General features: G+C 43.3%; 2 protein-coding genes and 1 long non-coding RNA gene across 12 annotated transcripts; 2 read left to right on the plus strand and 1 right to left on the minus strand.

Moving 5' to 3' along the window:
• Positions 1-1,030: 1,030 nt before the first annotated feature.
• Positions 1,031-17,558, plus strand: RNF14 (ring finger protein 14). Of its 9 annotated transcripts, none has more exons than XM_036895325.2 (9): positions 1,031-1,168; positions 3,361-3,501; positions 4,677-4,858; positions 5,837-5,988; positions 8,798-9,325; positions 9,984-10,212; positions 12,943-13,115; positions 14,082-14,212; positions 16,165-17,558. In XM_036895325.2, exons 3-9 carry the CDS (start codon positions 4,705-4,707, stop codon positions 16,220-16,222), a joined length of 1,425 nt encoding a protein of 474 aa, XP_036751220.1. In that variant the 5' UTR covers positions 1,031-1,168; positions 3,361-3,501; positions 4,677-4,704; the 3' UTR covers positions 16,223-17,558. The 9 variants fall into 9 exon arrangements, with proteins under 9 accessions (XP_036751220.1, XP_036751246.1, XP_036751265.1 ...); XM_036895335.2 differs by lacking the exon at positions 1,031-1,168 and adding an exon at positions 1,175-1,407 and having other exon boundaries at positions 3,361-3,531; positions 4,689-4,858; XM_036895317.2 differs by lacking the exon at positions 1,031-1,168 and adding an exon at positions 1,175-1,407.
• Positions 17,559-33,610: 16,052 nt separating this feature from the next.
• On the minus strand, positions 33,611-43,632 carry GNPDA1 (glucosamine-6-phosphate deaminase 1). 2 transcript variants are annotated; one of them, XM_036895291.2, is made up of 8 exons: positions 43,514-43,632; positions 42,488-42,617; positions 41,538-41,639; positions 39,974-40,156; positions 38,813-38,997; positions 37,009-37,183; positions 36,144-36,265; positions 33,611-35,022 (listed from the first exon to the last, which is right to left on the minus strand). In XM_036895291.2, the coding sequence occupies exons 2-7, from the start codon at positions 42,609-42,611 to the stop codon at positions 36,165-36,167; spliced, it is 870 nt and encodes a 289-aa protein (XP_036751186.1). In that variant the 5' UTR covers positions 42,612-42,617; positions 43,514-43,632; the 3' UTR covers positions 33,611-35,022; positions 36,144-36,164. The 2 variants fall into 2 exon arrangements, with proteins under 2 accessions (XP_036751186.1, XP_057346998.1); XM_057491015.1 differs by having other exon boundaries at positions 36,127-36,265.
• Positions 43,633-43,650: 18 nt separating this feature from the next.
• Positions 43,651-60,368, plus strand: LOC118917450 (uncharacterized). Its single transcript, XR_005026803.2, has 5 exons — positions 43,651-43,782; positions 43,879-43,913; positions 44,017-44,137; positions 58,010-58,314; positions 58,927-60,368. It is a non-coding gene; the product is annotated as an uncharacterized LOC118917450 (long non-coding RNA).
• Positions 60,369-70,881: the final 10,513 nt, after the last annotated feature.

The following is a 70,881-nucleotide window of genomic DNA, read 5'->3' on the forward strand; positions in this document are numbered from 1 at the left end:
TAAAATTGGGTTGTCTTTGTATTGAGTTGCTGTTCTTTGCATATTCTGGATATTACACTCTAATCAGATATATGATTTGCAAATAATCAGATATATGATTTCCTGTTCTACGGGTTGTCTTTTCACTTTCTTGACAGTCTCCTTTGATGCAGAAAAGTTTGCGATTTTGATGACTCCAATCTGTTTTTTATTACTTGTGCTTTTGGTGTAGTATCTAAGAAATTATTGTCTAATCCAAGTTCATGAAGACTTACTCTGACATTTTTTTAAAAGAGTTTTACAGTTTTAGCTCTTACATTTAGGCATTTAGGTCTTTGATCCGTTTTGAGTTTATTCTTGTACATGGCATGAAGGCGGGGCCATGTGGTTTAAATTCCTGTTTAGCCTCTCAGTAATCATGTGCCCTTTGGTATATTCTTGAACCTAGGTTTCAGTTTCCTCACTTGTAAAGTGGGAATAACAAATAGTACCGGAGTCATGAGGTTAAAGTGGAGATAAAGTGTGCATAAAGCACTTAGCAAAGTGCTGGAAGTATCCTAAATGCTCAACATACGTGGTAGTTATTACTGTTATATCCGCAGTGAGTGGTTTCACAGTGGAGGTGCCATAAAGATGCACAGCATTTCTGAGGACGTAGTTGGGATTGGCGGGAGGCGGAGGAGGCTTGCTTAGTCGGCCTGGAGGAGCAGGTCTGGCTTTGTTCGGGGAGTGCTTGCCTCCGGCTGACCGCGGCCTCACGATCACCTCTAGAATTGGTAAAAATTCGAATTCCCGGGCCCCATTCCAGAACTACCGAAAGGAACTACCGTCACGAGGCCCCAGAACCGGCTTTTGTATAAACTTTCCCAGAAGCATACTTCAGTTTGCAGGCCAGCCAGGCGCACGGCGGGCGGTGGGGGGGGGGGGCGGGGGAGGCGCAGCGCCGCATTTGGCCTGCGGAGGGCGGCGGAGGATCCCGAGCGGACACGGCGGCTGCGCAGAGCCCGGCTCAAGCCGGGGCCACCCCGGCCGGATCCGCCGGGCTCAGCTGACGGCTCCGAAAACGGAAGGGGCGGTCCGCAGGTCACGCCGGGCGTCCTCAGGCCGGGCCCACGAGGGGCGGAGGGGGAGCCCAGGGCCAGGGCGGAGCGCGGAACTTTCGGAACTGGCCCGGCTGGGCGGCCGGAAGGTACGGTGGGACCGCGCTCCGGGCGCGCGCGGCGGGGAAGGGCGGCCGGGCGGGGACTGCTCAGCGGGCCTCGGCCCCCCAAGCCCGGGCCTGGCCGAGACCCCTCCGAGTGCTCGGGGGCAGGGGACGGTCCGGCCCAGCCCCTTCGGGCCCCGGCTCACAGCTCCCCAGTCCGCACAGCGCCCTCTGTGCCCGGGAGCCGGGGCCGGTGGCGGCGGGGGCCTGCCCGCGGGTTGTAGGTGAGTCGCGCAAAGGACGCGGCACGCCGGCCGGTGAGAGGCGGGGACACCGACGGCGGCGTTTTGTCCCTAGGGCTGAAGTCCGCATGCTGGGGCCCAGGAGAAAGAAGAGTATTTTCCTAGGCCGGAAGGAAAACCGGCGGAAGAGGGCTTCCCTCACTGGTGTAGCGGTTTCCGGCTTGCCAAAATTAGTAGTAAACTTAATATCCCCTGTCTGATTACGCCAGAGTTTATTCTCGCTCCCTGTTACAGATGAAGAAACGGGGTGGTGTGAATCCAGCAGTGTGACCTTGGCTGGAAAGGGATTTCAACTATCATTCTTATTTGTGTAATGGGAATAGTAATAGGCCTTGTTGCACGGGGTTGTGGTACTCTAACAGGAGCTAATGCATTTAAGGGCTTAGCACACTGCCTGACACGGGTTAAGAGCTCACTGTTTCTCTTGCTGTTTCTGTGACGACCAACCCAGCCTCCTGCTTCTAGTGGATGTGGCAGAGCAGACACTGAACCTTTCGATTCTGGCCCCCGTTTCAACACATCTCATCCCACCCCAGTTCAGTTCTATTTTTTTCCAGTGTCAAATGCAAATGCAAGGGACTGCTAGAGGCTGAGAACAATGCACAGATGCAAAAGGCTTGATTCTTACCCTTAAGGAACTAATGCAGTCTGGAAGGAGAAGAAGTTCAAGTTCTTTTAACTACTGTAATGCAGAGTGGGATGTGACAATGTCACAGGAAAGTTTAGAATGTTTGCTGGATTTTTAAAGACATTTCCATTTGGTAATTGGAAATGTCTATATGGAATAGGGGCTTTTTAGGTGGGTCTTGAAGGCTGAGTGGATAAAATCAGGAGGATATGTAGGTCAGCGATGTGAATTAAGGGACTGGGACCCCATGGCAGCTTCAGAAGCTGGGATCTGGTGGGCTAGGTCATCAGGAGTTGTTGACTGAAATCACTAGAGTAGAATTTTTCAGTCCTGCCTGCACCTTAGAATCACCTGGAGAGCCTGGACAGCTACTGATGGCCTGGGGTAATTGCTCTGGAGTATGGCCTGGTACTGAGATTTTTAAAAATCAGTGCCTCAGGTGATTCCAACATGCAGACCTAAAACCAGAAACTGTAAACTCATCTTCCACTCCATTTACAAATGCTTAAACAGGAAGAAACAAAAAACTTATTATGTTATCAACATGTACTACACCTGGCAAAATTGTTTAAATAAGGTAGTGTGGAAAGACCTAAGATAGTACTAATGGGTGCTCAGTAAATGTAAATTGATTCTGAATTTTACTTTTACCTTATTTGTGAGTCAAACGTCTTAGAATCTATTTAAAAATTACGGTGTTATATAATACTTTTTAGTATAATTTCAGTATGTTCCTAGGATTCTCCATAACTCATCTATGGAACAACCCCCTCCCTTCCTTCCCCTACTCCCAGTTAAGAAGGCTGGATCTAAAGCATTTACGATAGAATTTAAAAGTGTGTGTGTGTATATGAATACTTCTGTTATTTTGTTTTTGAATATCCTGCCTCATGCTTAAATTAACCTCATGTTGAGTGTCCCTAGCAAGATGAATTCACTAGCAAGTGAGAGGAAAAATTGGAGGGGAATAGGAAATGAAGGACTAGAAGAACAGAAAACGGAAGGAGAAATAACAAATCCAAGAAGATTTTGTTATAGGCCACGGAGGGAGTGCTGTCCCCTCTTAAGACATTGGTGTTCCTCCTCTGCTTCTCCCAGGGCTGAAGACAGATAAGGCCTGTCTCTTTGTTGGGGATGTGCAAATACCTCTTTAACTATGTGGCTCAGGCTTTCCTAGGAGGGTAGCATGCAGTTGGAGATTAGGATTGACTGTGTGTTAGGATGTGTGACTTAAGTGGTGATAATGGAAATTCAGAATATAAATTTGGAGAGGGTCCTAACACTATCTTTTGTATTTTTTTCTGCAGATGGCAGAATTTCTATAGTATGTCTAGCATGAGTTCCACAAGTTGGCCTCTTACCCAACTTCAGTTTCATCTCCTGTCTGGAGAACAAATGGGATTTGCATGAATTCCAAACTCTGAACTGAAATATAGACTGCAGTGTTAATATCCTTTTTTTCTGGTTGTTATTAACAGGTACCACCTGACCACAACTAGAGTTCTATTTGGGGTACGGATGCAGCTTATGCAGAACTATTCTCATCTGCAGGGAAAAAAAGTGTTTTTGGAAATGGAATAATATTAATTTGTCTAAATTTTATAGTGTCACCTTTTATAATATAAAAAACCATCTCCTGACTTCAATTGTGTACATTTTAAATTTTAAAAAATTTTAGTCAAGATGGAGCATATTTGCAGATGTAATTGTAGTCAAATATTTTAACTGACAGAAGTAATCTGTTGTTAATTTTCAAAGATTTTCATTACAATTTTTTTCACATTTAAATTATCTGAAATTTTGCATCTTTCAGTTGGACTGATTAAAAAGTGTTGATTCACACTTTAATTGTAGAATATTTTCATTCCTTGTGTTACCCAGAATGGTGAATGTTAAAATCAATTTGACAAAATACAGTGGTATTTCAAAAATGTAATATTATTTTGCTGATTCCTCAGTTATGTATTATATATAGTATGTGCTCTGTATCATTCTCTAGAACAATGTGTTCTCAACTGGGAGCAGTTTTGTCCCTCCCACCCCCTACAAGAGTTTGGTGGGGGGCATTTGGAGAGAGATTTGATTGTCACAACTCTTGAGAGAAAGGGACACTATTGGAATCTAACAGGTAGAGGGCCAGGGATGTCTTACACATCCGATAATACGAAGTACAGCCTCCCACAACAAAAAATTATTTGTTCTAAAATGTCAATAATGTTGAAGCTGAGAAAACCTGCCCTAGAGATTTCTGTGGGTTTAAAAAATTCATTTATTTTTAAAAAGTATATCAAATATACTTGGACTCCTTTTGTGAGCAAGTCAAAGTAATGTGTCCTTTTTAAAAAAAGCTTTTTAAAGTATGCTTTTTCTCCTAAATCAGTCATACCTAACTGAAAAAGTCAGCAAGCAGAAGCACCACAGCCATCTTTTTTTGAAAAGCTGTTACTATTGCAAAGCTATGGGAATAATAAATACACCTATCATTTTTTGTTCAACAGAAAAAATGAGAATACTGATTAATCCTTTCCTTTGCAGTTGTTTGTAAAGGAACTTTTTTTTTTCTTTTTGGTGCCACTTAACTTTTCCAAACTCTGTGCCTTTTCTATTCTTAACTGACTTGAATGATTATCTTCAGCTCCTCAGAAAATTAAATGTCGTCAGAAGACCGAGAAGCTCAGGAGGATGAATTGCTGGCCCTGGCGAGTATTTATGATGGAGATGAATTTAGGAAAGCAGAGTCTGTCCAGGGTGGAGAAACCAGGATTTATTTGGACTTACCACAAAATTTCAAGATATTTGTGCGCGGTTAGTCAATAATATTCTCTTGAACAGATATTTCTAAAATTTCAGTTTCATAGTGTACCCTAATTTATTTATCATGTTTACAGGCATTAGTGATAGATGGAGGATCAACTGATTCTGCCTTTTTGACTACTGAACTAGGATACGATTCTGTGTGTTTCATGCATTCTAGTCTTCTAAGCAGCAGTTTATCAGCCATGAGTCATTAGCTGTTAAACAGGGATAATAAGAAAATGAAATAATGTATGTGAAAACGCTTGGAAAGCTTTGAAGTACCATGGTGGTGGTTAGAACTGTTGGATTTCCAGACTCCTTTCAGCTGCCGTACACAGGTGACGTGTGCGGGTACGCTGTGAGCTTTTGCTTCAGGGGAAAAAAGCACACAAAAACGGCTGCTTTTGATACAGATATTCATTCACAGAAGACTTTGATGCACACTTTCTCACAATGTTTCTCTGTAAAGGCATTGAGTAAGGAAAGTAAACGTGGGGATTTAAAATGTAGCTTTGATTTGTGAGAGGGTTGTGTGCTGTATCTTGCCTCAAGCCTGAGATCATCGTGTTGGCGCAGATTCTCCCAAACTGTGATTCATGTGTAGTTGGCACATGCTGGTCTAAATAGGTCACGGCTCCTTGTTAGAAATAAATGTCCTTTTCTCTGGATTGTGTCTTTAAAAATCACTACTATAAAACAACAAAAGAAAACACTGTGTATTGCTTAGTGTTAGGAATTGTACTCAAAAGTGTATACAAGAGTAAGTTGTGTAACTTCATATTTTGTGGAGCTTAGTAAATTTTTCAAGGGCTTACGGAATTTTTTTGTAAGGTGGTGGCTATGAAGTTAAAATAGGGAATAGAAAGTGCCTTTGGGGAGGGTTTTTAGCTCCTCAACTAAAGCATTAAGTCTTTCTTGAGCACTGCTCAATAGTAATGGACACTCAGGTGACCAGCTGATCCTTTTTAATCTTTGTTTTCGGTTCAGGCAATTCAAATGAGTGTCTCCAGAATAGTGACTTTGAATACGTCATTTGCTTTCTGCCTCCACTTGTGCTGAACTTTGAACTGCCACCAGATTATCCATCCTCCTCCCCACCTTCATTCACACTTAGCGGCAAATGGCTGTCGCCAACTCAGGTTAGACCCGAAACTTAATTTTTATCCATTTTTAGAAACTTAAAAAATCATCTTTAATGGAAGACTACCTTGATGATCTTAAATTGAGTGAATGAACAACAAATGGCTTTGATTTTGCAATTTTTTTCCCATGCTTTCATGAATACTAATGTAAATGAATTGAAAATGTTTGGTGTTTTAGAAAGGAATGGCAATAATTAGAATGATTAATCATTATGAATTATAGTAGGAGCAATTTTTAATCAAGTATATTGTTTCTTGTCTTGTTATTTTCCCATTTAATCTATATTGTAATGGAGACTATAGTTCCTCCTCATTTTCATTAGATGATGATGTTCCTTTTTTTTCTTAGTTTGTTATCCATTCCTTATATGAAGGATTTAATTATAATTAGGAAGACTAAATTGAGCTAATGCAGTTAAAATAAACACATTTCCTAAGTAAACATAAGAAGTGCTTTTATTTTTAAAGATCTGTTTATTAATAACAAATAATTGTTAACTGGTTTCACGTAGATGTAAAGGCACACACATAGAAATGTGTATGATTTGTGTAACTGTCTCATGAAGGCCGGAGGAGACCTTGTATTATAAGCCTTCATTTCCTGAGTTATATATCCTTTTCTAGTAACAACCTCAACTCTTGATTGAGATGTAAGTATGACTTAAAGCTAATAAAAAGTATTCTGAGATAATGGATCAATAGCAGCTACTTTTCTAGAAGTCATGATGAAGATTGATAGGCTGATGTGTGTTAAGACAAAAGCTGTCAGTTACTTGACCTTGAAGAACAGCTTGTCAGTTTTTCCCTTTTAATCATGTAGTTTTCATCTCCACCCACCCACCAGTCTAATCTCTTAGGTGACAGTGTTTTTGTAAAATTGAGCTTATGGTTTAAAAACAAAATTAAACTTCAAAAAAGGATAATACATGTAGAATAAAAAGGAATATTACCTTATATTCTTATATCTGTGCCAGAGGCAATACATGCAAGACAGCGGATTATTTGCCCAAGAATATCAAGGCTGTTTGACATTTAAATCAGTGAGCATTGCCTGAATTATTTAGATATTTATAGTCACATTTTTCCAGAGATTTCTTGATACTTTATGTCCATGTATGTACACACACACATTCTCACTCTCAAAACAAAGAGACTAATTGGGTGTGTGGCTGCAGTTTCAGATTTCAAACAGCATCTACTTAATGCTGGCTTTGGGGGAGGTGGATGTGGGGAGAGGAGAGTTGTTCGTTATTTTATGTGGTATAGGTAAAACTAGAGTAGGATTCTTTATCAAATGAATTTTTGTACATACAGTTGACCTTTTAATTGGTCTTATATTCCTTCTTGGTTCAGTTCTTGTTTGTTGCTGGGTCCTAATTCTTGGCATTAAGAATTTTACCTATTGATGGCAAAGGTGACACGTGGTCCTGTCTTTCACTGAATGGGGTTGGTGGATAGAAAGAGATTGGGTTTTGTTTTCTAGTATTTTCCATTATTCCTCTCCCAGTATGTATGCATGCATAGTCTCCTTTTTTGGTCTTCTCTCCCCTCCACATTCATGTGCATCCTAGCTGCCTCTAGGAAGGGGGCTGGAAAAGAAAAGAGGAGGAGGAAAAAGTCGTCTTCGTTGGACTTGGTGGCCTAGACAGCACTCGGAGCTTCCCTTTGAAATGCATACATTTTACAGATTTCAGCAGGTTTCTTGGAAGTGTGGTTGATCTTATAAGCATATTCATGCAAATGGGTTTGAAAAAGCATTTGTTGTCCAGTCTTGAACTGTGCTTGACACAGTAAGTGTAAGTTCAATAAATGTTCTAAGTTTGTGCCTGTGTTGGGTTTAGTGAACAGCACTGCACAGAGCAGGGAACAGAAAATGTGGTCCTTTCACTTGCTTTTAAATTAATGAAATTTGTTTACATCTGGAAGGCTTATTTTTTTATGTTTATGTAAAAAGAAAAGCTGCTTATAATTCCTGAACTCTACTTACAGATATTTTACATTTCTAATGGAAAGTCTTCTTATTTCCCTTTCAAATTGAACAGACCACTTTTAAAGAGGAAAAATCAAAATAGTTTACACTTTGGTTGCTTAGCTTGGGAAGTGTGAGCTTTCCCCATGGCAGGGAAATCATGTTGAGAGCTCATAATCCTGTCCAGGGTCAACATCCATCTGCCTCCCTCCATTAACCAGGATCTAGTATAAGCACAGATTGTTTAGTTAAAACCAACTTGTAAATCTGAGTAACAAAGACTGTGGGACTGGATTCTGGTAGTGATTCTTTCTCATGAGTTGGCTTTTTGATAGGACGGAAAGTTAGAATTAAAAACCTACATGATATTTTTGAACTGTTCTCTTCCTCACCATTCTTGCAGGGTACCTATGGAGCTAAGATTCCAAAGGAATAGGAATAGTTCATTTTAGAACCAGCTCTCTTCTACGTGAAATATATAGCAATACTAAAACAAAGAACAAATAGAGCAGGAAAAAAATCCTCCATTTCAGGGGCTCGAATATAGAGCTAGTTCTCCAGCTTGTGGAGTCTTGCCATTTCTCTTGTTTTCATGGTGCTTCTTTTATCTTCTGACTTTGTGTTCTGCTGTGGCTTGTGTTGCTGAATAGTTTTAAGAAGTGCTCTAACAAGAATATTGGTGCTGTTTTGCAGTGCAGTCTATCACGGCAATGAAAAATTATGTTACGACCTAATGTATTATAAGGGCTTAACTTACAAGTTAAAAGATTTCAAGGGAAATCAGGAGTTGACAGCATCATCTTCCCAAACTCACCAGCACTGTATGTTTTCTCCTAGCTGTCTGCTCTCTGCAAGCACTTAGACAACCTGTGGGAAGAACACTGTGGCAGCGTGGTCCTGTTTGCCTGGATGCAGTTTCTTAAGGAAGAGACCCTGGCATACCTGAATATTGTCTCTCCTTTTGAACTCAAGATGGGTTCTCCGAAAAAAGTGCAGCGAAGGACTGCTCAAGCCTCTTCCGACACAGAGCTAGATTTTGGAGGAGCTGCTGGATCTGATGTAGAGCAAGAAGCAGCTGTGGATGAGAGGGCCGTGCAGGATGTGGAGTCGTTGTCAAGTCTGATCCAGGAGATCTTGGACTTTGATCAAGCTCAGCAGATAAAATGCTTTAATAGTAAATTGTTCCTGTGCAATATCTGTTTCTGTGAGAAGCTGGGTAGTGAATGCATGTACTTCTTGGAGTGCAGGCATGTGTATTGCAAAGCCTGTCTGAAGGACTACTTTGAAATCCAGATCAGAGATGGCCAAGTTCAGTGCCTCAACTGTCCAGAACCCAAGTGCCCTTCAGTGGCCACTCCTGGTCAGGTAACACTTTACTCTGCTGACAGATCCTGCCTCCTAATTCTCTTTCACAAAGGGAGAGGTCTTTTCATGAGCTTCCTTGATAGGGCTCATCAGGGCGCCTGGAGGCCTTGGAGCTAGCCCACAAGTTGTTTCACTGTGTCCATCAAGAATTCCATGGTCTTCACTATTTAACCAAATGTATATGCGTCCTTGGCTGGCTTCAGAATGAATAGTCCTGGGCAGGGATGAGGGTTGGAAAAGTAATTATAAAGTAATTCTGGTGATGTACCTTGTATTTCTGCTAGGATTCCATAAATCTTGGCAAATCACTAGCCTGTCTTTGTGTGTGGTTGGGATTTGAAGGAAATATTCCTTGGAATGTTTAACCAAATCAGTTACAGATGTTAACATAAGGACAGCCTATTTAGTTTGATTTTTTTAAATCAACTTTATTAAGGCATAAATATACCTTTTAAAGTGTGCAGTTTGCTTAGTTTTAACAAATGGTACACCCGTGTAACCAGCATCTTAAACAAGGGACAGACTTGCCATTCTTTGATTTCGAATGAGAGAGTTTGAATTTTTGTGCATCTGGTTTGCACCAGCATCCTAAAGACCTCCTCAGGGTCAGAACTGGTTGGGAAGTCATCAACATTATGTGTTTTATGTTTCCCTTCAGGTCAAAGAGCTAGTGGAGGCAGAGCTGTTTGCCCGTTACGACCGCCTTCTCCTCCAGTCCACGTTGGACCTGATGGCCGATGTCGTGTACTGCCCCCGCCCATGCTGCCGGCTGCCTGTGATGCAGGAGCCTGGCTGCACCATGGGCATCTGCTCCAGCTGCAATTTTGCCTTCTGTACTTTGTGCAGATTGACCTACCATGGGGTCTCTCCATGTAAGGTAACAGCAGGTAAGTTGTACTCATCCTGCAGAAAAGCCTTCTCACACTTCAGTCCTTCAATTTGGTAGTATTTGTTCAACAGATACTTTTTTTTTTTTTTTTTTTTTTTTATTGAAGGGTAGTTGACACACAGTATTACATTTCATTAGTTTCAGGTGTACAACACAGTGATTCAACATTTATATACATGATAATTCTAAGTACCAGCTATCACCATACCAAGTTGTTACAATATTTTGACTATATTCCTTATGCTATACATTACATCCCGGTTGCTTATTTATTTTACAATTGGAAGTGTGTACTTTTTCTTGGTTGTTGTTGTTAGGGCATCTCTCATTTTTATTGATCAAATGGTTGTTAACAACAATAAAATTCTGTATAGGGGAGTCAATGCTCAATGCACAATCATTAATCCACCCCAAGCCTAATTTTCGTCAGTCTCCAATCTTCTGAAGCATAACGAACAAGTTCTTACATGGAGAACAAATTCTTACATAGTGAATAAGTTACATGGTGAACAGTACAAGGGCAGTCATCACAGAAACTTTTGGTTTTGCTCATGCATTATGAACTATAAACAGTCAGTTCAAATATGAATACACATTTGATTTTTATACTTGATTTATATGTGGATACCACATTTCTCTCTTTATTATTTTTAATAAGATGCTGAAGTGGTAGGTAGATACAACATAAAGGTAGAAAACATAGTTTAGTTCAACAGATACTTTTGTGTCAGTTACTGTCCTAGGCTCTGGGGACATAGTAGTGACCAAATGCCATCGTGGGATTTATACTTTAACGGGAGGGACAGGCAACCTAAATAAATAAGGATATTAGCTGGTGGTTAGTGCCAAGGAGGAAAAAAAAAATAAAGCAAGGATAGGGTATGAAATGTTCTGGCTTGGGATTTTACTTAGGGAAGCCAGGGGAGGCCTCACTGTCCAAGTCGTTTGGGTAGACTTGAAGGAAGTAAGGGAACAAGACTTACAGATATCACGGAACAGTCCAGGGAAGGAATGGCAAGGTAGTTTTTATCTGTGAACATGGAGTAATGTATATCCTGGTTGGCAAATGCCAAGTATCCAAGCTGTCACTCTTGTTTCTGTGGCACGTATGTCTGATTAGTCCTCAAGTGCCTCCTCATTGACCTCAGGGAGGCCTTCACTACAGATGGTTTGAGAACAGTGGGCTAATATATGTAAAATATACGTAAAAATGCAAAATCGTACCTGTTAATACCGTTATTACTATAGTTGCTAATTACTGCTGTTTGCAGTGTCATTATCTCCAAAAACGTTCTGTGAGAGGGAAGGAATAGAGGCTTACAGGTGCCCAGAGCGGAGTCCCGCAGTAGATGCCGGCGGATGGGCTGGGGAGCCCGCCGGGGTATAAGACACGCCTTTCCCTCCGACGCCGTAACCTTATCATTGAGAGGCTGAAGTACATTTCAGGTACTTCACGGTGTTGTGGAAGAAACCAACGGCAGACTTGAGGGCTTCAGCAAAATTAGGAATCTCTTTTTCTCTATGTATATATTAAGTATTGCTATGTAAGATATATTAAGTACTAATCATATCTTAATTATATATTAATATTAATCACATATTAAATATGTGAAATTTTATTATTTTGAGAACATCAGAGCAATGATCTTTGTCCTTAAGATATCTAGGAACACAAACCATTTTGAATTATTAGAGGGATAAAAATGACAGAATGAAAGATAGGTGTCTGCCACCTCAAAGCAGAGGTGACGGAGCCGTGGGAACGTGCAGCGCAGCGAAAGGAGTCACAGGTGAAGGAAGATCGTACGGACAGGCTTCTGCTCTAAAACACGTCTGCTGCAAAGAATGGGAGGCAGACCTCCAAATAAGATGAGGGAAGTAAATGAATAAATAACTAGAACATTGTTGAGAGAGATCTTTAATTAATTGTCTCAAAAAATTAAGGCAATAGAATGTAGACAAAAGCCTTTTGTCTGCAAGTAAAGCCTTTGGGAATGGCTGCCTGCTTCGTCTGGTTAGGCGATCAAGCAGTGGCAGCCGTGCTGAAGAGTATCAAGAAGAGTTGACAAGAGGATCTTTTCAGTACCTGAGGGTGGTAAATTTTATTTACTGACTTTTTTTATACATGGAATTGAACAGTTAGTCTTTGATGTAAAGTCAAAGGTACTTTTGTTTATTTGGTAGGCCTTGTTAAAATCAGGTAATAGTGGACAGTCTGTTTCGATCTTTGTGTCTTTTAGATAAGTTGGACTTAAACTGTATAACACTAGTTGCACAAACATATCAACATTAGCAAGTCCAAATTAAAGGAAACAGATACCTTAGTTTGTTACCTTTAGCAAGTCCAACTTTTCTAGTTGGAGGGTTCCTTTCTGTTCTCTGTCATTTGAGGCATGCATAATTTTTACCTAGTTGTAATCTAAATACACTTTTTTCTGGATTCTGTAATGACTGTTTTTATTGAGTTGTAACCATTCCAAGAATTAAGTTTTTAATTAATGAGTATTATGTTATTAAATAGTGCTTACACAGATAATTATTCCCTTGGACATTTAATTTATCATTGTCATATGCATCTCCTTGCATATGCTTTACTTTGGATTATTTCCTTATGATAAAGTCCCAAGAATAGCATTATTGAGTGGCTAAAGATTATAGCAGTTTTTAATGGCTTTTAGTTAGTGTTGCAAAACTATATGAAAGTTAATTTTTCCATTTCAATTTCTAGAGAAATTAGTGGACTTACGAAATGAGTACCTGCAAGCAAATGAGGCCAATAAAAGATTTTTGGAACAGAGGTTTGGTAAGAGGGTGATTCAGAAGGCGCTGGAAGAGATGGAGAGTAAGGAGTGGCTAGAAAAGAACTCGAAGGGCTGCCCGTGCTGTGGGACGCCCATAGAGGTGAGGTTTGAGACAGACGTGGAGGCAGACGGGCTTGTACGCGTGTTACGGTTGCCTCAAGAAGGCTGTTAATTTTATGACTAACTGAGAAAACACATTCTGGTGTTTGTTAAACCTCGCTTGGACGATGCAAATTCACTACTAAATATTGTTATTGACCTTAAATATATCAGACTTCCCTTTTCAAAGTGCTTTCCTACAATGACAATTGTTCTCACGTTGTATCTGCTTCACAATCAAATGGGTTATGAAGAGACTGCTAGAGCTACAATCAACTCTTACCTCACCTACGTGATGCAAAAAAAAAAACTCAAGCCTGACTTCTCAGAATTATTTATCCTGGCATTTAACACACCTGTTTAACAAGTATATGCTTAGGAAATGGAGGCATTTTCCCATTAATCTGAGCCCAAAAATGCAGATACATCTGTTGCTTCTTGACAAAATCTAATATGTTGTAAAATAGAAATGTATCTTCGCATTTGATTCTACTGATCCAGTCCGTTATATCTGAACCTGGTAGTGGTTGCCCGGTTACTACATAAGGAAACTGTCATTCTGTTTAATCACTTCTGATGTGCCTCAATCCTATGATAGAGTGGAACATTTGATAACAAATGTTTACTTAGATTTATGTAAAAAATTTGAAATTACATATAGTAAATCCAAAAAATTTTAAGATTAATCTAACTATATGTTCCACTTATAAAATACATGTTTGGTTTGTAACTACTGTATATCAGAAGAGATTTTGCTAAGTATGTAGTTGTAGGAACACCTGCTAAATACTTCGTTTTTCACTTGCAATGCAGAAGAGTAAGCATTTAATAGTTAGTGCGTTGTTACCTATATGTATCAGCCTGCATGAGAAAGGGAGACTAGAAGCGTGTTGTTTGACTCTGGCATACGCATTTCCCTTTTGCTTTTATAGCCTTGATGTTTTTGTCTTTCTATCTTTTGTGCCAGAAATTAGATGGATGTAACAAGATGACATGTCCTGGCTGTATGCAGTACTTCTGCTGGGTTTGCATGGGTCCTCTCTCCAGAGCAAACCCTTACAGACATTACACTGATCCTGCTTCTGCATGTTTTAACAGGTATGTAGACGTGATTCTCTAGTCTCAGCAGCAGTGCTTGGTACTTGGTTTTTAGACCACAAGTCCAGTGTTTTACTTAAGTACTTTGCTTATTTAGAGAATTCTTTTACACATTTTCCTACATACATAAATTTTCATATTTCCTTGAAAATGAATTTTATGAGCAGCAGCAGACTCACAGAGTCCAAGAAGGGACTAGCAGTTACCAAAGGGGAGGGGTGGGGAAGGGCTGGTGGGGAGGGAGGGAGAAGGGGATTAAGGAGTATTACGATTGGTACACATGGTGTGGGAGGGCGTCACGGGGAAGATAGTGTAGCACAGAGAAGACAGTGACTGTGGCATCTTACTACAGTGATGGACAGTGATTGCAATGGGGTATGGGGGGGGTCTCGATAACATGAGTGAATGTAGTAAGCACATTGTTTTTCATGTGAAACCTTCATGAGAGTGTATATCAATGATAGTAAAAAAAAATGAGTTATATGATGAACATACACTATCTGGAAATTTTCTTTATTTTTTTATCCTCCTCAACTTTTTATAGTGGAAATTTGCAAACGTACAGAAGAGTTGAAAGGATAGGACATGATTAGGATTAGTAGAATATCTTCTACCAAAATGAACAGTTGATAATATTGCCATATTTGTTATCTAGCTTTTTTGCTGAGCTACTCAATCCTAAATTAGAGATATGTAAATACTTCCACATGTATCTCCTTAGATAAGAAAACTCTTCTCCATAACCCTTTAAAAAATGTATTAATGGCATATTATCACCTAATAAACGTATTGAAACCCTCCCAACTATCCCTAAAAATAGCCTTAAAGTTGTTTTATTGAACCAGGATCTCATTTGGTTCAGACATTTTATTTGGTTCTGTCTGTTCAGTCTCAATCTAGAAAAGCTTTGCCCTGCCTTTTTTATATACTTGTTGAGGGAAACATTGACTTGTTGAAGAGTCCAGGCCAGTTGTCCTATATAACATCTTACCTTCTGGAGTTTTGTTTCTTCCTGGTGTCTTTTAGCTTGTTCCTCTCTCCTATTTCCTGTAAACTGGAAATTAAGTCTAGACTGAAGTTTGACTAGATTTAGAGTAACATTTTCACAAGAATACTTCCTAAAGTGTGATGTGTACTTCGTATTGAATCGTACTGTGTATTAGGTCCATAATGTCAGGCTGTCTAACTTAGTTCTATCATTTTTGCCATTGTAAAGGTAAGTTTTCTCTTTTGTTACTAGTAAGTGATCTGTACGGTGATTCCTTGGCACAAAGCAAATATTCTGTCTCCAGGAGCTCCCGTTTCATCGTCAGTTGGTCTTTGTTAATAGGCGTTTATAGAGGACCTGCAGGTACTCCCCCATCTCCTCGAGTAGGCACTGGTGTTATTAAACTGTAAGAGAAGCTGAAGAAACAATCTCTGCCCATGAACCATTGGAAATCTAGTGTTGAAAATTACACAAATTTTAGATAATATGGGGGGGGAAACAAGTTGGCAACTATAAAACATCCCACCAAGTGCAAGGACGGTGAAGACAGACTAGAGTGGTGAGCACATAATAGAGGAATAGCGTGAGAGTTGTAGCTTGGAACCTGTGACCTAGTATTACAGGTTTGAAAGAGTTCAGCGTCTTCTGGGTTGCCTTACTTTCCTAATCTCGGCTTATTCCACAGATTGTATGCACTGAGTATCAGTTTTGCGGTACCCATTTCCCATTATTGTTAATCCTTGGCCCTAGAGAATTTGGATCCTAAAAGGGCTATTTTTATAAACTTGAAGACAGCTAGTTCAGAGGGACCATATTTCAGCCCTTCTCAGGAACGATTAAAAGAGAGGAAAAGATACGTAAAGGTGTTGTTATCAGAGGGCAGAAAGTATTTTTGAGAGAGGGAAGAAAATTGCATTAAGTTTCCTCCAAGTACATAACAATGTACCTTATTTTATGCTTCCAGGTTATTCCATGCTGTGAATGTTAATGGTGATATTTGGGAAGATGAGATTGAAGACTAGTCTGTGCCTCCTGCTCAAGATGCGCAAGTGGAACGGTTTGCCCTAATCTTTTGTCAAGTACAAGGAGTAACTCAGCAGGATATTCAGGGTATTGTTCATTCATGCTTCCTACAAGGTGTGGGAGAACAAAGATTATATTTTCATGTGTTACTACTGATTAAGGCACATTCATACAGTTTTCAATGTAACATAATTGAGAAAATTATAAGCCAAAGGATCAGAAAATGAAAATTAGGGAATATTCAATATTATAATGTGCCTGAAGCTCTGAATAGCTAAAAATTATATTTATTTTCTTCCCCAAGCTTTAGGTGAAGAGAGGAGTTGAACTTACAGACCTTTTTACCTCTGAGAAGCATCCCTCTGAGACATTCTGTGGGAGCCTCCTCAGTGCTACTATTCACAGTTGGGGTGGGGAGAAGCCTTATTAAAATCGACCGAGAGCCTCATCTCGCTCCATGTTACGTTCCTTCCAACCTAAATTTCTGCTAAGTTAGTTTTCTTTGAAGGACGCCCTTGGCACTATCTGATTGGGTGGCCCAGTATCATTTTGATCCCACTGTTCAGAATAGAAATTTATAGATAATTTAAAAAAATGTATTTTAATACCACAAAAACTGTGGGTCACCTGATATTTATTAGTCATGTATAATCCACAGTTTTGAGCCACATGTAGAATTTAATGATACTGGCTCAGAAGAATTTCAGTTCTAGTCAACTTTCTGGGCAACAGGCCTAGACTCAAAACAGCTTGTCTGCTGCCTTTGTTCTCCATTCTCTCCCTTTACTCTCACCCTGCCTTCCCTTGGCAAGAAGACTTTTAATAATGACTCCAGCAGCTTACATTTTTATTTCTTTTGCTGGAATGGGAGAAAGCCTAACATTCCCAAAGTGAACAGTCTGAGCTTTATTTCCTTTTTGAACTCACCACTGTAGTTCCAACCTGATTTTCTGAATTCTTTTTAAAGGTCCTCTCCAGTGAGCTATTTTAGTTTCCTACTCTTTTTTTTTTAATAGCACTGTTTTGAGGGATAATTTTGCCTTGATACCTAGATTCCTACTTCTGGATTTTGTTGGCTTTTTGAAAAATTGTCTTTTAATGGTTTGGCAAGTGGCTTGGTAGCAAAATAAGATTGTTTGAAAGAGAGGACAGAGGAATTCTGCTGCAGCTGTGAACATGTTCTTTTTTCCTATGTTATCATTGAAAATTGGGGAATCACTTTTAATTGTTTTATGTGTGTATATCCAAAGAGTAAGCAAGGACTGTTGCTAAACCGTCAATGAGGATGCTTTAATCTTAAAAATAAAAATAATTTTAAATTGTCTTATAATTAGAGCTGAGTTGCTGCTATTGTGTCATGAAGGCAGCTGATCGCATTAAAAAAAACTATCTGATACATAACACATATTCTTAAATTCAGCAGAAAAAAGTCATGAAATAGCACCTCTGTAACCTGAGCTTGTGACTGAACTTAGGTTTTAGGACCCATATTTTGTTTAAACCACATAGTTTCATGAACTTAAATTCCGCATGTTTTATATAAGAACTAAAATTAATTCACAGAATAAGTTGAGAGTAAGAAATAGGAGTTAAAACAATGATAAAGTATATTCTTGAGAAGATAGGGTCTGTGATTGAATAGGAGTTCGATTCAGATTTTTTCAGTAGTAGATACTCAAACTCTTTCATGGGCTAGTTATTTGGTAGAGGTTATTTTATTTTAGGCTGTTACACATTATGTTGATGATGCAGTGGAAGTAGGAAAGAAGTCTTCTAATGCAGTTTCATGAAAAAAATGAGAGTTTCTTGCTTTATGATTTAAATACAACACATGTGGTTATCTCAAGGACTTGTTTATTCATCTGAGTGATTTGTCTTTCCTTAGGTACAAAATATTTACCTTGCATTTTTAACAAGAACATTAGGCCTTGTAAAGTCTTGTTTTTGAGGCATGAGTTATGAGCTAATTTTAAGATGGTAATAGTTTTGGGTAGACTACTTTTGTTTTAAGTAAAATGAAAGATTGGGTTAACCCCCTGAATACCCTGAGAAATAAATGAGTTTGTGGGAGGTTGGTGTATATCAAGAAAGTAAGTATATGATAGGACAAAGTTTTGTACCTTGCTTAACTTCATGAATTTTGTTTGTTTTTTTAACAAATGGAGTGAAACCTGTCACGAATTAACATTAACCTCATGGCTCCTTTTGGTGGGAGGGAGAGAGCAAAGGACCCCTTTGCAGTCCGCCAGTTCTTCCTGCTCAAAATTGTAGTTTGAAAAGGCCCCGTCTCTTGACTTTGTATAAAAAAAAGGTTTGTGTCTAGAACTGATAGATGAACAGAAGCCACTAAATAACTTTTTAAGTCAAAATAGAGATTTTGTGACTTTTAAGCTTGTGACTGAACTGACGTAAAGCCTCACCTTTGTCATTGTATTGGATCTCGCCCATTCATTTTTTGTAGTAAACTTTTTGTTTTAGAATTTACAGAAAAATTAAAAAGATTGTACAGAGTTCCCATATATTATTCCACACTTATTTCCCCTGTATTAACATCTTACATTACTATGATATGTTTGTCACAGTAATGAACAAATATTGATGCATTATTATTAACTGTAGTTCATACTTTATTCAGATTTCCTTGGTTTTTCCCTAATGATCTGTGTTCCTGGATCCCATCCAGGAATCATATATTATGTATATTTAGTCACCAGGTGTCCTTAGGCTCCTTTTCTTTTTAAAAAAAATTTTTATTAAGGTATTATTGATATACACTCTTATGAAGGTTTCACATGAAAAAACAATGTGGTTACTACGTTTACCCATATTATCAAGTCCCCCCCACACCCCAGTGCATGCGGTCACTGTCCATCAGTGCAGCAAGATGCCACAGATCCACTATTTGCTTAGGCTCCTTTTCTGTCTCAGTTGTCCCATCCATTTTTTTTTGTTTGTTTGTATTAAGTGAATATCCATTAGATCTTTTTTTTTTTTTTTTTTTAAATAATTATTTTTTATTGAAGGGTAGTTGATGCACAGTATTACATTACATTAGTTTCAAGTGTACAACACAGTGATAAAACATTTATATACATAATTCTAGGTTCCAGCTATCACCCTACCAAGCTGTTACAATATCTTGACTATATTCCTTATGCTATACATTACATCCCGGTTACTTATTTATTTTACCATTGGAAGTCTGTCCTTTTTTTTTTTTTTTGTGAGGGCATCTCTCATATTTATTGATCAAATGGTTGTTAACGACAATAAAATTCTGTATAGGGGAGTCAATGCTCAATGCACAATCATTAATCCACCCCAAGCCTAATTTTCGTCAGTCTCCAATCTTCTGAGGCATAACAAACAAGTTCTTACATGGAGTACAAATTCTTACATAATGAATAAATTACGTAGTGAACAGTACAAGGGCAGTCATGACAGAAACTTTCGGTTTTGCTCATGCATTATGAACTCTAAACAGTCAGTTCAAATATGAATACTCATTTGGTTTTTATACTTGATTTATATGTGGATACCACATTTCTCTCTTTATTATTATTATTTTTAATAAAATGCTGAAGTGGTAGGTAGATGCAAGATAAAGGTAGAAAACATAGTTTAGTGTTGTCATTAGATCTTTTTTAAATTAAATTTTTAAATATATTTTTAATTGAAGTATAGTTGATGTACAGTATTATTTGCCACCCCTCAGCAAACATCCATCCATTAGATCTTGATGTACCTAAATTGGTTAGGAGCTGAAAAACTTTTCTTGAAGACTGATTATCTAATCCTAGCAGGCTAAGTAAACCAGTGAAATTGTTTTTGATTGAGGTCTTTTTTTAAAGCTTAAATCAGTTATTTCTCATGATGCTTCACTGGCTATGTATGGAGTTTTAGACCATATACCTGTTATGGCCATTTTCTTCATGAGGAAAACATTAAACATCAGACAACTTGCGGGTCAGCTGGGCCCATGAGGCTGCGCCCTGGTGTGAGAGGATTAGCTTGCCATCTCAACTAAGTACTGAACTCCAGTGAGAGAGCGTCAAGGGGACACATTCCTTTCTGTTGAGGAAATAGATAGTGGAGAAAAGACTTGGCAGTCATATTCCCAGACTAATAGCATTGTCAACAAGGTCATTTTTTAGTAGTAGAAGGTTCTAATTAACATTAGAAATCCATTAATATACTTATTTCTTTTGATATAGAGAAACTTAATCAGATAGGATTATCATAAAGTCATTTATGTGGCTGCCTGCTTTGGAAGGGATTTTTTTTTAAAATTTTGACAGGAATTTTGGAGAGCCCAAGTATTAACTTTGTCATAAGCATCACCAGTAGGTGGCAGCAGTTCCCATGTTATAAAAATGGAGAAATGGTTAAGACAGGAGTAGTCTTTTATTTCATTACAGAACCAGGTTTATTTCTGGAATTTTAGTTTTCCTCATTGTGTTTCACTATAGACTGTGAGCTGTAGTGCTTGGTAGGTAGAATAGTATCTAAAGATACCAGCAAGGCAGGAAAAGCATTATTACTAAAGACTGTAAGGCCATTTAAAACTACTTGAATCCAGTTGTTATGCAGGTAAGTGCACTCCTGATAGTAGCACTTAGCTGCAGCCACTGAAGTAGAGAATTTAAGATATACCTAAAGCCCCCACGTAGGGGGGGAATTGAGATACACTGGTGCCCTCTAATACTTGTAAGAATAGCCAGAGAGTCTGCTTCTTGAACTTTGGCTCAATAAAAAAATGGCCAGCAGTTCAGCCTGAGGGTCTGTGGTCAGAGAGCTGGCTTTGAGGATGTTCTTAATGAATATTTATCATAATTACCAACTTTCAGCACCCATGATCTAGTAATCTGCATAATTACACAGGTAACCTTGAAGGTTTGCCACTCCAAGGATTCCTATGTTTCTCTGGGCCAGAGATGCTTTGGAGATTATACACACCGAAAACTTAGTGAGATTCTGATACCAAAGTTGCTAACTGCAAAGTCAGCAGTTTTTTTTTTCCTTGCTTGGCTCCTTTTTTCTCCCCTTCATCGAATCAACAAACTAAACTAACATTAATACAACATTAATGCATGTAAATTTAAAAGGTGATTGTGTTTCCTGCACTTAATCCCATGCTATTTCTTACAACCTATTGTGTTTCCTAGTATTCATTCACTTACTTAACGAATATTTATTGAGCACCTCACAGTGAGCTTTGCTATTTTTCTAAATGCTGAGAACAGAGCAGTGAATAAAACACATAAATCTCCCGGCCTGTATGGAACTTAAATTCTGTGGAAGGAGATAGACACTAAACAAATTACATGGTTTATCAGAAATTATGTGCTTTAGGAGAGAAGTTGGGGGAAAGATAGGGAACTCGGGGAGGTAGAGTGATGTTGGAATTTTAAAGAGCAGAGAAGACTTCATCGAGATAGCACTTGAACAGAGGCTTGGGAATGCACCTTGTAGATACCTGGGAGAAGAGATTCCAAGTAGAGGGGACAGTAAGGGCACAGACCCTTGGGTAAGAGCATATTAGAGGGCTCCAGAAACAGAGAGGTAGCCGTTGGGAGCTGAAGCAGGCTGAGGGAGAGGGAATAGTAAGAGATGGGGTGGCAGCGGGCTGTGCTGCAGACGCACAGGGCCTTGCGTCAACCTTGGCTTCTGTCCTGAGATGGGAGACTGAGGGGCTTTGAGCAGAAGTGTGGTAGGGAGTGGGGTGGTCAAGGGTGGAAACACCAGTGTGGAGACTCCTGTAGTACCTCAGGTGAGAAGTGCAGGTGGGTTGGACCAGTGGTCAGAACTAGAGAAGTGGTCATGTTCTGTATTTACCTCGAAGGTAAAACTAATAGGAATTGCTGATGTATTGGATCTGTAATGTGAGAACGTAAGGCATCAGAGCTGATTCCTAGATCTCTGAGTAGCCGAGAGGAGAAACCTGAAAGCAGCATAGGTTTGCTGGTGAAGGTCAGGAATTCAGGTGTGGACAGATGAGTTTGAGATGCCTGGTGGGTGTCTCAGTGGAGATGCTGGTTAGGCAGTTGGATATTCTAGTCTGGAGTTCAAGACTCAGGCTGGAGATGTAAATATGGGAGTCAATGTATAAATGGTATTTAAAGCCATGAGACTAGATGAAATCACCAAGAGAATGAGTTGTGCAGAGAGAGGAGGTCCAAAGACCGAGTGTTGGGCACTCCGAATGCCAAGAGTTTAGAGTGATGTGGAGCCACCAGCCAGGGAGACACAGAATGGCCAGTAAGGTAAGAAAACCATCAGTGTGCTGTCCTGGAAGCCGCGTCAGGCCGGAGGACGTAGCAGTCAGCCGTGTCAGATAATGCAGGCAGGTCAGGTGATACAAGCTTTTAAGAAGGGACTTAGCCGCCATTGTAGAGGTTATCAGTGACTTTGACAGGTACAGTTTCCATGGAAAGGAGGTAAAAATCTGGACGGTGTTTGAGAAGGAATGGGGCATCCTTACAAGAAAAAAGCTGTGAGCAAACTGCGAATCAGCTTTTCTTAGGTGGCATCAGAGAGTTGAGGTCACAGAGCAAACTACCACGAAAGCTAGAGGCAGGAAAAATGCAGGAAGTTGTTACCAGCTCACCTGAAACAGAAGCTGCTAAAGCCAATTATCGGGATTTAAGCCAATTGTTGGGGGCTGAGTGTGGACTAGCTTGAGAGTTTGAAGCTCCTAGGGGCTAAGCCTAAGTTCCTCACATTTACCTATAGGAGCTCTACCAAGTCCTTACTGTGAAGATGGCAGAAACATCGCCTCATGCAAGAGGGAGGGGAAAAGCAGTCATTTTGAAGTACACCCAGAGCTTTGTTTCCGGAGCAGAGGCCTGGCCTCACGGAAAACCACTTTGACCTAGAGGAAGGGCAGCTGGGTGGCTCAAGCCCCCCCGAGCCTTCCTGTCTTACATAAGAGGGGGAAAAAGGCCAAAAAACTTCTAAGGTCTCAGCCTGCGGACTCTAGCCCACTACAAAAGACAAAGCATTTAATCATACGACTGTAGAATGCCTCTTCTCCCTAAAGCCTTCTCATTAGTAGGGCTTCAGTGTTATAACAATGAAATATAGCTCTTGAGAGAACTGAAAGATTCAGACTTTAAGGAGTTTCTAGGGAAATCCAAAGACAACAGGGAAGACAAAAACTGAAGGAAATTGAAGCCTCTGACGCCAACAGCAGACACTGAACACAACGTAGCTGCTTTCCAGATTAAACAGATCCTCACACCAAAGGCCAGTTTGCCTCAGTTCCTATTACCCAGTGCATGTCCCCTTTTCAATAAAAAGTTACAATGATGCTAAGAATCAGGAAAACAAGTCTGAAGAGACTAAGCAAGCATCAGAACCAGACTCAGAGGTGGCAAAGGTTTTAGCATATTCAGACTGGGAATTTAAAATAACTGAGAAATATGCTGTGGTCTCTGACGGAAAAAGCATCAACATACAAGAACAGCTGAGTAGGCAGAAGATGCAAGCCCCAAGAATCAAAAAGGAATGCTAGAAATAAAAACAAATGAATGTAACAGGTATGAGTGCCTTTGATGGGTTCATCAATAGAACTGAACACAGCTAAGGAAGGAGTCAGTGAGCTTGAAGATACGTGAATATAAATGCCCCAAAGTGAAATCTTATAAAGTACAGAATATCCAAGAACTGTGAGATAGTTGTAAAAGGTATAATGTATGAGTATGGTATACCAGGAGAGAGTGAATGCGTGGAGATTGCAGCCAGGGCGTAGGTGACTCCAGAAATGCTGCAGTGAAAGGACCAGAAAATGAGGCTGTTACAGGAGGGGGGACATAGGGTAGTTTTGTTTTTAAAGCTTGTTTTGTATGCTGATAGTGGTCCTGGAGGACAGTTTGGTGCTGTGGGTGAAAAAGGAGTCATGCAATGCCCCCAAAGAGGCAAGATAGGATGGGAGTTAGTACCCAAGTGGAGGGCCTGGCTCGGTAACAGGAAGAAGGCAAAGTATGAGAGCAGGGATGTGTTGGTGGGAGCTTGTGGCGTTCGTCCCTGAAGGCTTCTACTTTCACGGTGTCATCAGCTGAGAGAAAAGCCTAGGGGACAGGGGTTGGAGGCTTGAGACCTTATGAATTAGCCTCCAAGGAGACTTAATCGACTATTCACTGTGATTGCTAGCTGGTGTGTTAAGGATTCCCATGAGGTCCAAATTACTGTGTTCTGTTTTATGTACCCATAGTTATAGAACTCAGAATTCTGTCCCAGTACATCATATTGGAAATTTATGTGCTTCACTAGCATCTCATCACAATAAGGATTTTGGTTCCTGGGAAAGGGGCATCAAATTGGCAAAGTTTAGATACCTTAGTAGGCCAGTTGCCTAATCCATTATCATATCATATGCTCTTATTTTCCCTGGTTATTTGTTATGGTCACTACTCTTGGAGGGAACTGTCATGCTTATAGTTCAATAAATAATGAGTGCCTTTTAGATAGCAAAGCCCTGATAGGGATGGGACAGACAGTGTTTAAAGTCAGCTTCATGAAGCTTAGTTAGTAGGAAAATATGTTACATGGGAAATGGTTCTGAGAAAAAAAGCAGGATGGGGGATGGGGAATCAGGGTTGCTACTTTATATTGGACGGTCAGGGAAAACCTCTCTGATAAATGACATTTAAGTAGAGACCTGAAGGAAATGAGAGAATAAGCCATACATACATGTATCTGAGGGGAACAGTAGGCCGGGCCCTTGTATCCATCTCTACTTTGTAAACATGTATATAATAGGTGACACTCATTCACATCAACATGCTGCCACTTTTTACTAAGTGTAATGAAACTTTAAACACATTCTATCTACTCTTTCTGAACTACAACTTCATGTATACTTAATATTACCTTCTTCTGAGTATTAGACTTAGGGTTTTAAGATTCAATGTATTCCACTTAGCTGCATTTCATATTACTTCCTTGTTGATCAAATTATCACAACTTGGCTGTTGGGAACCCCACTGACTCTCAACACTGCCTCAGACAATTTTTTAAGTACCCCTGTTTTCTTGCAGCAAGATATTCCAGGCCCACTGTGATCCCTGCCCCCAAACATAGGAATTAGCTCTTCCTCAAGGAGCCCTGGGTAGTATCAGAGGCCCCGTCCGGCCCGAGTGCACATCCCACTTGGTCTGCATACGGGTCGGTTGTAGCAGGACGCCCCTGCTGTTGGGCCACCAGGGGAGCACAGGCCCGGGGAAGACGGGTTTGTTCGAGCTCATTCAGACACCTCCAGTTCAGCTGTCATCACTGAATCATTTTTCATTTCATTCTTTTTTTTTTTTTTTTTTTTTTCTTAAATAATTATTTTTTATTGAAGGGTAGTTGACACACAGTATTACATTACATGAGTTTCAAGTGTACAACACAGTGGTAGAACATTTATATACATAATTCTAGGTTCCAGCTATCACCCTACCAGGCTGTTACAATATCTTGACTATATTCCTTATGCTATACATTACATCCCGGTTACTAATTTATTTTACCATTGGAAGTCTGTCCTTTTTTTTTTTTTTTTTGTGAGGGCATCTCTCATATTTATTGATCAAATGGTTGTTAATGACAATAAAATTCTGTATAGGGGAGTCAATGCTCAATGCACAATCATTAATCCACCCCAAGCCTAATTTTTGTCAGTCTCCAATCTTCTGAGGCATAACAAACAAGTTTTTACATGTAGAACAAATTCTTACATAATGAATAAGTTACATAGTGAACAGTACAAGGGCAGTCATCACAGAAACTTTCGGTTTTGCTCATGCATTATGAACTCTAAACAGTCAGTTCAAATATGAATACTCATTTGGTTTTTATACTTGATTTATATGTGGATACCACATTTCTCTCTTTATTATTATTATTTTTAATAAAATGCTGAAGTGGTAGGTAGATACAAGATAAAGGTAGAAAACATAGTTTAGTGTTGTAAGAGAGCAAATGTAGATGATCAGGTGTGTGCCTGTAGACTATGTGTTAATCCAAGCTAGACCAGGGCAATAAAACATCCACGTATGCAGAAGATTTCTCTCAGAACGGGGGGGTGAGGTTCTAAGCCTCACCTCTGTTGATCCCCAATTTCTCACCTGATGGCCCCCCTGAGACTGTGCCTGTCTTAGGTTGTTCCTCCCTTGAGGAATCTTACCCGTCTCTGGCTAACCAGTCATCTTCCGGGGCCATACAGGGAAATGTGAAGTTGGTAAGTGAGAGAGAAGCCTTATTGTTTGAAAAAGTTAGCTTTTTACTTCTTTGCATATTTATGCCCTGTGGCTTCTATGCCCAGCATTTGTCTTGAGGTATCTTTACCACTTGGAAGAATTATGATACTCGGTAAATTTGATATGAGGCACGAATTCTATTTAAGGGTTGTAATTAGGAAGGAAGAAGAAAAGCTATAGAAGTAGGAGGCGGAAGAAAACATGGGAAGATTGATTATTTCTTTGATATATCTTCTTGTAGAGTAACTTCAGCATGTACAGGTTTTAAGCTACTACTTAAATTGCACACACACATTAACATAATAGGAGTATAGTTACATAACCAAAGCATATCTGTAATTACCAGCCATCTGCAGTGAAACCAAGAAAACCAGTTAGGCACCTTAGGCATTTGTGAAAACTTATCTATGATATGGTGGATATTGTCCAACTGAACTTGAACAGTCTGAGAGAAATCAGACAAATTAAAACAACCCATTCCTGGGGACTGTTCACATGCCATATGTTCTTTTAACAGTAAATAGTTTGTAGTTGTAAGACTTTGGAGTGCTACAATTTGCACTTCTCCAAATTCTTGGTTGAGTTCCAACAGTATAGATCCAGTCCAATTTTGTTGTTTTACTGTATGCACAGGCCAGCTTAGATATCTCCTTCCTCATTCCCATGGCAAGTCCAGGAACTGGTGGGATGAGTGCATCTACAGCTGTAGCAGTGCGTGGATCTTTGTTGTGGTTTTTTGATGATCATCTTCTGGCATGAGTCTTCCAGAGAGTGCTGATGTTGGAAGTTCTCTTTCATATCGTATCTTAGTTCATTTTCGGGGTAGCCCAATTAGGCTTTGATCCTCTGTATAAACACAAACAGACCCTTTGCCTACACTTTTATATGCCCTTTATACCCTTGTGTAGAACTCGTTGGAGGTTACCACACAGAAACTGCCCTTTTTTTTTTTTTTCTATCACTAATCTACACTTACATGACGAATATTATGTTTACTAGGCTCTCCCCTATAAACCCATTTACAGTCACTGTCCATCAGCATAGCAAAATGTTGTAGAATCACTACTTGCCTTCTCTGTGTTGTACAGCCCTCCCTTTTCTCCTACCCCCCCATGTATGTTAATCTTAAAACCCCCTACTTCTCCCCCCCCTATCCCTCCCTACCCACCCATCCTCCCCAGTCCCTTTCCCTTTGGTACCTGTTAGTCCATTCTTGAGTTCTGTGATTCTGCTGCTGTTTTGTTCCTTCAGTTTTCCTTTGTTCTTATATTCCACAGATAAGTGAAATCATTTGGTATTTCTCTTTCTCTGCTTGGCTTGTTTCACTGAGCATAATACCCTCCAGCTCCATCCATGTTGCTGCAAATGATTGGATTTGCCCTTTTCTTATGGCTGAGTAGTATTCCATTGTGTATATGTACCACATCTTCTTTATCCATTCATCTATTGATGGACATTTAGGTTGCTTCCAATTCTTGGCTATTGTAAATAGAGCTGCAATAAACATAGGGGTGCATCTGTCTTTCTCAAACTTGATTGCTGCGTTCTTAGGGTAAATTCCTAGGAGTGCAATTCCTGGGTCAAATGGTAAGTCTGTTTTGAGCATTTTGATGTACCTCCATACTGCTTTCCACAATGGTTGAACTAACTTACATTCCCACCAGCAGTGTAGGAGGGTTCCCCTTTCTCCACAGCCTCGCCAACATTTGTTGTTGTTTGTCTTTTGGATGGCAGCCATCCTTACTGGTGTGAGGTGATACCTCATTGTAGTTTTAATTTGCATTTCTCTGATAATTAGCGATGTGGAGCATCTTTTCATGTGCCTGTTGGCCATCTGTATTTCTTTTTTGGAGAACTGTCTGTTCAGTTCCTCTGCCCATTTTTTAATTGGGTTATTTGTTTTTTGTTTGTTGAGGCGTGAGAGCTCCTTATATATTCTGGACGTCAAGCCTTTATCGGATGTGTCATTTTCAAATATATTCTCCCATACTGTAGGGATCCTTCTTGTTCTATTGATGGTGTCTTTTGCTGTACAGAAGCTTTTCAGCTTAATATAGTCCCACTTACTCATTTTTGCTGTTGTTTTCCTTGCCCGGGGAGATATGTTCAAGAAGAGGTCACTCATGTTTATGTCTAAGAGGTTTGTGCCTATGTTTTCTTCCAAGAGTTTAATGGTTTCATGGCTTACATTCAGGTCTTTGATCCATTTTGAGTTTACTTTTGTATATGGGGTTAGACAATGGTCCAGTTTCATTCTCCTACATGTAGCTGTCCAGTTTTGCCAGCACCACCTGTTGAAGAGACTGTCATTTTGCCATTGTATGTCCATGGCTCCTTTATCAAATATTAATTGACCATATATGTCTGGGTTAATGTCTGGATTCTCTAGTCTGTTCCATTGGTCTGTGGCTCTGCTCTTGTGCCAGTACCAAATTGTCTTGATTACTATGGCTTTATAGTAGAGCTTGAAGTTGGGGAGTGAGATCCCCCCTACTTTATTCTTCTTTCTCAGGATTGCTTTGGCTATTCGGGGTCTTTGGTGTTTCCATATGAATTTTTGAATTATTTGTTCCAGTTCATTGAAGAATGTTGCTGGTAGTTTCATAGGGATTGCATCAAATCTGTATATTGCTTTGGGCAGGATGGCCATTTTAACGATATTAATTCTTCCTAGCCACGAGCATGGGATGAGTTTCCATCTGTTAGTGTCCCCTTTAATTTCTCTTAAGAGTGACTTGTAGTTTTCAGAGTATAAGTCTTTCACTTCTTTGGTTAGGTTTATTCCTAGGTATTTTATTTTTTTGGATGCAATTGTGAATGGAGTTGTTTTCCTGATTTCTCTTTCTTTTGGTTCATTGTTAGTATATAGGAAAGCCACAGATTTCTGTGTGTTGATTTTGTATCCTGCAACTTTGCTGTATTCCGATATCAGTTCTAGTAGTTTTGGGGTGGAGTCTTTAGGGTTTTTTATGTACAGTATCATGTCATCTGCAAATAGTGACAGTTTAACTTCTTCTTTACCAATCTGGATTCCTTGTATTTCTTTATTTTGTCTGATTGCCATAGCTAGGACCTCCAGTACTATGTTAAATAACAGTGGAGAGAGTGGGCATCCCTGTCTAGTTCCCGATCTCAGCGGAAATGCTTTCAGCTTCTCGCTGTTCAATATAATGTTGGCTGTGGGTTTATCATAGATGGCCTTTATTATGTTGAGGTACTTGCCCTCTATTCCCATTTTGCTGAGAGTTTTTAACATGAATGGATGTTGAACTTTGTCAAATGCTTTTTCAGCATCTATGGAGATGATCATGTGGTTTTTGTCTTTCTTTTTGTTGATGTGGTGGATGATGTTGATGGACTTTCGAATGTTGTACCATCCTTGCATCCCTGGAATGAATCCCACTTGGTCATGGTGTATGATCCTTTTGATGTATTTTTGAATTCGGTTTGCTAATATTTTGTTGAGTATTTTTGCATCTACGTTCATCAGGGATATTGGTCTGTAGTTTTCTTTTTTGGTGGGGTCTTTGCCTGGTTTTGGTATTAGGGTGATGTTAGCTTCATAGAATGAGTTTGGGAGTATCCCCTCCTCCTCTATTTTTTGGAAAACTCTAAGGAGAATGGGTATTATGTCTTCCCTGTATGTCTGATAAAATTCCGAGGTAAATCCATCTGGCCCCGGGGGTTTTGTTCTTTGGTAGTTTTTTGATTACCTCTTCAATTTCGTTGCTGGTAATTGGTCTGTTTAGATTTTCTGTTTCCTCCTGGGTCAATCTTGGAAGGTTATATTTTTCTAGGAAGTTGTCCATTTCTCCTAGGTTTCCCAGCTTGTTAGCATATAGGTTTTCATAGTATTCTCCAATAATTCTTTGCATTTCCGTGGGGTCTGTCGTGATTTTTCCTTTCTCGTTTCTGATACTGTTGATTTGTGTTGACTCTCTTTTCTTCTTAATAAGTCTGGCTAGAGGCTTATCTATTTTGTTTATTTTCTCGAAGAACCAGCTCTTGGTTTCATTGATTTTTGCTATTGTTTTATTCTTCTCAATTTTATTTATTTCTTCTCTGATCTTTATTATGTCCCTCCTTCTGCTGACCTTAGGCCTCATCTGTTCTTCTTTTTCCAATTTCGATAATTGTGACATTAGACCATTCATTTGGGATTGCTCTTCCTTTTTTAAATATGCTTGGATTGCTATATACTTTCCTCTTAAGACTGCTTTTGCTGTGTCCCACAGAAGTTGGGGCTTAGTGTTGTTGTTGTCATTTGTTTCCATATATTGCTGGATCTCCATTTTGATTTGGTCATTGATCCATTGATTATTTAGGAGTGTGTTGTTAAGCCTCCATGTTTTTGTGAGCTTCTTTGCTTTCTTTGTACAGTTTATTTCTAGTTTTATGCCTTTGTGGTCTGAAAAGTTGGTTGGTAGGATTTCAATCTTTTGGAATTTTCTGAGGCTCTTTTTGTGGCCTAGTATGTGGTCTATTCTGGAGAATGTTCCATGTGCACTTGAGAAGAATGTATATCCCGCTGCTTTTGGATGTAGAGTTCTATAGATGTCTATTAGGTCCATCTGCTCTACTGTGTTGTTCAGTGCTTCCGTGTCCTTACTTATTTTCTGCCCAGTGGATCTATCCTTTGGGGTGAGTGGTGTGTTGAAGTCTCCTAGAATGAATGCATTGCAGTCTATATCCCCCTTTAGTTCTGTTAGTATTTTTTTCACATATGCTGGTCCTCCTGTGTTGGGTGCATATATATTTAGAATGGTTATATCCTCTTGTTTGACTGAGCCCTTTATCATTATGTAGTGTCCTTCTTTATCTCTTGTTACTTTCTTTGTTTTGAAGTCTATTTTGTCTGATATTAGTACTGCAACCCCTGCTTTCTTCTCACTGTTGTTTGCTTGAAATATGTTTTTCCATCCCTTGACTTTTAGTCTGTACATGTCTTTGGGTTTGAGGTGAGTTTCTTGTAAGCAGCATATAGATGGGTCTTGCTTTTTTATCCATTCTGTTACTCTGTGTCTTTTGATTGGTGCATTCAACCCATTAACATTTAGGGTGACTATTGAAAGATATGTACTTATTGCCATTGCAGGCTTTAAATTCGTGGTTACCAAAGGTTCAAGGTTAGCCTCTTTAGTATCTTACTGCCTAACTTAGCTCGCTTATTGAGCTGTTATATACACTGTCTGGAGATTCTTTTCTTCTCTCCCTTCTTGTTCCTCCTCCTCGATTCTTCATATGTTGGGTGTTTTGTGCTGTGCTCCTTCTAGGAGTGCTCCCATCTAGAGCAGTCCCTGTAAGATGTTCTGTAGAGGTGGTTTGTGGAAAGCAAATTCCCTCAGCTTTTGTTTGTCTGGGAATTGTTTAATCCCACCGTCATATTTGAATGATAGTCGTGCTGGATACAGTATCCTTGGTTCAAGGCCCTTCTGTTTCATTGTATTAAATATATCATGCCATTCTCTTCTGGCCTGTAGGGTTTCTGTTGAGAAATCTGACGTTAGCCTGATGGGTTTCCCTTTATAGGTGACCTTTTTCTCTCTAGCTGCCTTTAACACTCTTTCCTTGTCCTTGATCTTTGCCATTTTAATTATTATGTGTCTTGGTGTTGTCCTCCTTGGATCCTTTCTGTTGGGGGTTCTGTGTATTTCCGTGGTCTGTTTGATTACTTCCTCCCCCAGTGTGGGGAAGTTTTCAGCAATTATTTCTTCTAAGATACTTTCCATCTCTTTTCCTCTCTCTTCTTCTTCTGGGACCCCTATAATACGGATATTGTTCCTTTTAGATTGGTCACACAGTTCTCTTAATATTGTTTCATTCCTGGAGATCCTTTTGTCTCTCTCTATGTCAGCTTCTATGCGTTCCTGTTCTCTGATTTCAATTCCATCAATGGCCTCTTGCATTCTATCCATTCTGCTTATAAACCCTTCCAGAGTTTGTTTCATTTCTGCGATCTCCTTTCTGGCATCTGTGATCTCTTTCCGGACTTCATCCCATTTTTCTTGCGTATTTCTCTGCATCTCTGTCAGCATGTTTATGATTCTTATTTTGAATTCTTTGTCAGGAAGACTGGTTAGGTCTGTCTCCTTCTCTGGTGTTGTCTCTGTGATCTTTGTCTGCCTGTAGCTTTGCCTTTTCATGGTGATAGGAATAGTCTGCAGAACTGGGACGAGTGACGGCTGGAAGGACTTCCTTTCTTGTTGGTTTGTGGCCCTCCTCTCCTGGGAGAACAGCGGCCTCTAGTGGCTTGTGCTGCGCAGCTGCGCGCAGACAGGGTTTCTGCTTCCTGCCCGGCTGCTATGGAGTTAATCTCCGCTGTTGCTGTGGGCGTGGCCTGGCTCGGGCAGCTACTCCAAAATGGTGGAGTCGCGTTGGAGCAGGAGCTGCTGGGAGGCTATTTATCTCCGTAAGGGGCCTCCCTGCTCCCTGCAGCCCAGGGGTTAGGGTGCCCAGAGATCCCGGATTCCCTACCTCTGGATTAAGTGGCCCGCCCTGCCCCTTTAAGACTTCCAAAAAGCACCTGCCAAAACAAAACAACGACCAAAAAAAAAAACAAGAAAAAAATTTTTTTTTAATTAAAAAAAAAGGTGGTCTTTCGTTTTTCTTTATTCTCCGGTGCCAGCCTCAGGCCTCTGCTCACCGGTCTTTCTGCCCTGTTTCCCTAGTATTGGGGTCCCTGTCCCTTTAAGACTTCCAAAAAGCGCTCGCCAAAACAAAGCAGCAAAAAAGCAAAAAAAAAAAAAAAATGGTCGCGCGCTTTTCTTATGTCCTCTGTCGCCCAGCCTCCAGTGCCTGCTCACTGGTCTTGCTGCCCTGTTTCCCAGTATCGAGCGCCCTGCACTCTGGCCCGGATGGCGGGGGCTGGGTGCTCGGCAGTCCTGGGCTCCGTCTCCCTCCCGCTCTGCCTGCTCTTCTCCCGCCGGGAGCTGGGGTGAGGGGCGCTCGGCTCCCGCGGGGCCGGGGCTTGTATCTTACCCCCTTCGCGAGGCGCTGGGTTCTCTCAGGTGCGGATGTGGTCTGGATATTGTCCTGTGTCCTCTGGTCTCTATTCTAGGAAGGGTTGTCTTTGTTATATTTTCATAGATATATGTTGTTTTGGGAGATTTCCGCTGCTCTACTCACGCCGCCATCTTCCGCCCCTCCCATTTCATTCTAATGTAATTTTTTCCCACACTATACCTACGTAAACTTTAATCCCCTCTGTACTGGACGAACAAAATGTGGTGTGTGTATACAGTGGAATACTCCAGCAGTAAAAGGGGATACTGCTACATGTTATATGGATGAACCTTAAGAACAAACATTATCCTTAGTGAAAGAAGCCAGACCCAAAAGATGCGCCATAGGATTCCCTTTACAGCTGAGCCCAGGCCGGCGCAGTGCGGGGGTGGCAACACCCCCACCCTGCACAGTCGAGACTCCACTTTGACTTCTGACTCCCTAAAACTTAACTATTGTGTTGACCAGATAATGGGAAGACTTGATTAATGTATTTTGTATAGATATTATATACCTGAATTCTTAGAATAAAGCTAGAGAAAAGAATATTTTTTTAAATAGTCACAAGTCTTCAAAACATTTTCCAAAGTGTTTATTGAAAAATCCATGTGTAGGTGAGCCTGTGTAGTTCCAACTCGTGTTGTTCAAGGATCAGCTAGCTGTATATGAAGTGTCTAAAAAAAAGGTAAATCTGTTGACAGAGTGAATCAGTGGTCACCTGGGCTGTGGTTAGGAGTAGGGTGCTTCTAGGGGTGACAAATGGATTGTGGTGCATTGTATAACTGCATAAACTTAATAAAAATCATTTATATTTAAAATAGGTGAATTTTATGGGCATGTAAATTATCTCAGTACAGTTGTTAAAAAATTAAACCCTTCTTCCAACTGCTTATACCTAAGTTGATTTTCTGGACCCAAGATGTCCCGTTTTAGCAACTTTTTTAACTTAAAAACAACGAAACCTATTTTCCACGCCTTGCTGTGTTATATTCCTTCTGGTCACAGATGTGCCGTATTCTTTTTAACAGCTGTGTCCTGGTTTGGATCACACGTACAGCCACAACAGGGCAACTTACTGCTCGTCTGTTCATTCCCAGCGTTTTCACAAACGCCCTTCATTTTTATAAAATGCTTTGGTTTCTCTTCCTCCCGGTGATAGGAGAAGAGATGAGCAGTTGCTGTGACGGTGCCTTCCTGCAGCGTTGTGAGGAGTGAGTGTGCAGCATTGCTCACCAGCTAGTCCCAAAGTATATAAATATCAACCCAGAGCACCTTCTGACCCTTTGGGGGTCAAGTCTACAAATGACACATTTTATTCGAAAATACTAGATTTAATAGAAAATAATCACATTGTAAACAGTTCCACTGATTGATTAGCCTAAAACAGAATGACAGCACGATCACATATAACAGCCAAAGGTAAAACACTGGCACCAAACAGCACGTCGAGAGTGGCCTGAGCCAGGCTCTGAAAGGTCTTCCCCAGCAAACAGAGGCGGCAGCAGCTTCAGCAGGCACAACAGAGGGAGCCGGCGGCAGCGTCCACTCCAAGAAGGCTTAAGAATAAAAGGAAGAGCAACAGACTCATCTCATGAGCAGGGTAAAGGATAAAGGGGAACAAGGGCTGTATTTCTGATCTGGGGATGTCAGACATGCCACACGAGCCCGAAAGGCTCAGAAGGCCAGGCAGGTAAGCGGGGAAAGGAGGGCAGGCAACTGGAGAGGCATCCGGTGTGCCGTCTTGGCGCCAGACTCCTAGGGGGGCAGGAGAACGGGTCGGGCCTGCGTTGGGACTCATCTCATCTGCTTGCCCTGGGCTCCCCCCCTCATCACCTCGGCTGAACACCACGCTGAAACTGGTAGTGTCCCGCACGGACCTCCTCCTTACTAATGAGTATGTAAAAAAGGTGCCAGGGAGATTTGGAACGAAAGCACAGGGCTCTGGTGGGAAAAGTGTTTCTGTCTTCCTCCTGGTGAAGGAGGGTCCCTGAGGGAAGGGAGTTGACATGGCTAGGCCCCTTGAGGCTCAGTTCATCAGCCAAAACTTTCTCTTCAGTCCCAGCCAGCCAAATCTGCCCTCAAGGAGTCCTCCAAGTTCACGGAAAGGCCAACTGTGAGCAGAAGAAAACAACTAGAGAAGAAAAGAGACTTTCTTTCTGTGGCACTTGTTACTCAGCAGAGAATGCCTCCTTATACTTATTTTAGACGCTGGGAGAGTTTGTTCCTTAATCTGGAACAGTGTTCTCAAATAAGGGTAGGCCTGTTCAAGAGGGGTTCTGAAGCCTCTCCGAAAACATTCTGTCCAATATACACAAGCCCCTATTCCCCCCCAATTAAGATCAGTGCATGTAATGATAGAAATGCATGATGGGAGTGTGTGGTAGATGAGAACAGTGTCAGAGGCAGAACAAAAAGCTAAAAGCCCCTACCCTGTGCAGGGCAGACGTCAAAATCATGGGAGAACATTTTTCCGAGATTTTTTTTTTTTCTGATTAAGAGTAAATTACAAACAAGTCATTCTGCCTATAGCTGAATGCCATGACTAGGCTCTGCGCTGCATAGCCAAGAACAGTACGTTCACCCATTCATCTGGAGGAACCGTACTGGATTAAGGAAATGCAATTCTGTTCTCCTAAACACCATCCCCAGGAAGACTCCACCTGTGCCACGGAGGTACTTGATGTAGGATCAGCGCAGGCTAATCACCGTATGGTTTCTCGGAAGACTCTCTCTTCTCCGTTTCTTTCTCTTTGATGCTGTACAATGGGTCCACTAACTTGTTATGAACAAGCATTAAACCTACAAAAAATTTAAAAGTTAATGCAGGTGGAGGCACAGTTCCATGATTATCAATAATAACATCCAAGAGCTCTCAGATTTCGTCCTAGACTCATCATCTTTCCTCTGTGGCCCCAAATGACCACCACCCTAAAAGCAGGAAGAGAAATTTGTTATTCCCACTGAATGATAGAATCCATGGGATTTTGTAAATTCAGTCTCTTGGGAAGCTGGCTATTAAAAGGTTATTCTTTTTAGCACAGAACAAATTCCTAGTTTGCTTAGTAAATGAAGATTTTCACAGAAGTTTCACAGATTTTCACAAAAGCATGCACTTAAAGCACTGTGTCCTTTTTAAGTAGAAAAGATCTTCATGTCTGAGTGCCTTGCCTAGAGGGGAAAGGCATAGACTATACAAGATCTGAAAAGATTAAAAAACCTGATGCTCAGTATCATTGCAAAGTGATCACATAGCCCTTGGAGTACAGCTCTTCATTGCATTTTCTTTCTTCCTCAGAGCAAACAGGTCTCCGGAAATGGACCCTTGCAGGCATGGATATAGCACTGGATGTACAGCAATGATTGTGCATTCTGATACATGGATGTGCAGCAATATGACTGTGCATTCTGAGACAGCAGGGTTTGAGTTTTGTTAAAATCAGAGATGTCTACTAAAATGGCCAGAGCAGGGAAACCAGAGTCAGTCCTCACCCCTGGCACACCCTAGACACAGCCAGCCACTCTCAGAGCCACCCCTCCCTCACCTTTGAAATAGTTGACAGTCTTCACTTTCAGCTCCAGGGTGGCGTCCTCGTCACACACAAACACCGTGCAGGGATGCTGCTGGAAGGCAGACACGGTCCACATGTGGCTCACTCCCTCCTCGATGGCCTTGTACAGAGCAAACGCCTTGTGAGCGCCTGTGATGAGGATCATCACCTGGGGATCAGAAGACAGGCCCATGATGGAGGAGCAGCAGGCCCGGGAGTCTGGACACCTGGGTGCTGGTCCAGCCACCCCAGGGGTTGTACGAACTTGTGTTCTAATACATCGATGTAAGTCGTTAGCCTGCGACCCACTGTGCTTCGTGTTCTGTGTGCCTGATCACACAAACAGCCGGAGGCAGGGAGCATTATTCCCCATGTCCCATGAGGAAATGGGGCGGGGGCATTAACCAACTTGCCCCAGGCCGTTTGTGGCCCAAGTCCGTGCCCTAGATCACCATGTGATAGTGCCCCCCCGCACCCCTGATGCTGTGATGGTGCCCTGAGAACAGGCATGCCACACGGGCCCACACCTCTTATCCCAACAGTGCCAGCAGGTCCCAGGGGATCCTAAGCTGGGTGAATTTTCATGACCACCATCTGCATCGTTTATAAGGGAGCCTCGGCAGCAATGGGGCAGTTAATGTGTGTGGCCCCTAAGGTCGAATCCCCAAAGACTGCCTCTTTATCTGGTCACTTTCCATTCTGAGTATTAGCCCTACTATGTGATGGGGTAACATGTTTTGTTTAAATCTAAGGCACAGACTCCTTAACAATTAAGATGTCAGGAACCTAAGTGCTGGGAAGTGAAAAAAGAACTTGGGTCATCAATCACTTTTCATTATAACACACTTAGCCATGGAACTGTGCACAGGATTTACTGTTCCTCTGTTAGAAGATGAGAAAACAGAGGCAAAGAGAGAATATGAGTCTTCGTTCAGGACCCCAGAACTCACTCTCAAGAAATTTCCTGATTTCCAGCCCCAGGTCCTTTCCCAGACCATGAGACCCTCACCGGGTGGGGAGGAACCTCATGTTCACAAGCTGCAGGGCCCAACAGCAGTGACCTTCCAGGGACTGACTCTCGGTCACCTAACAGCTGGTGCCACCGCTCATTTCACAATAGTTCACTTTAAATAGGGAAACTGTTTCACTGATGTAGATGTTTGTTAACAGATTTGGGCAAAAAACTTGGAGCTAAAATGTCTGTAACTGCTTCCCACTGAACATGCATCATCAGGAGAAAATGCTACTGAAATTCTCCTGAAAGACAAGGAAATTGGAACCACAAGAAATTCAAATGATACCGAACTTCCTAAGGAAAAACTAAATCCAGTTCAAGACATTTCAATGTCAATCCCTCTTCTCCACATTTATGAATCTCTGAGCACAGAGCTGTAACCACAAACATCCTGGGGCTGCAGGGGGAGCTCCCTTCGGACAGTGACCTCCACAACTACAGGGAATCAGAGGGTCCCTTTTGGTACCTGGGCAGGTGCAACATTGGTGGTGCTGGGCTCTTCCCCGCCTGTGAGAAGCTTGAGAGGGGTGAGCAAGCAGAGGCCAGAGGCCAGGGAGCCGCTGCCTCCAGGATAGTCAGGGCTAAAGGGATTCACTTTGCATGGGGAACAGTGGTTGCCTCTAAAGGAGGCGGTGGCATAGTGACAGCGTCAATGGGAATTACAGCTTTTTTCATAGTATCTTCATTTTTAATAAAAATGTATTCAGGTGGTACCTGGAGTTAAATTTAACAAGACAAGTCCAACCCCCCCAGTGGAGGCCTGTGGACCCCTCATGTCCTCACCTCCCTGGCTTCCATGAGAGTGCCCACGCCCACTGTCAGGGCCATGGTGGGCACCCTGGTGAGATCGCCATCAAAGAACCTGGCATTGGCCAGGATGGTGTCCATGGCCAGGGTCTTCACACGGGTTCTGGACACCAGACTGGAGCCGGGCTCGTTGAAGGCAATGTGTCCGTCAGGGCCAATGCCTGCATGGGGGAGAGCCCGGCCAGCCCGGTCAGTCCCGGGGATCCGGGAGTTCAGTAACGGACAATCTCCTTCCCCACGTGGGATCTGAAAAAAATCCTTGAAAACCACGTGTCCCTTCTCACTCATCCTGGGCAGGCACACTAAGCATGATCTCCCCTTTCCCCACTCCCCCCCCCGTTTCTATCGGAGGCACGTGGACACTGTTCATTTACTACCACCCCCAGGACGCTAAGGGGAACTCCAAATGGCTTTTGCCTCCCTAGATCCCTGGACTGTATCTTTTCTCTTTGCCTGTAGTCAGGGGCCCCGCTGCTGTGACAGAGCCGGAGCAAATAAAACACACAAGGCCTGCTCAGAGGCTGCCAAGCTCACGGTCTCAGAACATGAGCGCCCCCGCCCCTTCCTTCCCACCTTGAAGTAGAGTCAGACTGAGAGCAGTTAAGACGCGGTCCAACGTCACAGCCCTGCGGCTAACTCCAGAGGCAGCGACGGATGGAAACCAGGCAGCCCAGGATACAAACAGGACCACAGGTCCCAGAGGGGGCACACCCTCGGGGTCCTGCCTTATCTGCCGCTCCAGCCGGCGGGCCTTGGGCAGCCACAAACCTTCCGGGGTTCAGCTGGCTATCTACAGCTTGCAGGGGCCGAGTGTGGGGAACATGAGTCTGTGATTTTAGCTGTTTATAAAGTTTCATGATTGATTTATAAAACTTGTAAGACTGGGGAACAGAATCTCCATATCCAAATCCCTCAAATTTACAGACAAGACACTGAAGTGCAGCAAGGGGAGTTACCGAGCACCAGATGGAGCTAAAGCCACCCTGCCCTCCCTGCTTCCTCGGGGCACTAAGTGACCCCACTGCCCCTAGCGCAGAGGAAGGAGGCCGTCAGGAGAAAGGCTTGGGTCTTGTCCTTCCCACCCATTCTAACTGTCCTAGGATCTGCTGTGGACACCTGCTGCAGCGTCAAGCTCACCTCCGACAAACAGCTCAATCCCACCCGCAGCCTTGATCTTCTCTTCAAACGCGTCACACTCGGCCTGTAGGTCAGCTGCATTCCCATCCAGAATGTGCGTGTTTTCTGGGTGGATGTCAATGTGCTTGAAGAAGTTGTTCCACATGAAGGAGTGGTAACTCTCCGGGTTTTCTCGAGGAAGGCCTGTGGGGCCACGGCCACACTCAGTCATGCCCAGGCTAAGCCAGAGCTTGGCCAAGAGCCATCCTAAGGTGGATGCCAGGGTCCTCCTAGGCCCCCGGAGACATTCTGAAGGAAATGCCATCAGGGAGCCCTGGGCACCTGCCCTCTGACCCCCAGCCACTCGGGATAGGCTGCGCTGAGGTCCCTAAGTGTCTGCCCACCACCACCACCTGCGACCACGGGACTACTAGGCCTGAGTAACCACGCCCCGGGGGCCTGACGACGCCCCTCACTCCAATCTTCTTTCCACAAGGGAATGACTACAGGCTGGAGGCTCGGGTCTCTCTGGGCTTCTGGCGGCGGCCCGGCCCCTTGGGGTTAGGCTGGGCCCATCTGGAGGGAGGCAAGCACGTTCCTTCCCTTGTGCCTCCCACCCCACCGCTCACCCCTGGTTATAACCCACTCAGCCTGAACCCCGACATGAACATCAGGGGGTTGGAGAGAATTATCTCAGGACTTCTCCAAAAGAAATTTTTTCAGCCAAAAGGAAAGGAATTTTTAAAGTGAATGTTTAATGTTAAACATTCAAAATGTTTCATGTCAGCCTTAAAAAAGAAGGAAATTCTGACCGATGCTGCAACACGGGTGACCCTTGAGGACACTGTTATGTGAAGTGAGCCAGTCACAAAAAGACAAAGACTGTCTGAGTCCCCTTACACAAGGCACCTAGAGTAGCCAATTCAAAGTAAAATGCTGGCCGCCAAGGGAGCAGGGAATGGGTGGTTGGGCGGTTGACGGGCGAGTTTCAGTTTTGCAAGATGAAGAATTCTGGAGATCAGTTGAACAACAAAGTGAATACACTTAACACTGAACTGTGCATGTAAAAATGGTTAAGACGGTAAATTTTATGTTTATTTTACCACAATTTAAGAAAACGTTTATAGTGAAGCCATTACAAAATGATGGTGGGAGAGGGGAGTGACAGAGGACAGGTGTAGCTTTTTAGCAGTGGGAAGGACACCGTCTCAGCTCCCCTCCCGGTGTATCTGGCAGAACAGGGGAGCTGCTGCATGAACACTGGAGAGTCCAGACACAGATGTCAGGGGACACACCCCAGCCAGTCCCATATGCAAACATTTGTTCCAACAGAAATGGCATGGAGTCAGGGAGGAGGCAGAGGAGGAGGTAACTCCAATATTTATGTGAAGTGTTTGCTTTATACAAGAGGCTTCCATGTCTATTATAGCAGCTAATGCTATGAAGTCAGCATTACACCACCTTTTTAAAACTGAGAAAACCAACTGAGTCTATTACCAAAGTCACTGGCCCCCAGAGACGTCCCCATTCCTCTCTTGGGCCTCGCCTTCTGGACTCAGGTTAAGACCTTAAAAGAGAGACTCACCCACATACTCATCCATGTTGAAGGTCTTCACATATTTGAAGGACAGGTCTCCATTCTTACAGTACTCAATCAGCTTCTGGTAGCAGCCAATCGGGGTGCCCCCTGTGAGAAAGGCCACAGCCATGAACCTCCTTCAGCCCCCAGCTCCCAGAGGACACCCAAGAATGCCTTAGGGCTGCTCTTCAGTGTCCATAAGTAAAGTTTTATTGGCAGAAGGCCATGCCATTCATTTATATATTGACTATGGCTGCTTCCAATCTACCAGGGCAGAGTTCAGTAGTTGGAACAGAGGTTGCATGGCCAGTGAGGTGTAAAGCATTTACTGTTTGGCCGTTTATAGAAAGTTTGAAGACCGCTGCTCTAGTGGGTGGGCCACTGGGGCAAGTCCACCCAACTTCTAAAAGAAATAATCGAGACATTTGCCTCAAGGGGTCAAAATATCCTCCCATACAGGAAACATTCTGATTTTTTTTCTCAAACTGAGATTGTTCTTCATATGTGTCCTGCGTCTAACTAAGCCTTACTGAAAATGCTTTGAGTGACTCCCAAGTGTGGTGCTTAGCTAGGGGCACTCTAGATGCACATACGATGCATTAATTCATTACATAAAGTCTATGCCTTAAGGCAACAGGATTTAATTCTGTGGAGGAACCCTGGCTGAAAGGGCTGACTTAGGGTATAACCTAAATACCAGGAAGTTCCTTCTGCCTAACCAAGCTCTACTCAGTTACTCCAGGGGCAGGCAGCTAGGGCAACCCATACAGGAAGCTGGGTCCTCTGTGTTCTATGTCCCGGGGACAGAGTTCATTCCCAGCACCAGCAGCTCAAAGCAGCCCTCCTTTAGGTCCCCTGGGCTGAGTGAACCCTCCATACTTGGCCCCTTAGAACCCTAATGCTCATTCTCTCCCTCTCCCCGCCACCCATGGCACCCTCTCCACCCCACAACTCACCAGTGGGAAGCCCCAGGGTGAAGTACTTGTCGGGCCCTGGGTTAAACTGGATGATGCGGTTCCTGATATATTTGGCTGCCCATTCATTGGCCTGAGAATAATGGTCCAGAATGATGAGCTTCATCTTGTCCTGCAGGGGGCAGGTGAGAAAGGGAATCCGTGCTAAGTGACCGGGAGAAAGGCAAGGAGGTGGTGAGGAGAGGGGAGAAACGCTGTGCACCCAGCAGCACCCTCTCTCCAGGCTGCCCGAGCCAGGAAGAGGAGCGGCCTTCACTTTCACTTCACAGATGGGGTAACAGGCTGGGTCAAAGGCCTCCACACACACACCCCTACCCCAGGCGGAGCTGATGCGGAACAGACGTGGGTTCTAATCTCAGTTCCTCCGTTCACCGACTCCAGGACCTATCGCAAAGGACCCAGTTCTCTGAAAAAGGGGGCAATAGTACCTACCTGACACATTTCACAATGGTGAATATTAACAGATAAAATGCACGCGAACCACACAGTACCCAATATGTTAGCTACTGCGGTTGCGAACCCGCCCCTTCCCCGCTCCTCCACCCCCACCCACGGGGTATTTTCTACCCCTGTAGTCTTCCAAAGTGAACAGGTCAGGGGTTCATCCCGGGCCGCTGGGGCGGGGGAGGGCTTTGCCCGAATCAGCGTGCCCCCTCTCAGGACGAGAGGCGGGCCCCCACCCGCCGGCCTTGCTCGGGCGTCTGTTTCCCCCAAAGTACCCGGGGTACCGGTAATCGCTGCGGAGGGAGGGCGTTTGCTGCCCCGCACTGCGGTCCCTCAGAGGGGTAAGGTCCGCGGCCGCGGCGGCCGGACGGCGGTCCGTGGGGTTCAGGGGTGTTCCCTGCACCCCGATGGCGAGCCCATCGCACCTCCGGCCCCGCTTAGAGAGCGCGTCCGAGCAGCTCGCTGGGGTCCCGGCCCCAGAGCACCCGGGACCGGGGCGGCGCACGGACCCCCACCCGCGCCCGCCCACGAGGAGGGTCCCCGCCAGCCCCGCTGTCCACTTACGCGTCCACCTCCCGCGGCGGCTGCAGACCCGGCGCCGGCGGCCCCGCCCCACGCGGCATCACGTGGCCTCGGGTCACGCGGCGCCGCTCCCCGGCGGGGCTGACGCCCCGGGGTCGCCGCTCCCGGGCGCACTGTGCCGGCTGCGGCCGCCTCCCTCCCTCCCGACGCCGCTCCTGGGGCGTGCGGGCGGGGAGCGGCCCGTGGGGGCGGGGTTGAGGGGCGCAGTCGCTCCCTCGGACTCCCGGAGTTGGGCCCGGCTCTGTCTTCAGGTTCATTTTTTTAGATGTCATTTATTTACCTAGATATTACAACTTTTTTTGCTTTAAATATAATTGGATTTTTTTCTGCCCCCCTCCTTTTTAAAGATCAACCTTTGCAGCAGTATATACTAGAGAAAAAGGTAGGTTCCTGCGCTGCCCAACTCCCCACCCCCAGTCAACCATTGCTAGCAGTTTGGACTACATTCTAAAATGTTTTTCCTGGACCATATTTATATTTTACAGAAATGGAAACCCACCACACTGGCGTCCATGGTCAGCTGGGTGGCCACATGCAGGTGATCCCAGGACCCAGCTTGTGCCCAGCTGCGACTCCAGACCAGCTGGAGAGAGGCTGCCTTACCTCGTGAGACACCCCCCCCCCCCCCCCGATGAAACAGGTGGTGGAGGTAATACCTTCACAGTTGCAGGGGCTTGTTCTTTGGCCTCAGTGTTGGTGTAGCTGTTGAGTTTAAGTTCAGTCAAATCTCATCTCAGCATGATTGCAGATGTTTCACCATGAAATTGCCAAACCAGTCTCCAAACACATCAAACATGGCCGCGCCACCAGCAGCCATGTTCAGATCTTTCCAGAAAGAGGGACTTCGTGTAGCTTTAATTGTAGGGAAACTGTGCAGGGTCTGTGTTAAGCTTGGTGACGGTGCAGTCAGACAGCCTGGAGACTAAGCAGAAAGATTCTGGTCTAGCCAATTCCCTGTTCTTGAGTAAGTCAAGCAAATGAGACTAAACTTTTACAGCTCTCAATTTTCTTATCTGGGACCTGGGGTTGAATGGAAATTAAGTAATACTGATCTCATGTGGCTGTTGTGAGTACTAGATGAAGTACTGGCATCGCTCGCTTGGTGTTCACAGCCAGCCGTGATGACCTCCTGTTTGCTCCCCCTCTCCTTGCAGCCCACTCTAGCTTTGAAATGCTCTGTGCCCTAATCGGCTGACCCCCTTCAGGCTCCTCCCACTGCATGCCTGGGTTTGAACTGTTATCAGCTCCCATCCTCCCATCTTCTTATTTTGGAAGTAAAACTGGCCAGTTAAAAGAACTGTGAATTCATCCACACTGTGGAACACTGCAGCTCCTGTGCGGGTGGATGTTTTTGTACACTCGAGTATGCCTTTGCTTGGGCAAGCACCCTGCCCCCATGCCCCCGAAATCTTCTGTCTGTGGGATTCATGTGGGTTTGGTGAAGTTCATTGGTTCAGGGCTGGACGGACATGGGACGTATTAACCCAACAGCCATTCACAGCCTCCTTTCAACCTTGCTGCCTCTCATTGTCCTGACCCAGATTCTCAGCTAGGGTGTGGCCAGATAACCTAGTTCTGGCCAATAAAGTAAAAGTATGGCTTCTGGGAAGATACTTTACTTTCTGAGAAAAGTGACATGCTTGAGAAACCAACTGTCTGTCCCTTCCCTTTCCCGCTTTCCTTGAAGGCAGATGTGATGCGTAGAGCTGGAGAAGCCATGTTAATAACCCTAAGGCAACAGGTATAAGGATAGAGTGGAGGATGGAAAGAACTTAAATCCTAGATATTTGACCAGTACTGAGCCTTTCACTTCTGGACTTCTAAGTAAATAGTAAATACCCTAATGGTTTTAAACTTTAAGCAACCGTTAGTAGAACTCTTTTGTGACTTGAAATAAAAAAACATGGCCCACTGTTACAGCCAATGACTGAAGTCTTTCTTTTTGTTTACACTACTATTTGGGGGAGAAACATTTTTTGTACTAGTATCTTGAGCTGTAAAATCAGGAAAGCTTAGAGCTGCCAGTGAGAAAAATAGAACCAATGGAAAAGAGACACAGAGCCCTGGTGACATCATTTGAGCTGCCTAGATCTAGCCATGCCTGAGGCAGTGAGTGAAAACATAAATGTCTTTTGTTCCCTGAGGCTAGAGGAAATTCTGGACGGATACTCAGTGACCTATTCCTGCATAACAGATTACCCCAAGACTTAGTGGTTGAAAGTAATAAGAGCAGTAAACGCTACATAGAAATGAGTGATCAAGCCATAAAAAGACGTGGATGGCAACTGAAATGTGTACTACTGAGTGAGAGAGGCCAACCTGAAAGACTACATACTCTAATATTCTGACTTTTTGACATTCTGGAAAAAGCAACACTAGGCAAACTAGGGAGACGGCAACAAGATCAGAGGTTTCTGGGAATTAGTGGGGTGGGTGGGAGAGGATTTTTAGGGCAGTGAAACTATTGTGTATGAAACTATAACGGTGGATACATGTCCTTATATGTTTGTTTAAACCCATGGAATGTACAAGAGTGAACGCTGATTTTGGATGATTACGATGTGTCGATGTAGGTTCATCAGTAACAACAGGTGTATCACTAGTGGGAGGTGGTGGGGATGGGGCAGTCTGCATGTGCGGGGCGGGAAAGCCTATGAGAAAGCTCCGTACCTTCCTCTTAGTTTTGCTGTGAACCTAAAACTGCTAAAAAAAAAGAAACCCAGACCAAACCAAACAAAAAACAACAAGCTTTTATTATCTCCCGGGATTTCTGTGAGCTTATTAACATTCCAACAGGGTGCGTGGGGCTGTGCCTGGAGCCTCGGATGGAAGACTCAGGCTGGAATCCCATGAAGGTTCTCGTACTCACACGTCTGGCAGTAGATTCCCGCTGGCTGTGAGCTTGAACACTCACACAGGCCCTCTCCTTGTGGCCTGGGCTTCCTCACAGTGTGGTGGCTGGGTTCCCAGGGCAAACATGTTGCGAGACAAAGAGAGATGGGCTGACGCTGTATCCTGTTAGCTTCAGAACTCAAACAGCATGACCCTGCTGAACTCTATCGAGGCAGTCACAGGTCCCAGATTTAAAAAGAACATAGACCCCACCCCTCTGTGTGAGGAGTGTCAGTAATGTAAGAAGAGCATGTGGGGTGGAATAAATATGTAATACAGTCATCTTTAGGCCATACGATCTGCCACAGACATATACTAAGTTATATTAGGATTTGATCAACTTGATTGATTACCTGCTTTGTACCAGCCATTGTGCCAAAGATTTTTCAAGCATTATCTCATTGACTCTTCATAATATGCTTTGAAGTAAATGCTGAGTTTACTTCCATTTTACAGACATTTTTACTTTAGTTTCCTTAGTGGGGTGGGACTATGGGGGGAGAGGAGTTCACTTGCTGCTTAATATTTGTGTGAAATGAATGATATTTGTCTTGGGGGGTGAATCAAGCTCTAAAAACTTTAATCAATCTTATGCTTCCATCTGGACCAATTAAAGTGCTTCCTGTTCCTCATGGTCCTCTTTTTCATGCATTTATAAGTTATTTATTGAGTCTGTATCATGTGCAGGACACTGTAGGTTCTCTGGAGATACAACAGTGAGCAAAACAAAGGCCATCCCCTCGTGGACCTCCAGGCTCTAGTGATTTCATTTTGATGAAGTTTAATAACTCACTGTGGTAGCCAACTTCCAAGGCGGCTCCTAATGATTCGTGCCCTTACGTCCCCTCCCACAATGGCTAAGAATGACCTGCATAACCAAACGAAATGAGTGTGTCTTTTAAAGTTAGGTCATGAAAGATACTGCAGCTGCCTGCCTGCTCACTCTGGGATCACTTGTTCTGGGGAAGCCTGCTGCCATGTTGTGAGGATGCTCAAGAAGCCTTATTGGAAAAGCCCACGTGGTGGGGAAATGAGGTCTCCTTCCAGTAGCCTTGTGAGTGAGCCATGTTGGAGGTGGATCCCGCAGCCCCGGTCAAGCCCTCAGATGACTGTAGGCCTGGTCAATATCTTGATTAAAAACTCATCCAAGTTCCTGACCCAGCCTCACTCAGCTAGGTTGCTCTTGAATTCCTGACCCACAGGAGCTATGAGGTAATAAATATTTGTTGTTTAAAGCTGCTAAATTTGCATGAATTGGCTATCCAGCAATAGGTACCTAATACACCTAGAAAAATTCACAACTAGTGTGGGTGTTGGGCAGGAAATTCAACCCTTGTCTCTGCCCCCCACCGCTGTGCTGCATCTGACTCACTAGGAGCTCTCACCCCCACACCCCCACATGCTGCGCTGCTTTGTGGCATCTCCTGCCATGGCTTTTGCTGAGCCTTCTGTTACTTGCTGTCTGACATCTCCATTAATGCTGCATCTCACTGATCTTTGCATTTGCCATGCCACGAGCTCAGAACCTTGCACACAAAAGCCAAAGCCCCACATGTTTCAGAGCATTGGCTCTGGAGCCCAGTGGGTTCAGATTCTAGATCAGCCACTAGTTCGCTGGGACACTTTTCTTAACCTCTCTGTGCTTCAGCGTCCTCAACAGTAAAATGTGGATAATAATCATAGCAGCATCATAGGGTTGTTGTGAGGATTAAGCTGACACATGTAGAGCGGTTGAAACTGTCCTGACACGTGGCAATTGATCAATTAATATCGGATATTAGATGAAGCCATATGAAATTACCACTGCAATTAACTATACTGTTAGCAATTTCACAGTTGAACCTAATATTATTGTTTTCCATTTACCAAAATTATATGCAAAGAAACAGTTCAGCAACCAAAGCAATTATAATTGGTATTAATGTCTCTAGTAGAATGTCAAAGAGGATCCGAGTCAGAACTCAGAGCCCCACTTAAAATTCTCCTTGCCCGCCTCCTTCCACCTCCACCAGGAAACCTTTCCCCACGGCTCATTCTGAGCTCCTAAGAACTCTCTCTGCCCCAACCCCTCATCCCTTAGCCAGCAGGGTGAAGCCCTTGTTCTTCCTTCCATTCGCCCCCTTCCTCCTCCTCAGATAAATTTCTCCAGGCCTTTTTGATGCAGCCGTCTGGGTTTGGCTTCTCTACAGTTTCTCTCGCTCTCGCTTATCTCAAAAACCCAGACACGCAACTGCTGAAAACTAGCTCCTTAGAGAGTGGAAGAGAAGGGAGAAGCTGAGAGGGCAAAAGCAAAATTTCTTTTTTCTTTTAAGAAAAATTTAATTGTGATAAGAGGCACATAATGGAGTTTCCCATCTTCACCCTGTGTTAAGTGTGCAGCGCAGTAGTGTTACGCACATTCATATTGTTGGGCAGCCAATCTCCACAGCTCTTCCATTTTGCAAAAATGAAACGCCGTACCCATTAAACAACAACAACTCCATTTCCTCCTTCCCCAGCAGCCATCGTTCTATCTTCTGTCTCTGTGCAGTCCTATGGTATTTGTCCTTTTGTGACTGGCTTATTTCCCTCAGCACAGTGTCCTTGAGCGCCGTCCATGCTGAAGCTTGTGTCAGGATTTCCTTCCTCTTAAAGGCTGAAAGTTAATCCGCTGTATGTATAGATGCTATTCTGTTTATCCACTCATCTGTCTGTGGACACGGGTTGCTTCCACCTCTCAGCTATTACAAAAGTCCTTTTAAAGGGAGAAACAAGAATAAATTTAGTAATTTTAGGCTCCTTCACAAGGGAAAGGCAATATAATAAACTGCATGACTGTGTGGTTCAAACATTCATTGGTAAAGCAGGTCAGAGCCCCAGGAGAGCCGCGTACGGAGCCGGCCAGATGCTGGTGGCATACCAAGGACTCCAGAACCACACTGGCTGGCTGTGAGTCCCAGCTCTACCACTTACTGATCGGGCAGCGTCTGGTAAATTTCTTTGTCCCCTAATGGCTTCATCCATAAATAGGAAAAACAGTTTCATCTATACAGCTTGTACTGTTATTACCAAAAGTAATTATATCAGGGAGAAATAAATGATTTAGCACATGTAAGGCACTTAGAACAGTGCCTGGCACAGAGTTAGCCCTCATGAAGGCATCAGTATTACTAGGGCTTTGAGATGGACCTTAAAAGAGATTTAGGATTTAGTCACTGAAGAGGAGGCGGCAGCATTGCAGACAGACAGAACGAGCAAGGGCTTGGAGGCACAGAGGCTGGGGGAGAAGCGTTTCCTGATTTAAGAAACAAAAACACAGGACACCCAGTTAAATTTGAATTATTTTTAATTGCCTATGCATAAGTACTTTGAGATACAAGAAAAATATTGCACGAGACCCACTTATTCTAAAAATGTATTTGTTTATCTGAAATACATTAGAACTGGTTAATTACGTACCTCTTTATATTTCTCTGGTGATTTGGCTTTCCTAGTAGTTCCTTCTTTTGCAAAATTTGCCAGTAAAATTCCTCAAAGCATTAGAGTCTATGTTCCATTTACATTTTACCATGATTTCTGCAGTGGTCACATCCACCTTATTTTATTCTTGGCCATTGAACATTCATTAATGAAAAGTCATACCCAGCGTTGTGAGTCAGTATATAGAACGTGTACGTCATAAAGAGAATTGCTCTGAGAATTGCTCTTCAAACGTGATTGGTTGAAACAGGTAGTACCGTCTTTCACAGCATAACTTGCTTTTCCAGTCTTTAGGATTACACTGCATCTCTTGGTCAACAACTTTTTTAAATGCCCACTAACAAAAGGAGCATTGTCTCCAATTTTTATTTCTTTTTTCTTCAGTGCTGCATGTGATGATTACAATTGTTCCCAGGCTGAAAGACTGTTTAGTAACAACCATATAACATAATCAAATTTTTCAGTGGGTGAAACCTATTTCAAAAGATCATCAGAGCAACAAGGGGTTAACATCCAAAATATATAAAGAACTCACATGCCTCAACACCCAAAAAGCAAATAACCTGATTAAAAAAATGGGCGGAGTTGCTGAACAGACACTTCTCCAGAGAAGAAATTCACATGGCCAACAGGCACATGAAAAGATGCTCCACGTTGCTAATCATCAGGAAAATGCAAATTAAAACCACAATGAGATATCACCTCAACCAGTTAGGAAGGCAAACATGGAAAAGACTAGGAACAACAAATTCTGGTGAGGATGCGGAGAAAGGGGAACCCTCCTACACTGCTGGTGGGAATGTAACCTAGTTCAACATTGTGGAAAGCAATATGGAGGTTCCTCAAAAAACTAAAAACAGAAATACCATTTGACCCAGGAACTTCATTCCTAGGAATTTACCTGAAGAAAATGAGATCCCAGATTCAAAAAGACATATGCGCCTCTATGTTTATTGTAGCACTAGTTACAGTAGCCAAGATATGGAAGCAACCTAAGTGTCCATCAGTAGATGAATGGGTAAAGAAGATGTAGTACATATACACAATGGAATACTATTCAGCCATAAGAAGGAAACAAACCCTACTATTTGCAACAACATGGATGGAGCTAGAGGATATTATGCTCAGTGAAATAAGCCAGGTGGAGAAAGACGAATACCAAATGATTTCCCTCATCTGTGGAGTATAACAACGAAGCAAAACTGAAGGAACAAAACAGCAGCAGACTCACAGACTCCAAGGAGGGACTAGCGGTTACCAAAGGGGAAGGGTGGGGGACAGCGGGTGGGGAGGGAGGTAAAAGGGATTGAGGGGTATTATGATTAGTACACATGGTGTTGGGGGGTTATGGGGAAGGCAGTGTAGTACAGAAGACAAGTAGTGACTCTGCGGCATCTTACTACACTGATGGAAAGTGACTGCAATGGGGTGGGGGGGGCTCGATAATATGGGTGAATGTAGTAACCACACTTGTTTTTCATGTGAAACCTTCATAAGATTGCATATCAATGATGCCTTAATAAAAAATAAAAAATATATTTAAAAAAAGATTGTCAGAGCAAGTACTGCAGTAATTATGCACCTTGGGCTGGAAGGTATTTTCCTCTTCATACAGAATGTTGTCTCTCTTAAGAAATGAAAGGGGTAAATTTTTCATCAATTCTTCTTTAACACATCCAACAACTTCCTTTAAGCAATGGAGTACTTCTGTGTGATCACAAGTCTGATTGCACACCCAGCTGAGTGAGATGTGATGGGAAAGCCCTCAAGAGACCAAAGAAAAGACCAGAAATGGCATAGGAGACATGGACTTTTTTTTGGGACTTGCCAACAGGGAGTTCAGGAGTGGCTGGCTGGACGAGGTTGCACACCACCATTGTGGGCAGGTAGAAAACTGTATATCGGGGTGGAGACAAAGGCTATGTGCTTTGCTAGAAGGGCTTATTCTTGTGTGACCAGCACCCTTGGTCAGAGGGTCTGCCTCCCAACACAATGTCTCCATCGATAAGCAGGCCTGGATTTGGCCAGCCCCAGGCCATCAACCTACTGTATTCCTAGCAAAGGGCCTGAAGCAGGGGACCATGTGGACACATGGTTATTATGGGACAAAAGGTTACAAGCAGGCAGTGCTTGTTCCCACAACTTCGAGAAGACTCTTCGCTCCTCTTTCAATTTGCATAAATGTATCGCTAAATTGATACTGAACGCTGTAAAGAAATAAGTAGACTCCATTCAATGCATTACTCAAAATGTCACCAAGAATTTTGTGGCCCTTTTCTTTAGAACTGAAGTATAAAGTCAATACTTCAAATAAATGGAGGATTCTTTCAACTGCATTTGGTCAAGAGAACCAATGGTTTTTTAATGTGAGAGATGGAGAATGCCAGATGCCAACAAAATCACAAAAGTCCTTAATGACTCGGTTACAACAATTTCGATGCGGAAGTAGGAGAATGATTTCATGACAGTTACTTCGTTCTCAAAAGAAAAGCCGTGAGGTGCTACTGAGCAATGTTATGCCAAACATGGGCAGACCAACCACCACCTTCAGTAGACTTACTCATGCTTTGCTTCAACTTTGAATAACATTGTACCCTTATATAAACAAATTCCAAAATGTGTATTTGTATTATCTCCAACAAAAGTAGTCAAAATTTCCTGTGAACTCTTTTTTACATATACAAAAACACTGCATATATTTAATATATACAATTTGATGAGTTTGGACATATGCATACATCTGAACGAACCATCACCACGATCAAGGGAAGAGGCAGAGCCACCACCTCGGACAGTTTCCTGTGTGCTTTGTTTTTGGGGATGTGTATGTGCATATCATTAACTCTGACGCAGCGAGTCTGTACAAAAATATGCTACCGTTTGTGAAGTCTCAGCTAGAAGGGATCTACTTGGACTAGCCTAATAAACAAGGCTTTTTCATAAGAAAAGTATTACACAAAGGACAAGTTGTGATTACTCGCATTGTGGCTGGGCTGTAAAAAGGTGAGCCATCTAGGTCTTTGAGAACCCTAGTAATAAGTGGAGCTCATAGATTTTCTCTGTGGCAGTAGATTTCTCTCTAGCATTGGAAAATTTGCTTGCAGTGTCAGCACCAGGAAGCCAGCAATACACTCAAAAGGTTGTCTGAGCTGAAAGACGGGATGATACACAGTGCAGGCCCTTCAGTTTCTGTTGATTATTTTATCTTCTTAATCAGAAAAAAGTTAGTTCATCACTTGCCTTAGTACTAGCTTAGGAAATCATGCATCTCTTCTGCTTAGCTATTAATATATACTAACTTAGATCTAACTTTCCAGCATTCTTTATATTACATGAACAATTGCATACTGCAAAAGCTTCAAAGAGTTATTCCTCATTAAATTAATGATGGCTCCTTAGAAAGTTCACAACATCTATGCTTGCTTTTTGGTATTTGGGGGTTCAAATATACACAAATAAAAGAATAGAAAATAAAAACCAGCGCAAGACTCAGAGATTGAATTTGATAATCTCACAGCTGTGACAGTGTATCTGTCACTCTCAAGTCTGAACTCAACGCTAAACCACAAACCGGTCTGACTTAAAAGGGCTGCAAGTTTTCTAACTAACATGACATCAGACCAAAAAACGGTGCATTTCTGGTTTGCCTGAAATGTACTTTTAAGGAAAAGCTCCCCAGACAAGTCCAGAGTTGATTTTATGTAAGGTTTTTGGGAAGCCGAGCAAGTATTCTGTGGACGGCAGGGCATCACCGCGTTAGTGGGCCACTGGCGTAAGGCTGCCTGTGACTTGCTCCCTTTCAGGTCCCTGGAGTGAGGGGCTCGCTGATTGGCTGTTGTCTAGCTCAGGGGCGTCACCGGTGGGCCGGCTTGCAGGCGCTTGGTGTACGGGTTTTGCTCCTTTTCAGAAGCATTGTTCCTGGAGTGAGCGTGTGGTTGACTGGCTGATTCTTCAGAACAAAAAATCCCAAGTTTTCTCTTATTAATGAATGGTGGTTACTGTTCACGACTCCAGACTTTGGCCAAAAAATAGTGTTTTCCTTTCTTGAATATGAACATGAGTACCTTTAATTCTTGGTCTCATTTTCTGTACTTCCCTCCGCCAGGTCTGCAGGAAACTATAACGGACTGTCCAGATCTTTATTTCTGGAGATACCCTTTTCATCTAGTGTTGCCAGGTAAGTGATTTCAGCCCCAGTTACCATGGAGGGAAACTAGCTCTGATACTTTATTGTAATTTATCTAAAATAGCTGAATACAAGACATTCAGAGTGTACTGAGAGTCAATACAGGACACAGAAAAAAAAATACAAGACACGTCCTGTTTACACAGGCAACTGTATGGGGAAAAGGAGGTCACCCCACCTCCAAAAGAGGGAAATCTAATTCTCATTTATTGTAGCCCTGCTTGTTAAAGGAAAACACTGGAAACAACCTAAATGTCCATCAGCTGGGAACCTGGTTGAATTAAGTCTTGCACACCTATAAAATGGAATACCATGCAGCCATCAAAGATGAGGTTGAGTTCAGTGAACTAATACAAAGACCACCACCAATATAGTTAAGTTAAAAAAACACACACACCAAGATACAGAACTCTGTTTGTGGTATCATTTGCACCAAAGTATGCTTGGGGGCTGTGGGAGTATATGTTCCTCTATCTCTAGAAGGATATTCAAGGGACACTTGTGATCTCCTTGGGGGAGGGGAACGGAAAGTCCGGACGGCTGAAGGGCAGGGAGCAGAGCCTTCCATTTCATGGCATTTCCTTTTGATACTGTTTGATTTCTTTATTCTATGTGAACTCATTACCTGTACTGAACACTTTTGATTATTTTTAAAATAATGATTTAAAAAAATCAAATGTGTGACCTGGCCATGGACAGGAGGCCCAGGTTGACATGTTTGGGGTGTGGACAGATGTGTTCTGAGCCTGGTGACCCTTCTGCCCCGGCCGGATCTCTGAGGCTGGCCAACCAGCTGTGTGGGATGTTTCCCACATCTGTCTGTTCCACATCACAGAACACAGGAAACAGCCTGGGGCTGGGAGGGGAGCAATGTCATCCCACACAGCAAAGGGCTGAGAAACAGAGCTCGCTGTAAATGCACTAAACTGCACAGGCAGCCAAGGGAAACAGGAACCACTCTCATTATTCTGGGTAGGATTCACTTCCTGGGAGCTCTGCTGCTGGCGGAGGTAAAAACCAAAATGGTCCTCTAGAGTGTCCTTGGGATATCATCGCCAGAGGTCTCATCTGCGAGGCAGTCTGCTTTGAGGGTAATGGCTCCTTTCCTGGCAAAACAGGTCTCTGCAGCACAAAATGTATTGCAGACAGATTGCATGATGACATTTGAAAACAGGGGTTGGGAGTGGTGGAACCCACTGTAGCAGACAATAGCCATCATTATCGCAGCTAATACTGACTGAGCATTTCTTGTGGCCTAGGGACTGTTCGAGGTGCTTGCAGGCATTATCATCTCAGTCCTTAGAACAGCCCTGTGAAGTAGGCACAGTTATCCCAATTTTACTAATGAAAAAAATGACATACAGGGATTAAGAAATTCAGCCAAGGTCATGTAAGTGGCAAATCTGGGGTTTGAAGCCAGGCTGTCTGTACTCCTAGCCATTCAGTCATACTGCCCCCAAAAGAGGGCTTCTCCAGCACAGCCTAAAAACCAGTTAAACACATCAAGCATTCATTGTGCACCAGCTGTGTCTCTGGGGCTGGGAAAGGTGCCATGAGAAATTAATATTCCTGAGTGCCAGCATAGCTCTTGAATGTGACTTAAAAAAAAAAAGAAGTCGAGGTGAAACTTACATAAAATTAACCAGCTTAAAGTAAAAAATTAAGTGGCATTTAGTGCATTCACATGTTGTATTACCATCACCTCTATTTTGTTCCAAAACATTTTCATCATCTGCAAAGGAAATCACCTACTTATTAAACAGTTTCCATTTCCCCCATCCTACACAGCCCCTGATAACCACCAAATCTGTGGTCTGCCTTTGCACATTGACTTATTCTGGATGTTTCATATAAACTGAATCATACAGTGTGACCTTTTATGTCTGACTTCTTTCACTTAGCATAATGTTTTCAAGGTTTATCCACATTGGGCATGTTACAGCACTTCATTCCTTTTTATGCTGAATAATAGTCCCTCTGCATATACCACAGGTGGTTTATCTGTTCCTTCTTTACGGGACATCTGGGCTGTTTGCACCTGTTGACAGTTGGACACAGTGCTGCCGTGAACGTGTGTGTACATGTACTTGTTTGGGTGCCCGTTTTCAGTTCTCTGGGGTATATCCATAAGAGTGGGATTCCTGTGTCACAAAGTAATTCCATGTTTAACTTTCTGAGGAACTGCCAAATCGGAATGTGGTGTTTTGACATGGAGGCTCCTTGGCTGTCTCCTACCCAAGAAAAGGAGAGAAGTGCCTTCCAGGGTGAGTGAGAGAAACACAGTGGTGTAGTGAAGACACAGACTGACCTGGTTTTGAATCTCTGCCCTAGTGCTTGTTGACTGCATGTGTGTGGGCTGGTTAGAAGCCTCCTTGAGGCTCAGTTTCCTTATCTGTAGAAATGGAGATGATCGCACCACCAGTCCATTCCCTCCATCAGCCTGGTGAGAGCTCACTGGGGGCCAGGCGCTGGGGATGGAGCTGCCATCATGGAGTTTACAGAATGAGGGGCAGGAGGAGGAAGGGAGATCGAGGAGCAAAGTATTTAACAAAGGGAAGAATCTTTCTGTCTTGAGAATAATCATTCCCTGTAATCACAAGTAGACAGTGAGTACCTCCAGGTGGGCCTGCCTCTTATTCCTCACCATTCCCGGCAGCCAGCACAGGGCCTGCAGAGAGAGAGGGCAAGAGGTAGGTCATTTAGGGTTCTGGGTGGCCAGCAACAGAAGCTGAGTGGCTTGATTTAACAAGGATTACCGGGAAAAGATTGAGATAGCTCCCAGAAGGAGCAGACAACAGCCTCTCCCTGGGGGAGGGGATGAGGCCGGGCCCTAACAGGCACCTCAGCACCCGCGCCTGGCGCTCTGCCTCCCCTGGGGCTCTGCCCTCCAGGACCCTGCTCCGGACTTCGGCCTCCCAGCCCCAGTGCCTAATTGGAGCGTGCGGGGCATGTGCGGCAGGGCGCTGCCCCTGCAGGGTGGACTTTACACGACTTCCTGACACGGTCATTGACGTTTGAGTCTCATTATGACAGTTTTCTGGCAGATAACAGTAAGGTGTCTGTAAGAACGTATCTTTGTACAAAGTCACAGCTGGGGCTGAAAGGACAAAACCTAGGCTGGGACTGAAAGTGCCGATTAGCTTGGATGGGAAAAGAAAAAGCGGGCTGGAAGGACAGGGACGATAAAGCCAGCAGGAAACATTGTTTGAACCTGAGGACGTGCAGCCACTATGAATGTCATGAGGACCCTTTGGGTGGCCACTGCCTCCTGACATATGACAAAAGCCAAAAGCAATGGCCTTTGCTGTTCTCATCCATCACTGGAATGACCAGCCGCTCAGTTGCCCTCCCCCCATGACAGCCCTCAGTCCCTAGTTAATCTATGCTTTTCTCAGTCCTGACTCAAGAGCAGCCAGTCCAGAAGTGATTCCTGCTTCCCTCAGACCCTCCTTGGAATCCTTCACCTGGAAATCAGTTTCCAAAGGCCTGCCCTTCTCCCACCGTCCTCTGGAGTGCCCCACCCCACTGCACTGAGTCAAGAAATCTGATGCTGTCAGACTGCAGGCTCCTTCCTGGTGGCTCTGGCTGAATTAGGCTTTAATGGGACTGTCAGGGGCTGGAATTGAGGCTGTGACTGGCAGCCCCAGCAGGACCATGGGATGGAGGGGTGAAGTTCCCCGAAAGAAAGTGGAATGCCGTCACCGTGAGAAGGTGAAGGTGTCAGGCACCCGGATGCTCGGAAGAGGTGCTTGGTTGATGCTAACTACTGATGAGATCATGTTTTTAGAGACACTGCAGCAAATATTTTATAAAAATCTAGAGAATAATCATGCCTAATGATGATCGAATATTTGCTGTGTGCCAGTCACTGTTTGTGTACGTGTGTACGACCCCATTTGATTCTTAAAGTGAGCTGTCACCTACTTCATGGGTCCCTGCAGTGTCCAGGACATGCTCTCTGTGTGGGGAGGTCATCCAGCACGGAAACAAGGCGGACTGCTTCCTGCCTTGGTCACACCTCTGCAGCTACGCTGGCAGCGGCCCCGGGGCCCCTCAGGACCTGCGTGAAAGTCCACACAGACCCAACTCGCCCTACTCTGCGACGGGGGACTCACACTCCACTCCGGCAGCAATAATGACAGGGACAACCATTCAGAACTCTCATAGGCTGTTCTGCTATGTGCCAGGGAGGTGCTAGGAACTTTGCACGTATCATCTCATTTAATCAGCGGAGCAGCCCTGTGAGGTACGTGAGTCCTTCTTTGACAGGAAGCGAGGCCCAGAGACGTTCCCTGCTAAGGTTATACAGTGGATGAATGAGGGGGCCAGGACTTGAACACGAGGCTGTCTAGGCTCATGTGCTGAACCACAAGGCTACATTGTTTGACCTGCGACCGTCTGTACCTACCTATATATTTGTATATTTTGCTTTATATTTTTGTACTTGTTTATTTATGTACTTGTTCATATATAAGTATTTTTAATGAATTCATTAGCACTTAGCAGAGGACCTGGCACATGAGAGTCATGTCATTATTATCAGTTACAAGTGGATGTGTTCTTGACAAGTATGTAAACCAAATCCTGTTCTCTCTGTAATGTTAGCTTATGATTTTCATTTTACCTCCATTGCTCAGTGATGTTCAGTTTGCTATGGCTCTGAAATGCCCTCCACCTCCCCCCTGAATGCCATCTGCCAAACTTCTCCCTCATGCTCTTCATGTGGCAAACAAACACTTAAGGGCAAGCGCCTGAAAAATTATCTCAGCAAATCTGTTTGGGGAGGGAAGAATCCTTTTGCCATGGGGTAAAAATTAAGGAGCTGCAAAGTCAAAAATTTTTCTGTTCATAATCTCAGGAGTCCACTCCAGGATTTGAGGAAGAGGCTGTGATGGCTGTTCCACAGGCTGGGGGAACCCAGAGGGGCTCCAAGTGTGGGCTCCAGCCACCAGTACCACCATCACCATGGGTAGCTGGGCCAGAATGCAGGTTTCTGGGTCCACTGAGGCCATATCCCTGGAGATGGTGCCCATGAATCATCTGGCATGTTTCCTTGTGAAGAGCTTCCCCTAACATCCAGAGGAAGGAGCCTGGGGCAGGGCTGGGGTCACTGTCAGGGGAGCAAATATATTTAAAAAGTGCTGGTGGTTGTAAGAGTCTCCTGATTTGGCTCTCACATGTCTTCTCTGCCCAATTCTCAGCATGGCCTCACTTGCCCTGTTAACATCAACTCACCTGTTACCCAGCTGTTCTAAGACACCACCTCTGGAGAATGTGATGCGAGGGGTCACACTCCCTGCTTCTCCCCCAAGACATGTTCTGCTCCCAGACACCTGCTTGCATAGGACCTAGCATCTCTCCAGGCCCCTCACCCTTCTCTCTTATTTCTTCTGGTCTGTGCTGCTGTTCCATTGTGGGGGAGGCAGGGAGAGTGCTCCTAGAATGTGCAAAGGCCCATTCCCCTTGTGAAGTTCAAATATGAAATTTACATGAATCAGTTCTCCTTTGAATTTGAGGCATTGATATTTTGTACCTCATTAATATGTAGATTGAGCAAAATTGGAGGCTGTTTGTTTAGCCTCTTGGCTGGCCTTTCCGTCCCTTCTTTCTGGGTTTGTTTATTTCTTGTCTCTAGCTACTGTTGCAGCTTTCATTTGTCAGTCTGGTCTGACTTGGGTGATGCCGGGAGAGGAGGCAAGGCCTGAGTCTGTGCCTCCTGGGGGATGAAGAGCAGGCTCTAGGGGCATTGTGGGAAGAAAGCACTAAATGCTCGTAAAACTCCTTGCTAGCAGCTCAACAGCTAAAAAAATAAACAACCCAATTAAAAAATGGACAAAAGACTTGGTTACGCAATTCTCCAAGGAAGATGTACAAGCAGCCGGTAAACACATGAAAGGATGCTTACTCAACACCACTAACCAGCAGGGAAATACAAGTCAAAACCAGAATGCAATACCACTCCACACCTATTATAGGATGGCTATTATTTTAAAAAAGAAAGAAAAAGGAGAAAACAAGTATTGATGAGGATGTGGAGAGATTGGAGCCCATATGCACTCCTGGTAGAAATGTAAAATGGTGCATTGCTATGAAAACTGTATAGCAGTTCTTTAAAAAATTAAAATGGAATTACCATATGAACCAGCAATTTCATTTCTGGATATATAACAAGAATTGAAAGCAAGGACTTGAAAAGACACTTGTGCCTCTATGTTCATAGCAGCATTATTTGCAATGGTCAAAAGGTAGAACCTGCCCAGATGTCTATCAACAGATGATTGGATGAACAAAATGTGACCTATACATACAATGGAATACTATTCAGCCTTAAAAAAGAAGGAAATCCAGTCACATGCTACAACATGGATGAACCTTGAGGACATTATGTTAAGTGAAATAAGCCAGTCACAGAAGAATAAATATTGTATAATTCTACTTGAATCAGGTACTGAATATTTTCAGTATTCAAATTCATAGAGACAGGAAGTAGAAAGGTGGCTGCCAGGGGCAGGAAGATTAGGGCATGGAGGGTTATTTTTAATGGGTATAGAATTTCAGTTTGACAGATGGAAAAAATTCTGGGGATGGATGATACCAATGGCTGCACACCAGTGTGAATGTACTTAATGCCTCTAAACTGTATGCTTAAAAATGGTTAAAATGGTAAATTTTATGTATATTTTACCACACACATTAAAATGGGAGCAAGAAGGGTACCCACCTCAAGCCCTGTAAAGAACAGCCAGTATTTACCGAGCCTTTACTGTGGGGGGGCACTGCTCTAAGAACTTTAATCCTCACACACACCTTTAAGGCAAATCGTTGTTTGTTTGTTTGTGCTTTTTTTGCCAATTCATAGATACAGAGACCAAGACCTGGAGGGGCTAATGGCCAATCACCTAGTGAAAGGCACGGACAGGTTTGAAACCCAAATCTGGTCCAAGGGAAGCTTCTGGTGTGACGTCTGAGTGTAGGCCTTGGCCGGGGCTGCTGTTTCCCAGGACCTAGAACAGCACCTGCTCGTAGGCCCCTGATACAGCAGGTTGACTGACTGACTCCAGAGCCTGAGCCCCCCGTCTCTCTGCTGAATGAGATAATGCGTGGAGAGCTCTCAGCACGGTGCCTTCGTAAACTGGCAATAAGTGGAGATAATTGTCATATGGCAGAAGGCTCTGAGGAGGGATATAAATTCTCTGTGTTTAAACTTTTAGAATCACTCCAAGCTCCTGTTAGCATTAGGACATTCTCCCCAAGTTTCTATTCTTCCTTCATTTAGTGGAGCTGGTTTCACCCTGTTCCACCACACCCTGGGTTGAAATTTCTCATACAGGCAAGTCAGCTAACTTGAAGGGTTGCCCTTGGGACTCTGAACAATGTCCTTAGTCCTGGAGAGGGCAGGTCAGCTGAGCTAAGCAGCCATAGGCTGCTTTTCTTTCCTTGATAGGTCTCCTAGCCCTCATTAAAAAAGGTTTATTTAAAATGCATTTGTTTATTTTATTGAGGTATACCTTTTATATCTTAAATGTACAGGTTGATGAATTTTTATATAAGTATACGCTCACAGAGCCACCACTAGAACAAGATACGGTTCTGCGCTTTGTTCAGCAGTTATCAGCCATGTGTGGCTATTGAGCAAACAGAGTGTGGCTAGCTGGAATTGAGATGTTCTCTAAATGTAAAATAATGCTTTCGACAACTTAGGACAAAAAAAAAGGAACATGTATCATTGATAACTTTTAAACAGTGATTAGATGTCCAAATGACAATATTTTGGATATATGGCATTAAATAAGTCAGTATTTGGCTATCATCAGTATAGCTATAATGAATGATGTACGTGTACTTTGATGCCCATAAACACTCATTTTTATTAATATGTACCCAAGGAAGGAAGGGCTGGGTCATGGGGTAGATGAATGCTTTTCTTTACTAATACTGCCGGGCAGCCATCCAAAGTGGAGAATTGTTGCAATTCACACTCCATCAGCCGTGCAGGAAAGTCCTGGTTGCTCCACATCCCCACCGCTGCTGGGTATTGTCAGTCCTTTTTCAGTTTAGCCAGTCCAGTAGGGAGGCAGTCAAAGTTTGAAATGAAAATAATTCTTACCATTTTCTTCTCTTTACAAGGTAGCAGAACACCCACCTAGAATGAAGACAATAAAAATACCCATCATCTCAAATCAGTTATCGATCACATTTGATATATATCCACCCACACATCTATCAGTGTATATGTATTCAGACAAAAGTGGCATTGTATTACAATTTTTTTCCAACAATTGACCATGACCATCTTTCCATGCCTATGAACATTCACCACAGCCTAGTTTTTAAAAGCTAAATAGAGTCACATTTTATGGATGTATCATAATTTGAACAATCCCATTACTCTTGAACATTTAGATTATTGCCAATTTTTCACTATGATAAACAGCTTTATAATGAGCACTCTTGCTATTAAATCTTTGCATGTGTCCTTTAAATGTTTCCAGCAGTGGAGTGGCTTTTTAGAAGACTGGTATGCGTGACTTGAAGGCTGCCAAGCTGTCCCACTGAGCAGCTAGCTCCCTCCCGCCCTCTCGGCAACAAAACCCTCTTATCAGGGAATGCCAGCTGGAAGGAAGAGGGCAACGTAATCCTCTGCAGACCACAGAGTCGCTGCTTCCTCGGTCTAAAGGGCAGGAGGCACTCGCGCCCCGAGAATGCTAGGTCATCGGTAATGCAAAAGCACAGGCAGGGCCTGTTCCTCTGGGGCCGAGAGGGGAGGTGACTGTGCCTGTGAGAGGGCAAATGCTAACTGGGGGAGTCAGCTAGACGAAAGGAGTCTCTCGGGTGAGGTCTATGAAAAGGGCCCGGGGAACAGCAGAGCACGTGACCTGGCTGCTCTTGGGGCTGTAACCCATATCCCCGGCAGCCCCCATCGGTCGCCACCCGTTTGTGTGGGATGTTTTCTCTGTGGGAGGGAGAATAAATGTCTGTAAGTAGAGAAGGACTTGCGCCCTCTACCCACTCTTTTGGACTGAACTTGAGCACTCTGCAGAGAGAGGAGCTTACAGCAAGACGCAGGTGGAAAATTCAAGATGGATTTCCTGATATTCAAGGCAAAGAAGAGCCACTCAAGGGCCCAGGTGGCCTGATACTGTAGCTCAGATGCAGCCAGTTCCAGCCCCAGCGCCCAAGAAACATTCCCTCTGGGGCCTCTCAGGATGGTTTATGCAGAGGCAATGCTTTTCCAGGGGATTCAGGAGCCATGGTCAGGAAGAGGCGGGGCTGAAGTTAAAAATAAAAGAAGGCTAGAAGCTTCCTGGTGATTGTAGGCAGGCTGATTCGTGGGCCCTTGTGAGACTCCTCTTGGAGACTCCCAGACAGAACGGGGCGCTCTGAGGTGGGCAGAGGCTCCTGGAGGGATGTGATGGGGCAGACCGGTCACATGGTTCCCCATGTCCTTTCTGTCAGCCTTCCTTTTAGTAATAGGCTGTCTCACCTTGAGATTAGCCACCCTCCATGAGTCTACCTTTCCCTGCGTCCCTAACAGCGGCAATTGTTCTACCTTTAGCCACACGACTAAATCTGGCCAATGGGATGTAGGCAGAAGGCATTCCCCCTCTAGGTCATGCGTTAACAGGAAGACTGCTTGTACTCTTATTTTCTCTCTGCCTATAAATTGGAACGTGGTGGGGCTGAATCTTCTTCTACGTTGTGTATGAGGATAAGACAGAGTGGTGATGGAAATATTACACATCTGCACCATTCAATAAAGTAACCACTAGCTACATGTGGCTATTAAGCACTTGAAATATGGCTAGTGTGAATAAACAGTTAAATTTTTCATTTTATTTAATGCTAATAAAGTAAAATAGTTCCTGTGGCTAGTGGCTACAGTCTTAGATAGTGCAGCTCTTGGAAATGGGAGAACAAGAGAAGGTGTGTGGGTCCCTGGACCAACTCATGGGACAGAAACTCCCTAACCTCCCAAGTTCCTAAGTTCAGACATAAACGTCTACCTGGCTTAAACTGCTGGTAGTTGGTCTTTGTTAAAGCAGCCAAACAAATGCCTCAACTAATGCAATGACTGCAGATCAGGGTGATTTTATGGAATGGCCTAATTAGCATTACTCTATGGCATAAATAGCACAAGAGGATTATAATGAAGGGTAGGAGGTAAGAAGAAGAAAAGGAATTGGGAAAAAAACCCACAAATGCATTGATTCATTCAATACATCATAACCATTATATTAATACTCTATTGTTTCATAGCAAATTTCCCCAAAACCTTGTAGCTTAAAACAATAAACATTTGTTATCTCACAGTTTCTGTAGTCAGGAATTCAAGAGTAGCTTAGCTGGGAGGTTAGGGTCCAGGATTTCTCACGAAGTTACACGCAAGGCACTGACCAGGGCTGCAGTCATCTGAAGGTTCAACCGGGGCTGTAGGATTTACTTTCAAGAAGGCTCACTCTCCTGGCTGGTGTCGAGAGGCCTCAGTTCCTTGCCACCTGGATCTTTGAGGAGGGCTGCTTGAGTGTCCTCAGGGGCTGGTAGCTGCCCTCCCCTGAGTGGGTGATCCAAGACAGAGCTAGAAGCAAGCCACGTGCCTATGACAGCCTCAAAAGCCACACACCATCACTTACACCACCCCTCATACTTTACTAACTCACTAAGTCCAGTCGACACTCATAGAGAGGGGAATTAAATTCCACTATTTGAAGGGGAGAGTGTCAAGGATTTATGCACATATTTTATTTTAGAACAACAACAATCTGGTATACATCCTCTCTGTGCCTCTATAAAACATTAATGGGAGTGAATCATTATTAGTCAATAGGTATTATTGTGATAACTGATGAACTATTTTGGGAGAAAAAAAGCAATAAAACAAAAACTGAGATTCCCTACCTCACATTTTATACCAAAATAACTTCCAGATAGTTTAAATACTTAAATTTACAAAAGCATTAGAAGAAAATTCAGATGAAGAAAATTGAAGTCGGATGGGTTTGGAGGCAACTCTTAAATTCTGTCACATTCAAGTTACCGTGAACTTGAGCTTTTAGGGGAAGTTTCAGTGGTTTTATAATAAATGAGTTTCATTGGTTTAAAAAAGTTGAAGTAGAGGAAGATATTGAATCCTGGCATCAAAGATTAGGCAACACAAAAGAAATTGCTAGATATGATCATATATGAAAGTGAGTGCTTCAGAAGAGAAAAACTAGTTAAAAGATGGAGAAATGCTGGAGAGAAATATTTGCAACTTATGAGACAGATAAGAACTAAACTCTTAGTATAAAGAGCTCTTACGAAATTTGTGCAAAAAAAAAAAGAAAAGACCAAAACATTCCCAGAAATATGTCTCCTCTCCTGGGTAACTGGATGCAAATGTGCAAGGAGAGGACTGTGTTTGAAACATCTTTGCCCTCAGAACTTCACACACATCGTTAGTACTCAGATCAAGTGTGTAGGTTTCAGCTCTTTATTTCACTTTCAAAAACGTCTGTACCTCTTTCTGCTCCTCATCTTTAAATTCTCTCCTCTTTTAGACAGAGAAATCTCATTAAGATGCTTCCTGTGTAGTTGTGACTCACAGCCACCTTACCGTACAAACAGTGCTGATTTCAGCAAGAAGTCCTCCGGGAGGCATAGACTGGGTTCCTGCAACGCCCGAAGAGCGAATTAAAGCGAAACATCTCTGCATCCATTTGGCACCTCCTTCTCATGCCTTTACTACATATCTGGGGTGTATTTTTAAAAATCTGAGTGTGCTGATAGAGAGAATGCCAACAAGAAGAGGCCTGGCCAAGAAGAAAGGGCATAGGCTGGGAGAGAGGGATTCAGTGCTCGCCCTGCCACTTTATCGGCACGACCCAACAGGCCCCTTCCAGCTCTGGGCCCCAACTGCTCCTGCGTAACGCAAGTCAGAGGACTAGGCGGTGCCCACAGGGTCTCCTTGCTCTAACATCTGAGGATTCAACTCATTTTCTCTTTTTAGCGTGTGGGCTTTAATAGCTGATTAGCCTTCTTTGAGAAACTTTGGAAGTCCTGTGAGAGTCCTCCTCTGATTTTGGAACCTACTGAGAGTAAAACAGAAAATGCTTTCAATTACTGAAGTTGTTCCTCCATCTTCTAAAAAAGATTCCACTCCATTCATTTGGAGAGAGTAAAGGTGCAACAGAATGAAATGACTAAGGAGGCCCTGCACAGTCAGGCTAGGGGTGGGTCGGGAAGGGCCCTGGCTTCTGATCTGTCCACGGATATGGGTGTGGGAACCCGGGTGGGCCCAGCCTTAGTCTTCATTTTCCTGTTCACACAATCGATAAAAGGATGGGCATGACATACATGATGCTGGGAGGGGGAGGGTCCCCCTCCCTGGGTCAAAAACGGTCTCTGGGCTGCTGAGCTGGGGGCTGTACATCTGGGCGGTGGCGGCCATCCCTCTTGCTCACGGAAATGACCTGTTGTGGAATGAGGCCAAGCAGAGGCCACAGAGATGAGAGACAGAAAGAGTGTCACGGAAAGTGGGCACCAAAGAAAGGAAAAACCAGAGGGAGATTCAGAAGGTGGGGGGTGGAAAGCGGGAGAGAAATTCACTTTGAAGACTTGCTTCCTGTAACTCCCACTTAGAGTCTGAAAGCTCCCCCGCTCTCTTCCCAGCTTCGGAAGTAAATACATCTTCTTGCTTCTCTGCATTTGGAAGTGTCCCAAATAATGTATTACTGCATCTCCAGGAAGTGCTTCTTAAATTGCAAATGTGTTATCCAGAAACCAGTCATGTAGATTAAGTTTTCAGCTAAGTTGTGACTGATATCGCAGAACAGATACATTCTGACGAGGAGGATAAAGCGAGGGTATTGCTGGAGGAACTGCTAGGAAAGGGCAGACTCCTCCTTCATGGCTGGTGGGAGTGCCAAAAGGTGCGGGCACTGTGGAAAACAGTTGGCACTTCCTCAAAAAATTGATCATCTGTTACCTTATGACCTAGCAATTCTATTCCTAGGTGTATATACAAATGAATTAAAGACATGTTCACACAAAAACCTGTATGTGAATCTTCATAGTGGCATTACACATAATAGCCAAAGAGGAGAAACAACCCCACTTTCATTAACTATGAATGGATAAACAAAGTATGGCATACATATAAATGGAATATTATGTGGCCATAAAAAGGAATGACGTTCTGACACATGCTATACCATGGATGAATTTTGAAAATCTGCTAAGCAGAAAGAGCCATTCACAAAACACAACATAGTGCATGATCCCATTTATATGAAATGTCCAGAGCAGGTGAATCTATAGAGACAGAAAGTATATTAATGGCTGCCAGGGGCTGGGGTAGAGTGACCTGTATACTTTAAAAGGGTGACTTTTTGGCATATGAATTACATTTCCATTTTTTAAAAGGATTACTCATTATCTTGGTCATTGCCATCTTTGTATCATACCACCCAGAGTACAGTTTGTGGCTTCACTCTAATTCTCCCTCAGACATCCTCCTTCAGACTCCCATCCCACCCTGAATCCCCCACAATATTTAGAACCCTTGGGACCCTTCCTGGTATGAACAGAAACCGAGCTGACTTCCCTGGCAGAGAATTACACTCTCTTTTCCTTGCTCAGTTATTTTGCTGGGGTAAAGGACCAGTCTTATCAACTCAAAAGGGATAGGCAGCAGGGGACTAAAACTAATTCGCAATTTTGTTTAAATTTACTTGTCAAAGGCAGAAATATTCAATTTCATGCATACTCCCAATTCCCTGCCCTGGGAGCTGATTTCCAGAAAGCAATTATGTAGAACAAAATGTAATGGGTAACAGGGGGTGCCTCGTGAATTATTCATAATCCGATAATGATTTTAACCCATTTTTAACATTACCTGCTACTGGTGTTAGCTTCTGGAAAGTTCCCAAAGTAAGCAACGGAGGCTTGCTTTAGCTATGCTTATATAACCATAACCCTCTGCCTTTCCCCAAACCACCTGAATAATTAAAATCGAAAGAGGCCTGGGATCTCTTTTCCTCTTCCAGGCTACAAAGCAAAGGTAAATGCGGCGGTACAAACTCCATCCTGCCCACCTCTCAACCCTCCTTACAGTCTCCCAGGGAGGCTGGTATGGCTCAAGCCCAGTGGGGTACCTGGCTCCAGGAAGGCACATGGTAGTTCCTTGCTTCTCATTGACTGAATGAACGATTGAAAGACGGAGAGAAAGAAAGGTATTTGTAATAAGGAAGTCTTTTTGAAAAAATAAGTTTTTTTGCTACTTACCAGCTGTGATTTAGGCAAGTTCTTGCTCTCAGTTGGTTTTTCATTGTTTTATTTTATTTTATTTTATTTTTAACTCTGTGAAATGGAGAAAATAATACCTGGTTTGATGGATTATGGAAAGAATTTGAAAATATAGTAAGTGCTCAATAAAAGTAGTTGTCTTGCTTTCTAGTAGCAGCGTTTTAACTTCCCCAGATCTGGTAAACTGAGTCAGCCAGCCGAAGCTTTTTTAAGGGCCAAAGGTGCCCAAGTCTGGTTGTGTATCAGAATATAAATTTCCAGATTCTACTTCTGGAGACTCTGATTCAGTAGGAATAGGATGGGGCTAGAGGACATATTTTTTAGTTTTATTTTTTTAATTAAGGTAAAATTTACCTGCAATGTGCAGTTCTTCAGAGTATAGGTAGGTAGGTGAGTTTTGACAAATGTACAGATATAAAATAAAACATTTCTCTGGCCCCAGAAAGTTAAATCAGCCCCCGCCCTGTATAGACCCCCACTGTTCTGATTCCTGTCACCAAGGATGAGTTTTGCCTGTTCTTAAAGGTCATATCAATGGAATCCTACAGTGTTCCCTTTATGTCTGGTTTCTGTTGTTTCTCATGATATTTTGGGGATTCCCATGTTGTTGGTGTGTCATACCAACAATTCACTCCTATTTATTGCTGAGTAGTGTTCCACCACGTGGCTATCCCTTGATTTGTCTCTCTCTTCACTAATTGATGGACTTTGTAGGGTTGTTTTGGCTGGTATGTATAAAGCTGTTGTGAATGTTTTCATTTATCATATGTAAACACCTAGGAGTGGAATTGTTGTGTAATAGCAGGGGGATATGTTTAACTTTGTTTTCAAAAACCCCTCAAATGATCCCAATGACCAACCAGATTTGGGACCCCCTGGGGTAGGGAAAGGTCCACCTGGTGCTTTGTTCAGTGTTTGTTTCCTTGTGCAGGTCTCTTTCTTTCACAAGGGAAGCATCTTCCATTCTCCTGCTCTCTCTTGCTTGCCAATTTCCTACCACAGAAGAGAGTTCCCAGCCAAGGATCTCCATGAATCTCTTGGGTTGTGTCATCCGTGTAGTTCCAGGAAGCAGTGGGGGTGGAAGGGAAGCAGAGGAGGCTGCCAACCCGGCAGGCCTTGCCGTAACCTTGCCACAGCTTGCTTAGCATGAACGGCCCACCTTCCAGTCCCCTGGGGCGCTGGGAGGGGTTAGCCGCTTCTCACCAGGCCAGCAATCCCACCACCCGAGACAGGTCCAGGTCTGGGGCAACTCGGGACGGAGGCCTTTGGTGGACCACGGGGCACTCGGCGGGAGGGGCAGGAGCAGGGCCCTGTAGACGTTTCAGGTTCATGGAGTCAGTTGGGTCCTGAAAACTGTGATGGGAGAGAGAACGTTGTCAAAATACGACCATTGTTTCCAAGGGTCATGCAGCTATTGGCTCAGGAGTGATATATTCTTTCTTTCTGAAACTGCTTTTCCTTTTTGAGATTATTAGAATTTCACAATACGGGTGAAGGCATTTGGAAGCTGAAGGGCTGCTCTGTCTAATCCATTGTTTCCCAAACGGTGGTGCTTGTGTATTGTACTCAGGGATTATACAGATGAGTATGATTAAAACTAAGTGTTGGCCTTAGCCCGTAGCAGAAAAAGTACACCTAGCACATTAAATATATGATTTCATGGATACATTGCTCAGAATGAAGCCATGTTAAAAAGGTAATTCAATTTTTGGAAAAATAACAAGTTGATAATAGTACACGAGGTACTATGACAAAAAGTATGAAGGTGGAGAAGAGTGACTGAGGTTCAGAAAACTGCCGCTGTCAGACCGTGTGTTCGACAGATGAGGAAACCAAGGGCTCGAGATGCAGGTGACTTGCTCAGAGTCAAACTTCACGAGAGCCAGGACTGGATCCCCAAACTCACCTGGTTCCTGGCCCAGTGCTCCTCCCAGTAACCTGTTACTTCCCTCTTGTAAGGAGGAGGGATCCCATCCACTAATCTAGATCTCAGTCTAGCCCCAAGATTCAAAGTCAGATGCATTTGCAGAAACAGCCTACAGTTTGCTCAGACCACAGAGTCCTAAAGAGTCCAGGATAGGTCCAGGCTCCAGGAAATCTGAGGTCATGGGAAGGAATCAGACCCCTAAGAATTGAGCACCAAGATCTTGGTAACTGTCCTCATATGAAACCTTTTGGGTGAAAGAAGACAGAAGCAGAAGGGGCAGCTGCTCCCCCATCCCTGCCTCTCATCCTTCTGAAAGATTAAAAACGGCCTGTAAGGAAGGCACTGGAACTGTGCACAGGTGCCCGGTGTGGGTAGACTACCCCACTAGATTTTTGAGGCCAGAGAGAAGGCTCTGATCGTTCCCAGAAATAGCTTCAGGCAGCTGGAAACCTGTATGGGACAGCTTCCCAGGTGACTGTCATCTCTGAATCTTCACAAATCCAATAGGGAGATTTAGAGGCGGCAGCAGCTCAGCTAAAATTCTGTCGTTTGCCGATCCCCACAGCACTGAGAATAAAAAGGGCAGGCACTGGAAATGCAAGC

Source organism: Manis pentadactyla, chromosome 13 (assembly GCF_030020395.1).
Source record: "Manis pentadactyla isolate mManPen7 chromosome 13, mManPen7.hap1, whole genome shotgun sequence".
Classification (NCBI taxonomy): domain Eukaryota; kingdom Metazoa; phylum Chordata; class Mammalia; order Pholidota; family Manidae; genus Manis; species Manis pentadactyla.

What these genes read in the sequence shown, in the direction of transcription:
- GNPDA1 (XM_036895291.2), bottom strand. Translation starts at nt 42,611, where the DNA reads ATGAAGCTCATCATTCTGGACCATTATTCTCAGGCCAATGAATGGGCA. An exon ending in CACCCTGGGGCTTCCCACTG is followed by an intron (nt 41,640 to 42,487) that starts GTGAGTTGTGGG and finishes CCTTTCTCACAG; the next exon opens with GGGGCACCCCGATTGGCTGC. An exon ending in CAACATGGATGAGTATGTGG is followed by an intron (nt 40,157 to 41,537) that starts GTGAGTCTCTCT and finishes GTGGCCCCACAG; the next exon opens with GCCTTCCTCGAGAAAACCCG.
- RNF14 (XM_036895325.2), top strand. Translation starts at nt 4,705, where the DNA reads ATGTCGTCAGAAGACCGAGAAGCTCAGGAGGATGAATTGCTGGCCCTG. An exon ending in GCTGTGGGACGCCCATAGAG is followed by an intron (nt 13,116 to 14,081) that starts GTGAGGTTTGAG and finishes CTTTTGTGCCAG; the next exon opens with AAATTAGATGGATGTAACAA. An exon ending in GCTTCTGCATGTTTTAACAG is followed by an intron (nt 14,213 to 16,164) that starts GTATGTAGACGT and finishes TTATGCTTCCAG; the next exon opens with GTTATTCCATGCTGTGAATG.